Genomic DNA, 72,089 nt, shown 5'->3' with positions numbered 1-72,089 from the left:
ACACAATGATAGAACAATTTGAATCCATCTCCAGTCCACCTGGCCTTACTCCCCTTCCATTTAGTCTCTTGCACGCACAATATATCAGCCTTCCTTCTCTCCATCATATCTGCTAACTCTCTCCCCTTACCAGTCATACTGCCATCATTCAAAGTTCCTACCCTCAGTTCCACTCTCTTTACTTTCCTCCTCTCCACCTACCTCCGGACACGTCTACCCCCTCTTCCTCTCCTTCTTCTTCTTCGGCCAAAAGTAGCCCAATTTCCGCCAGCACCCTGTTGGCGATCGTTCTTAACCTGGGGCTTGACCGATCCGGTATGGAAATTTGTATTGTTGTCCGCATATTGATTTGGCAAAATTTTACACCAGATGCTCTTCCTGATGTAACCCTCCCAATTTATCCGGGCTTGGGACCGGCACAAAGAAACACTGGTTTGTGCATCTCCTGTGGCTGGGTTATTTACATAGTACTTCTGATACACCTAAATAACTGCTGGCACTTCTAATGACACCCACTATGTTATGAAAGTTACATACCTAGTCTTCATATAAAAGTGCAGCTGCCTTATTAAAATATTTTTTAATCAACATGAAAGCACCACCATGTAGAGAAGTGCTAGGTTTAGTAGAAGGCCCGATCTGCTACAGGACCAAGTGGAGTACCTTTTAAAGAGATGCCCAAAGATCCTCCCCAGGCTTTGGAAGCTTTTGCGAAAAGTGTGGGTAAAAGGTACAATTCTATCATCTGGAAAAGGGCAGAGGGCTGTTTTGTACCAAAGGAAGCTAACTCTTCGGAGATCAGCCACTTCTGTATCATTTCTGTCCTGAGTGTTGAAGGTAAGATCCTTTTCTCTGTCCTGGCCAAAAGGTTAACTATGTATATGGGAAAGAACCAGTACATCAACACCTCAGTCTAGAACAATGGCGTTCCAGGCTGTGCTGGGCACGTGGAATATATTGGTGTCTTTAACCAGCTTATCTGTGAAGCAAAGGAAAAAACAAAGGTAATCTAACAGTAGTCTGGCTTTATTTGGTCAATGCATTTGGATCAGTACCACACATCCATCCATCCATTCCAACTACAGGGTCACGGGGTTCTGCTGGAGACAATCCCAGCGAACACAGTGCACAAGGCAGGAAACAAACAACAGGAAGGGCGCACACACACACAAACACCAAGTACACACTAGGGACAATGCACCTAACCTGCATGTCTTTGGTACTGTGGGAGGAAACCCACGCAGACACGGGGAGAACATGCAAACTCTTTGCAGGGAGGACCCAGGAAGCGAACCTGGGTCTCCTAACTGTGAGACAGCACCGCTACCCACAGCACCACCATGCCGGCCAGTACCACACAACCTTACTAAAATAGCTATAGAACACTACCATATTCTCAATCATATCAGGGTTATAATCACTAGATACACTGAGAGATTCAAGGTGTAGTTCAATACAGCCAAGAACATACTGTACTGTCTCCCCACCTTGATTATTATGGAAATGAGTTTGCTTATAACAGCGGCAGGGAGGGAATCCAGGGGGCCGATAATGAAGTTTGGCACTTGCCAGCCTTTGATAAGAGGCTTTATGGATGGCCTAACTAAAACAACTTCATTCCATGTACAAGCAAGATAGGTCTTGGATGTACCTGATGACTTGGTAGCGTGGGTAAGAATGAAGTTTAAACCCAAGAAGTCAAGAAGCATGGTGATTAGAAATGGGAAACTGACCAGCAAGTTCCAGCTCCATGTCCAGGGGGAGGTTATACCATCAGTCAAGGAGAATCCAAAAAAATGCCCAGGGAAGTGGTACGACACCTCTCTGACTGACAGAACCAATATAACCAGAACTGAGAAACAGGCAGATGAATGGCTATTCCAGCATGATCTGCTACCAAGACTGGTTTGGTTTCTGACAATTTATGAAATGCCAGTGACAACAGTCAAAGGATTCAAGAGGCAAGTGCACAAACATCTTCACAGAAGGCTCAGAATTTCATCCAGTCATGGCTATGTATAAGGTCTGGTGAGTTGCAACTACCCCTATCTGGGCCGGTTCTGGGCAGGCATATATGAGGGGGCAGACAGAAATGTGAAGGGGGCACATGGTGGCGACGGAGGCGGGAAAGGGGTGGGATGGTGGGAGTGCTCTGGATAACTGTTTTTGTCATGTAATTGGATTGCACTTTGTCAGACCACTACCCTAAGATCTGTCCAAATTAGGTGTCCCACCTAAAGGCTAAGCTTCTACTGGTGTAGCTCTTAGGGTCACTAAGGCACGCAAACCCTCTGTCACAATAAGGTGGCAATCCCTCAGGAGGAAAACTGAAAAATAAAACAACAAAGAACAAAATAAAATATTCCTCATCAGATTATAACAACTAAAAACATGACATTTACCTTAATTGGATGGCCTATCTATACTAATAAAAGGCAAAGCCCTCACTCACTCACTCACTCACTCACTCATCACTAATTCTCCAACTTCCCGTGTAGGTAGAAGGCTGAAATTTGGCAGGCTCATTCCTTACAGCTTACTTACAAAAGTTGGGCAGGTTTCATTTCGAAATTCTAACGGTCATAACTGGAACCTATTTTTTCGTCCATATACTATAATAGACTTCTGCTCGATGGCTGTCCGTCAGTGGCAATCCAATAGAAACACTGCCGCTAAATATTCACGGGTGAAGGACTGTGCTTATGCAGACGAAGATGAGATGGTCAGGGTGGTGTTTGGCACAAACTCAGCGAAACTGTGAGAGAAACTTTTAAGTGCCGGGTCTTAGCTAACATTAAATACAGCCGTGAACATCGCACACGATGGCACCAGCACAGCTGGGAACCTTCGATGCATGTACACCGAGTGGCTCACGTGAACTGACACAGTGCACAGACAAAAAGCAACAGTTCCAAAAAGTGCTGAACAAAAACCGAATTACACAATTGAGAAGGCAGCAAAAAAATATGAAGCGTCTAACACATACAAGCATATTCATAAGTGCAACTACTGCGGAAACAAAGCACACGGTGGAAAAAGTCAATGTCCCGCTAAAGGAAGACAGTGTAAAAAAAAACCCGTGCATGCAGTGTGTCACGTCTCAGATAAAGAGGAAGACGAGCTGTTTATTGATACAGTAAGAAACAAATCGATGAATGAAACCTGTTATCTTTACAACGATTGACAAACACGGAATGTAACTTGAACACAACACATCCTACAAATACGAACCTGATTGAAACAAATAATGATAATCAAATCCTATATGCCAGCAACACTCATAACAATGACAACACAATTACATTGTCAATCATGTTACGTTATTATTAAAATGTTTCCTTTTCTTTTTCATTACTTCTTTAACACACTACTTCTCCGCTGCGAAGCGCGGGTATTTTCCTAGTATATTCGAAACCAACAATAACATTTCTCACTATTGCCAATATTAACAAAACTAAAAAGGGTAGGCCAAGTTATAAAAAAAAAAATCAATTCACCAAGTCTTGAAAAATAAAACTGAAAAATAGAATAAAAAAAAAAGAATAAAATAATATATCCATCCAGATCTTTACAACCAACAACATAACATTTATCTTAATTGGATGGCCTAATTCTCAAATAAATTTACAAAATAAAGTAAGAATAAAATAAGACTTCTCAATATAGCCAATATTTACAAAACTAAAAAGGGCTGGCATAGTAATTAAAAAAAAAAACAATTCACCATGTCTTATCCTACAATTCTCAAACTAATTTGTAGAACACAACAGATTTAGAACAGAACATTTTAACTTTTTTCTTCTTTTTTGTCTTGTTTAAGCTTGCTTGTTTTGCAAGCAACTGAACTCTCTGCAACTGAACAGCTCCACTCTCCTTTCTCCTCAATCCGCTCTACAACAACAGTCTACTGTTTCCCTTTGCAAAAACTCTTACAAATTCATCCATATCCAAGTTATTTGTGATGGACTTCTCATGGGCCAAGATCACCAAATTCCTCTTTCTTTTATGTAACATGGTGCGGCGATAGGAGGTTAGGACCCGTGACAAAGTAGAGAAGGAACTCTCACACGATGCTGAAGACACACCAATTACCAGGGCTGTTACATACAATTTATGCAACTGCAGGAGGTTACACACAGTGGACAGGTCTGTTTCCTTCGAACATTTTTTGAGCAGCATCTGTTTTGCAACATCTGCTACAGTGCCAGCCATCACAGCCAGAGGGTGCAACAGGATGGGATCTAGAAATGCACTAGATTTGGGTGCAAGACTAGATGTGGCTCTAATCAGGTCAATATTCTAGTGTGAAAATCTAGTTTCCATTTCTGAAATGGCCCTGTCAAGGATGTTGAGCAGGGATCTTTTCAGAGACTGATGGGGGGAAATGGTAGATCACCAGAGTCTTTACGGCCCAAAGTTGAGAGCACAACACTTTGACTCAGGTGTTTGCTCATTGTTCTCCTTCTCTTTGTTGAATGTGACTCATCCTAAGCAGGAGATGACACTCCCCAACAGTCATTCTCATGGATGTTTTTTAAGGAGTCCAGTGCTGCACTAACAACCTCAGAACTGCACAGATCAACTGACTGAGACTGTAGAATAGCATTTGCTAGTTTCAAGACACCAAGCACCCACACTAGGAACTTTCCAATCTCAAAAAAATGATGCCTCTTAATTTGGCATAGCAGGCCTGATGCCTCGGTGCAAAGGTCAACTGCAGCATCATCATCCTCTGTCATCTCAGATAGGATACTAAGGATTTGTTCTTGATTGTGCACCTTGTCATCTCATAGTGGCTTGTCTATCTGATCTCAGACAGCCTTTTTAGACAAGGTGCACCATAGTGGTGGTGAAAAAAGTTGTAGAGTGAACTAGAAAGGGGTCTGACAGACACAGTTCCTCTAGTCGGCTCTATGCAGCAGACAGGCTCATAGTGGTGCTTGTGGGATCGAGAAAGAAACACTTCTCTACCAGACTGAAACTGTGAGAAGAACAATGGACTAGTCCCCCATTGACTGTACAAATATAGATGTATTTTTTAGTTGTTGTTAATTATCTCACAAGTCGCTATGATTTTGACGACAGAGATTTGCTGCTTCCTCAAAGCCTCCCGCTGTTGCGCAGCTCATTTTGCTCTGCCCTGCCTACTGAGAAACTTGACACCGGGTCATCTGCATACTAAAAGTGATTGGGTGTTTAGCTGGGGGGAGGATAAGTGGGGGATCTCTGCCGAGTGCTGTGTGAGCCTGCGCACAAACAGAGCACGGAGGGAAAGAGCGAACAAGAGGTGAAACCTATAATCTCATTTGTGCCTTTTCCAGTGGATTTTTCAGCTACTTTAGTAAATCTTGTCCATATTCAGTTTGTGGGGTAATCTATTATTTTCTCAACTTCTAAAAGTTTGATTTAAAGGAACAGGATGTTTGTTTAAGGGGGCTTTTCCCCCTCTTGCCCCAGCATAGTGCCGGCCCGGACCCCTATCATAATTGGTTGAGGAGTTCAATGTAGCAAAGTTCAGGGCTGTGTTGATGTATATGCAATCTAATGACAGAAAAGTCACAGATGCAGGCATCACCACAAGATCTGGATGTAAGTGGGCTGCAGACACAACTGTTGCACAGGCTCAAAATATGCTGAAGCTAAAGTACGTCATTGGAAACCTGTGCTTGGGGAGACTTGGCTTGGAACCACTCATTATCAGCAATGGGGAAAAGCATACCAAAAGCAAAGGAGAGGCATGATCCAAGCCGAGGTCTGAAGCCTTGCCGAGGAAGGGCAAGGGCTGCAGAATTTGGATCACAAGTAGTCTGGATGAAATATGACCTGCCAAAACAGAAGATCACATGGACAGAACTTTGGAGGATGGAGCCTTTCCATATTTCTTTCCGGCTCCCATCAGTGTATGATACACTGCCAACACTAACTACCATGCGCACAGAAGCCTAACACGATTTTGAGCATTGTCAAGAATTGGCTGGAGTGGTGTAAAGCATGTCACCATTAGACCCCAGTTTAATTTGAGGAAATGTTTTATCTGGAGTGATGAATCATGCTTTACTATATGGCAGTCTGATGGACAAATCTGTAATTCGCAGATGACAGGAATTCACTAACTGCATAGTGCCTGCTGTAAAGGTTGGTGGAGAAGGGATTGTGGCAACATTTTGAGGAAGGCCCTTTGCTGATCAAGCATGGCTGTGGCACTATGAACAAAGCGGGGTTTATAAAGACATGGCTTGACAAACTTGGTGAAAAGGAACATGAATGTCAACACAGAACCCTGACCTCAACCCAACTGAACACTTTTGGGATCAATTGGAATGCTGATTGTAAGCCAGGTCTTCTCATCCAGCATGACTTCACAAAAGCTCTTTTGCCTATATGGGCACAAAGTCCCATAGATATACTTCAAACTCTTGTGAAAAACCTTCCCAGAATAGTGAAGGCTGTTATAACCTAAAAGGGTTTTAGCTCCATATTAATGCCCATGGTTTTGAAATGGAATGTCCAGCAAGCACATATATGTTTGATGGTCAGGTGTTCATAAACGTCTGGCCATATAGTGTAGAACAGATATTATGCCTTTCTCATTAATAAAGCTTCCATATATCCCTCAATTCTTAATTTCTTACCTGCTGCATATCTCTCTCTCTTTCTGCCTCAGTCTCACAACCTTGACCTCGCTTTTACTTCAAGCTTGATTAGTTTTCACTTCAGTTCCCTTCATGACTGTAGACCCAGAAAATTAATCCTCCTTCTGAAGGAAAAACCTTACTACATAAATGTGTGCATGTAACTGCCTGCCTCTTAAATTAGGTCATCCTTGCCACAAGCCACCTACAGGGCTAGGTGTCCTGCTAGTAGTTCAGGACCAATTGGGACCAGGAGTTGATGCAGGCTGAGTCAAAAACAAAACATTACGGTAATGGAAGGTTAAAAGAAAAAAATCAGATGTTTTATTACAACAGTCAGTTGAAGAAAAATTATTTCTAGCACAGGAATATATTGTATAAAGTGCACTAAAAATAAAAAAAATAACACCAAATACTTCAAACAGACCAATTGTTCTATACACAGAAATAATGTGACGAAAATCTAAAAAAAGCAAAATACCCCAAAATATGACTTTATCCCTAAATTAACTAGTCCTAGGGAAAAAAACTGCCTTAGCACTATTTAAAAAATAATAATCCACCTCCTCTAAATCTGGAAAAGTCAGGAGTCTTCACCAATTATTAAGAGTCAATTACACTCCACTCAAGCGGCCAGCCACTGAGCCACTCTCTCACTACTGAGTGCTCAGCACCTCCCTACAGTAAACATTATAAGCCAGGTTAACTGACCCTTAGCAGACGATGTCTCAAACATTTTAAAGATAATGCCATATCCCTCTTGGACTAGTTCTCCCAGTTCCAGCCTTGATTATCTGGGAGTGAAGTGCTGGAGTTTTAGAGTGGAAATACTAGATTGTAATTTGGAATACATGAATTTCATGTGTGTTCCGTGTCTACAATAATTTGTGTAAACACATTGTTAAAACAGAAATGTTTTTCTTATTTCAGTAATAAATGACAAAATGTAGGTATAAACTATATAATGTGTGAAATCTGATGTCCAAAGATCAAATAAACACTTTCACAAAAGGTTCAAGGATGATACAACAGTTTCTGTAGTGCAGCGGTAAGAATTGGTGACTTGTAATCAAGAGTCCCCCGGCTACGAGTAGTGAGCTGTTCTTATTGTTAATATTATACAATAAACACATACATTTGGTTTGTGTCTGTAACAGCCAGTGTACGTTTATGCCTACATTTAGTCATTTATTACTAAAATATGAAAAATGTTTCTGTTTTAACAATGTGTTTACACAGATTGTTGTAGAAACGGAACACACATAAAATGCATGTTTTCCAAATAACGATCTATCATTTCTACTCTAAAACTACAGGGGCCTCATGTATAAACAGTGTGTACGCACAGAAATGTTGCGTACGAACGTTTCCACGTTTAAATCGCGATGTATAAAACCTAAACTTGGCATAAAGCCATGCACATTTCCACAGTACCTCATACCCTGTCGTACGCAAGTTCTGCACTCGGTTTTGCAGACTGGCGGCACCCAGCGTCAAAGCAGTGCTGCTGTTCCTGTGTGGTTACCCTTTCTTTCTTAGATCCACATTCCTGACACGGCTTTATAAATACACTGAAACTAACCACATATTGTTCATTAGTGTAATGCATCTGATTGTAATTAACCTGTAACAATATAATGGTCCAGGGAATATCCATAGTATTCCAAATTCCATAACTGCTTTAGCGTTGTTACTGTCACTGCACCTTCTTTTTCTTCTTTCAGCTGCTCCCGTTAAGGGTTGCCACAGCAGATCATCTTTTTCCATATTACTCTCACTGCACCACTCAGAGTATTTATATCACTGTATCTGAGTTGAGCAGCTGATCGGAAAGAGAATTATTGGGATACAGCATCAAGCACATGCTGCCTTAGCCACGGTAAAACGCTTCAGAGACTTTCCCGTACGGACCTCGCAGTTCAGAAACAGTTTCATCCCAAGAACTTTAAACACAGTCAATCAGTCCATCAAGTGCTCCTTGTAGAACTGTTTGTACTTATAAGTACAATCACCTCATTGTAAACTTGCACAAAAGTTATAATATTGCACAACCTGCGCCACTTTATAAAGCGCGTATTTACATATGATGATGATATCATTTTTGAGATGAAATGCAGCAAAATTTGTTGATTATATTATACAGATAAAACTTGAACTTCATTTAAATAATCTGTATTGTTAATAATTAAACATGTGGGGACACGGTGCTGCAGCGCTAGCTAGTTCACGGATTGATCCTACCTCGTGCTGTATTCTTGCTGGGCTGGCGTGACACTGGAAGGATAAATGGATAGAATAATTAAACACGTACTATGAAGATATTTCAATGTTCCTAAAAAGTTTTGAAGAATCGTCGTTGTAAGCTTACAGATGGCTTAACGTCTATTACAGAGCTGACTGTGTGGCGATTTGGTATTTGGAGAAAGAAAAGTAAGGACAGGAATTGGAGGTTAGTACGTTTGAAAGAGACAGTACTGCTGCAGTAATTTCATCGAAGGTCGCGTACAATCACTGCACCACCGTGTTCCTATGTTTAATAACATGCTTTCATTCCTATCATTATGAAAAAGATATCAGATATACATCTCAGTATTTTAATTATTCAGAGAGCTGTAATATTACGAATGTAATGGATTCTGTGTCCTGTCGGAGAAAGAAAACGCGCGGAAGTGATTCACACCCATTGAGCACATAGAAGATCAAATACAAACAAAGCATTTAACATGCTACTTTAGTTACAATGGGATTTGAGAAACAAAACAAAACAAAAGACAATGACGGAGAGGTACGAAGTGATTTTAGGTAGGCCGGATTTACGAGTTTTTTCATAGGCTTTGGTAATTCTAGTGTTAACAGTCAGACAGAGACACTGCCTTTAAGCTTTCACTTAAAATTTGTATTTATTTACATGAAAACCGATAGCAGCAAATATAAAGCAATACATAGAGCCATACAGCCTTTATGCAGTTGCATTTGCAACAGGTTGAAAATTTACTAATGGCCCTAATCTTAAGTTACAGCTTTTATATATTAAAATGAAAAATGAAAAAAGATTTGTTGCTGGAGAGAGATCTCTTTGCAATGTGTCCTGCAGATGAGAGACAGCTCCATGAAAGAGCCTGTTTCAGTTTTTAGAACCAGCAGGAGCGGCTCTTTGCAAATGTGTCAGAAAAGCAGCAACTGAGAGGGAGCTCCTTTTGAAAAGTTTCCCCAAAATGAGCACATACATGAAATATCTGGCATACTTGTTTCCATGCCCTTTTGCAGAGGTGCCATGACATTTGTGCAATTTTCTCAAAACACAGAAAATGTTACAGAATCATTATCACAAGTTCGAGGTTTTTTTCCCTATGGGAATCACAAGCAGCAGAATCTAGATGTGAATCCTGCACCAACCTTCAGTGTTCCACAAAATACACAGTGCTCCTGTTCAAAAATAAATTACCAGCAGTGGGAAGGTTCACCTGTGGGAAACCACATAATACAAACTCTAAAACCTTGAAGGAAAAATACAGCTGCACCAGTGTTATCTGTATGTCTGCCGCATACAAAAAAATAAATGGGACACAGCTGTATGTTCACCAGAAACTTTTAAAGTGAAGAAATAACATATCATTTGCTGAAAGAAGTGAATACTACCCATTGCTCTTAAGTGCATGTTAAGGGCATGAAAACACTTAATGATGGCTAACAGTTTTTAAAATATCATCTTGCTTTGATTTGATATGAACTAATAGGACAGGATAATTCAGAGAGGAGCCAAAACCTCAATTTGCTCTCAATGCTGAGTTTTGCTTTTAAGAAAAATTAATTCCAACTGAAAACATTGTGAATGAGAGCTTTTTTGAAATTGACATAATTAAAATTGGAGCATGAACCCAAAGAAAAGAAACAGTAAGAGGCATTTAACAGACAGTGTAAGCTTATATGAATTGTCAACAATGATACACTTCCTTGCAAAAATATTCAGTTACTTGGCCAATTCTGTGATTGTATTGAATAACAAATCCTACAATACAATACAATACAATACAATACAGTTTATTTTTGTATAGCCCAAAATCACACAGGAAGTGCCGCAATGGGCTTTAACAGGCCCTGCCTTTTGACAGCCCCCCAGCCTTGACTCTCTGAGAAGACAAGGAAAAACTCCCAATAAAAACCTTGTAGAGAAAAATGGAAGAAACCTCGGGAAAGGCAGTTCAAAGAGAGACCCCTTTCCAGGTAGGTTGGGCGTGCAGTGGGTGTCAAAAGTAGGGGGTCAATACAATACAATACACAGAACAGATCAATTCCTTAATACAGCATAATAATAAAAATTTTAGAAGTACGGTTTAACAGTAGATGATATGACATAATTAGGTTTGGATATTTTTAGAGTCCTGGAGTCCTCATCCATCAGCTGCCTCCCCATTTGGCCATGCCACGGCTAAAACGTTGCTCCGATGAAAGGACCCCTCTTTCCCATGATTCCTGTGATCCTCCATCCTACACAGAAATGTTGTTCTCTATAATCTTTTTATTTCAGTGAAAGTAAAATAATTTTTCCAATATGACATACTTTTATGTTAGAAAAAGAAAGTGTAAGAAGAAAAAAGGAAATATGAAGGAACCATGAAACTAACTGTAAAAGCCAGCTTGGTCACTCTGTGTGTGTGTGGTTATGGATGTAACCTGTGGGAAACTGAGTAGGTAACCTCTGGCAATGAAGCATACTTCTAGTGTACATCACAAATGTATGTATTTTGGGTTAATCAGTGACTCTGAATTGGACTAGTATTAAAGTGAGAGCAAGTATGATAGTGTGGGTACCCTGCAATTATCTAGCATTCCATACATGATCCAAATCTTGATTTGTGATTGATGCTACCAGTATGTAGGTCACTGTTACAACTTAATGGGAAATGTTAGGTACAGTACATGGATAGATGGATTTTACAATTTAGTTTTTAAAGAAAATTGAAAAACAAAATAAAGATGAGAAATAAGTAAATCTGAAAGTATAAAAACCCTATCCTCCCCAATTGAATTAGTTTTACATTGGTAAAAGAAGGAAACAGCCTAAATTAAATAATTGTTCTATAAAAATAATTGACCTTTAGTACCATAAACATATTTTAGAAAGTGTACATGTTAAGAAATTAGTAAATGTTATCCACAACTGTAGTCTCTGGTTATGCTACTGAAGACGAGGATATTTTAAATGGGCATGAATGAATATTTACAATAACAGACAAATAATATTTTATAATAGAGCATAACCTTTGAGTTTATTATTGATGACAAAAAAAAAGGAAAAAATCATAGTCTTACACTTGTGGTATTGTCAGTCTCATTTAAACTGGCAATCCCTGCTGATGTTAAACTATATTTAGCTACAGTAAATGTTTTGGAGATAATGAGCAAGTAGTGGCAGCTTTAACAATAACTGCCTGTATATTCAATATAAAAGTGCTGCATTAGTGGAGGAAAAAATAACACAATTCATTGTTCTGCCTTCCAACAAGTTTACGTGGATCAAATTGTGATTATTAGTGGATGTATGACATTTCCATTTAAAAAGCTGAACCTTAAAAGTAAATATGTAAAAGGAGAGGTAAAAAACTGGTTGACCAAATATCACATTATTCAATAGAGAATAAGATTCTATTTGTGGGGTTCATGAAACTGGGTTTTGTGTCCTATTTTTACCTGATAAAAATCTGCTTCAAAGCTTGATGGTTTTGAACTTTTCATTTTAAAAGGTCACATTTTACTTTGTAAAGATGTCATTCTATTCCTGTTTAAAATAATGTGTGACAGTACTAAAGATCTCCCCAAAGCTTGGAAAGATGGGAATTCTCGAATCTTGATTTTCATATGAATTTGCTAATATCTCTTTGGGATTTAAGTACAACTATTTAAATATGACCAGCTTAGCTTTAATTAAAGTAATAAGCAGTTAATATTTAATAGTAATAACTTCTGCCAATAACTTCAATAGCTTTTCACAATGCATTTAGACTGAAAAGATTTCAAGAGAGATCAGAATGAAACATTCAGGTTGTGAAGATACAAAGGTTAGAGCTGCAATATTAGTGCTTTTAGATACAATGATTAAATTCCTGACTGCATTGCTTTCTAAGTTGCCTTGTGTGATCTCTCTGTGTTTCAACTGGTTTCATCTCAGTTCAATATGAGAGACTGAACACCTTTGTATGTATAAATGTGCTCTGCTATATCAAGCATTGTTGCCAGAGAGGGTTTTGGTTGTTTTTATCCAGGACTGCTGGGGCTTGGTCCAGGCTGCCTGATTCTATCAACAGTTAAAACAGATTAAAAATGAATGGATGGATTTAGTCGGTTTGCAATATTTTCTACATTTACAGTGTACATATGCATACAATATATCTTGAAAGTAATGTTGATGCCTTGAAAATTGTGAGCCTCGGTTTGACTGTCAGCAGGGTTATGTAATACCAGAGCTGGAAACTGGAAGGCCTCAAGGTCAATGATTAAAGCAAGACAAGCAGATTGAATTAAAAATCATTGTTCGCAAAATGGCCAGTGGTTAAAAGGCTAGAGCATCGTTCATACCGTGTAATCAAAGCAAAACAGGAATACCAAAAATCAAAGTCAAAAATCCTGCAAATGTTCTACATCCCTAAATAATTAAATCAGTAGCTACTGAACTTTCTAGCTACTGAAGTTATCTATTACAAATCCAAAAGCTGGGACAATGCCATTCCAAAATATTGTTAGATTGATGATGTCAAAGGCATTGACTTCTGGCCATCATTTGATAGTAATGGGAAGTCATTATCTGCATCATGGCTGTGACTTCTCAAAAATATGCAAAATAGTATGACCATGACAAGAAGCAAGACACACATTAGTGACTCAAAAATAATTAAAAAAATAACAAAGAATAATCACATGGTCAAAATGAAAATAAAGCTACAAAATATATACAGAAATCCATTCAGCACAATCCAAAAACAGAGAAACATAGCAGGATACCTTTGATATGGAGTTTGCATGATCTCCCCATATTTCTATGAGTTTGTTTCCCAAGCCCAAAACAGTAATTTCAACATCCCTAGGATGTAAATGAGTGAGTAAGTCAGTGATTTCAATTTCAGCTCTTTATTGTCATGTGCACAAGTATCACGTACAATAAAAAGCTTGCTTGCATGTGCCCCTACAGACAGTGAACATAGACATAAAAAAACAAAAAACACCACACACAATAAATAAATGAATATAATAAGTAAATAAATTAAACCAGAATGCTAGGAATAAATAGAGACAGTGGCAGAAGTATATGTGCAGGTAGCAGTGCAGGTGACACAAGGTTACTGATTGTTCATGAGTCTGATTGGGTAGAAACTGTTCCTGAACCTGAAGGTGTGCATCTGAATGGACTTTAGTCACCTCCCCAATGGGAGGAGGGTGAAAAGTGACAGTGCAGGGAGGCTGGGGTCCCACCTGATACAGTTCACTTTCTGTCATGAAAACCTCCGTACAACTCTGACCAGAGAACAGCAAGCATCAGAAATGGAACGGCAAAATGGGGTTAGCGTATTTATTACACTTTCAGGTCACCTACTTTGTCTATCTGTTTCTTTTCTTCTTTTAGGTTTTTTAAATGTCTTTGTTACAACCACCATAAAAGCCAGCTTCTTCTGCTGCCTAAATAAATGGGCTTTAAACCTCACTTTGGTATAAACTGCCTATTAGTAACGGTGCCAATGACAATTTTACTCTGTGCAGAACATAACTTAAGAGAAACATTAACTGTTATTGATAGGATCATTTACTTTCCTGTAACATCTAACCACTGTCAATGTCTTCACCTCACCGTATGCTTCTTCACTCAAGAAAGAAGCTGCCAGCAGGATGCTTACAGTATCGACAATCCGTTTACATGATCTAACAGATGAGTTTAGTTGAACTAATAAATATTTTGGTCTATCTTTAGACTTTAAAAAACAATGTATATATCTTTAGAAATGGTCTCTGTGGGTCACCTTTTTATACATCAGAGGAGCCAATCAATAAATCATTATTTTATATAGTGCACTTCATAGACTAAACCTTCACAAGTTGGTTTATGAAGTAAAGAACAGCATCTTTTAAAGAAACATGACACATTCTAATTGTACATACATTCAGTAAAAGACAAACTGTAAGTAAACATGACTGACTGGCAGCATGACAAATTCTTCATCAATATAGTAGGTATGAAAAAGTTAGCATGGCTGATAAAATTTAAGAAAAAAGTGATTTGGTTGCGACCAGTGACATAAATACACAGATTATCCAAAAGATGTAAAAAAACTGGTGAGGAAGATGGTATTAGAAGGTCACAAGTGTCTTTAAGGTTTATATGAAGCACATAAGAAATACAAGTACAGAAATATTTTGGAATGATCAGTTTTTAAGTCAGTCAGAAGGAAAGTGGTAAACTTTATATGGCCAATATGTCAGGATAAGCTGGCGTGTAAAATAAAAAATCTTTCTAAGCGGAAAACATGACACTGACTCACCAAGAGATCTAGCAGTGAGGCATAGGCAGACAAAGGAATCATTATGTAGTTGTGAAACTTCACAGCTGGCAGTGTTTCCAGGGTTCTTTATTTTATTATTATTATTTTACTACTTATGCTACACTGCCAGTGCATATCTGCTGAGTTCACTACTTCCTTATTTGGAATAATGTCATCATAATGAATTTTGGGATTGTGCCTACATCCATAAACTTTCTTTTAGGCCTTCCTCTTTTCATTTTGCCTTGCAGCTCTATCCTTGAAATTCTTCTCACAATATACCCAGCATCTCTACTCTGCACAAGTCCAAACCAATGCAATCTCACCTCTCTGACTTTGTCCCCAAATCGTCCAACTTGAGCTGACCCTCTAATGTACTCATTTCTAATCCTATCCATTCTCGTCACACTGAATGCAAATCTTAGCATCTTTTACTCTGCAGCCTTCAGCTCTGTCTCTTGTTTTTTCCTCAGTGCCACCGTCTCCAACCCAGATAACATAGCTGGTCTCAATACCGTCCTGTAGACCTTCCCTTTCGCTCTTGCTGATACCCGTCTGTCACAAATTACTCCTGACACTCTTCTCCACCCATTCCACCTTGCCTGCACTCTTTTTTTTTTACCTCTCCCACAATCCCTGTTACTCTGTACTGTTGATAACAAGTATGTAAACTCATCCACCTTCACCAACTCTACTCCCTGCATCCTTAACTAAAAGAAGAAAGCCTGCTATGATGAATGCATGGTCAAGTGTTCCTCCTTAGCTTGGAATGTGACTTTTCTGCAATGAGTTTTGAAATGGGGCTAAGCTGAAGAAAGTCAGCTGGTTTTTCCCAGATATTTTCTTGGAAGTACTAGGTTATTCTTTCATGATGTACTTTGCTGTTTGCTCCTCCTGCTAGTCTTTTATTTACTACAAGCAGAACACACAGACCTCCTGTCTTCAAATAAAAGAGAATTTAAACGGGTTAAGTTCACCAATATAATTATCAACTTGATTATAAATTCTGAATATGTAGGCACCATGTACTGGGAGATTAAGCAGTGTCATGGATGGGAAAGAGAAAGATCCCGTGCTACTCTGTACGTGTTCTTCCAATCCTGAAAGAAAAGGAAATGAAAACTGCAAGCAGATGTGGTTCAAAGCAGAAAAAATGAAAACAGCATGGAAAACACCAAAATGAACCAATGCAAATACTTTGCCAATGCACTGGTCCTGTGTAAATGTGGTGAGGAAGTACTTTGTAAATTGTTGAAGGAGAATCACATTTGTCTGTGTTGGGAGATTTTGATATATGTTATACAAAGGGAAATTGGTGTTGTTTATCTTACGATCTGTTTGAAAAGGATTGGGTGTAAGCAATGGTAGCATTAACATTAGAATCCCTGAAACTTACAAAAAAAAGTATAATCCCAGGCCTCCTTAAATTCCTTTGCACCGCTCCTTCAGTGTCTTTTGTTTTGCAAATGTGTCAATCAGCACAAGCAGCAAGTAGCCTGCTATCCCATGCCCCACCCACACAGCTGAAGTTCTGCCAGCTCAAGTCTCTTTATCTGGATGTGAGGTGCATGGAGTTGTATAGGGTAAATAATATATCATTATTTGGAATACATACATTTCATGTGTGTTACGTGTCTACAATGATCTGGGTAAATGTAGGATGACAGGAACACATACATAAAACACAAACTTTTTCCATGTAAAGTGTATAATGTGTGAAGACTTTAGTCCAAATATCAAATAAACGTGTGCTTTTATTCAAGAATATAACAAAAAAAAAATTTACACGTTGCTGTCAATGAGTTAAAAACCCAAGCTCAAATGTTAATCCACAGAAAGTTAACGTGTCTTCTTGGATGGTACAGAGGTAAGAACTGCTGCATTATAACCAAAAGATTGCGGATTCAAGTCCGTGTCCTCCTCATTTTGAGTATTGAGCTGCTATTATGATTACTTATTAATAATAATAATTACTAAAAAAGAAGAAGCCTTTGATTTGAATCTGGGTTGGGCAAAAGGGCTGTTTGTTTTAATGAAATCCTGTACTTCGGTAAGGAAATGATGAGAGAAGTGTTTAGTTAGGTGTTTCATGTGAATGGGTATATACATGATAAGTTAAGCATCTTTGGGTGGTGGTAAATTGTTTTCATCCTCAACCTATTTGATCACATTCGCATCTCATGGAAGTAAAATATATGGAGTTGGTGATACTGTTTATGTATTGTAATTTCCTTGCACTTCCTGTGTAATGTGCTTCACTATCAGTGGTGATCATGAGTATAATATAGTTTATCTTGAACTTGAGCCATGTCTCCATACATTTCTAAAAGAGGCTTGTTAAATGTCTTTCTTGTGCTTGTGTTCAAATATATGGTGTCCTTACAGTTTCAGAGCCAGCTACGCTGCAGGCACACCCACATATTTCCTGTAAGGGAATATGTGTTTCAGCACTTGAAGTTACATTTCTGAACTGACATGATTCAAATCATTGGTTGTATTGTGTGTTACAGTATAAGCTGTTGAATGACACCAAGAACAAGCTTCAAAGGCCAGTAATATGCATGTTTTTGCGTAACAGACAGACAACCCTTACAATTTTACATATGTATATACGATAGATAGATAGATAGATAGATAGATAGATAGATGGTGGTCCAGATCTAATTATGCAGATCCAGATCGTCTGGATGACTTTGATTTATGTGGGGACAATTCCAGTTCGAAGCGAAGACGATTCTTCATGTCATCAGTTCGCACACTTCTCGATGGTCTGGGATTTTTCGGGTGATTTCTATGTAATAAACTTAATAAGTTGCAGTGTAATGAAAATTGCATAAATAGATCTGGACCACCCTTTAGATAGATAGATAGATAGATTTACCCTGCATTTAGTTTTTCTTTCTTAGTTTTTAATGGAATTTTTTCTCTTCCTTAGAGCAAATTATTGTTAGGCATCAGTACAGCTTTTCATTGCTATAAGAATGAAGAAGATCCTTCCTGATCACCTTGAAGGGCCCTTCTTAGCTTTTCTCTGATAAGGGTTAGAGTCAGAGCTTTCTAAGATAACACTATGATTAGCATTTGACTCTCCCTCTCACTACAAACAAACAAGGTGCAGGAGCATACACCTTTTTGGCACATAGCATTAAGCTGTTAATATTTCAAATCACTGAGCATCACTCATGGTTCCTCAACATCATCTATATCTTGTTAAAAAGGCTCTGCAGTGCATTCAACTTTTAAAGAGGTTAAGAAAAAATTCCCTTGGATCCTCACTAATTTTTACAAATGCACAATGTAGAGCATAATGATTAGCTGTTCACAATCTGGTATGGCAACTGTGCTGTGCCAGATGCCATATATTGCAGTAGATGTTTAAAATCAATTAGTTCATCCACTTATCCATAAATAATATTATCATCAGAAATGTCTGAAGAAAGCACTTTCTATGATATCAAAGTGTGACAGCATATTTTCTGAAAAGAGAAAAAAGTGATTTTGTACTGGCAAAATGTCATAAAATTACATTCTACTGCAGCGAAGATTTGATGTTCAAAATTCAGAGATGTTTTAGTATATGTTCAGGGTTTATGACAGTAGAAAAGGAGAATTGTTTGTGGAAACCTAGGTTTAGCTAGAAATAGTACAGGGGCTGATCATTTTGGATGCACGCCCAAAGACTTGTGATAGTAAAGGGCCTTTTCACCAATGAAGTCATCGAGTCTCATACCGAAATCAAGAGTGAGAAATACTGTGCTGCATTGTCTGTTAAAGGTATGATCAACTGACTGTCACGAAGCTAAGTCACCCAGGGATCTGTAGGTGTCTAAATTGGGCCTTGAATGAGTTGATCAGGTTCAGTAGATAACTGAATGCATTTTGCACTTTTTTTGTGAATGTTTAACACTAGAATCCCTGAAGCTACTGATTTTATTTTGATGCCCCTGACCTCCTTAAATTTACAGACATACGGCATGAAGCACATAGCTCCTTATTACTGCGCTAATAGCCCGCTTTTGTTTTGAAAATGTGTGTTTTAGCAAAACACAGCCTGCTAAGATCCCCAACCCCACCCCACTTTCAGTTAAGGGATCACCCTGCTGCAACCCTCACAGTTCAAGCCTATGTTAGAGTATTTATCTTGCGATGCATTTGTAAGATTTATATAGGTAATGAAATATCATAATTTGAAATACATACATTTCATGTGTGTTTCATGTCTAAAAAGATCTGTGTAAATACAGAATGACAGAGGAAAATCGAGGGTGGAAATGCTGAACATGCAGCTAAAACAGAAGATATTTTCATATGTTATAGTAATAACGACATTATTTTGACGTGAAGTGTAGGATGTGTGAAGCCCAAATACCCAAGAAACACTTTCACAAAAAGTGTAACTAAACAAGTATGCTTTTATTTAAGAATAAAACCGAAGAAAAAGAAATTGCTCAATTGACATATTGCTGAAGCCCAACTATTAGACGGTACAAAATAAAAGATGTTCACGTACTGTATATGTGTATTTCCGCGTTTCATTTTTCAACCAGTTGTCACAGTGGTAACGCCTCTACATCATGGATCTGTGCAGAGGGTGCAGTGGATAAGCTACCATTTAGCAATGGTGAGGTAATAGTTTCAAATCTTCTGTCTTCTATGTATTTAGTGCTTAGAGTAATGAGCAGCTATTATTATTATTATCATATAACAAAAACAAACTTTTGATGCGAGTCTATAACATTCTGTGTAAATTTATGGTACTTGTAAAAGATGTCACTTTCCCTCGCACAAGGACATTCATATTAACATGTCATTTGAACGATTTTTGTTAATTCAGTTTTATTCTGGAATAAAACTAAATTTGAATGATTTTTTATTCAGTTTTATTTTTGAATTATTGAATAAAAAAATTATTCAAATAATACCATAGACACTGCTGTGTCTGTTTGCTCAACAACACACCAAAAAGAAATGATTGAGCTAAGTTTGTGTGTTTGTTTTTACCCCTCTAGTGCTTTTACAAGAACCATAAATTTGCACCGATTGTTACAGACTCAAATAAAATGTATGTTTTTATTATATACTGTAAAAGTAACAATAATAGCAGCTCACTACTCAAAATGGTAAATGCGAGGAAGACCTGGAATTGAACCCGCAACATCTTCATTATGAGTCAACAGTCCTTACTTCTGCTATTTCAACTTATCCCGATCGGTCATCAGTAAGGTTGAGAACAAGGCTTTGTGCAGTTCCCCCACAGCAGACTTGTCAAACGATGTCAGCATGGGCCTGTCATTGTGCACAAAGGCACAGTGATGCTGAAACAGAAAAGTGCTTACCCCAAACTGTTGCCACATAGTTGGAAGCACATAATTGTCTAAAATGTCTTTGTATGTTATACCATTTATACTACCCTTCATTGGACCCAAGGGACCTAGCCTAAACACTCAAAAAACAACGCCAGATCTTTATTCATCCTCTAACAAACTTTACAGTAGGTACTTATGTAGGAAGTGATCTCCCGACATCTGCCAATCCCAGGTTTGTCCATTATTTTGCCAGATAGCGAAGTGAGATTTATCATTTCAGAGAACACTTTTTTAACTGCTGCAGAGTCCAATGATGGTGTGCTTTACACCACTCCAGCTGACACCTAACATTGTACATACTGATCTTAGGCTTGTGTTCAGCTGCTCAGCTTCTACAATTAATGTGCTTCAATCCTCATTGAACTGGCTGAGCTATTGTCACTCCACTTCACAATAGTAGCACTTACAGATGATCATAACAGAATTAATTTACTAATTTATTTGCCACAACCAATAAATTTCATATATTGATTGTGGCAAAGGTGGCATCCTATGGCAGGGCCGCATTTAAAGTAACTGAGCTCTTAAATATGACCCATTCTCGTGCCAATGTTTGTCAATGGAGATTCCATGCCTGTGTACTTAATTTTATGCACATATTAACAACAGATGTGGCTCAGACACATGAACTCAATGATTTGGAGAGGTGTCCACATAATTTAGGCCATATTGCATATTTCTGTTTAGCCACATATAGATAGGTAAGGTAAGACCCTGCTGACTCTACCATAAGACCTCCATTTTATTAGGTGAGTAGGATGGTTAGTGTTATATCTTTCAGTACTTCATGTACATAAACAAAGGTGCCTTGTTTATTTGATTTTTATGTCCGTTGAGTCTTTGCAGAGTGAATTGTTCTTAATTGAGAAGGGCAGACTACAAAAAACATTTAATTTTTGGTGAAGTACAGTTTTATGATAAATGATATACTGTAGATTTCAAAAATTGTCATCTCTATTAACAGAAAACATTTTTAAGCAATTAGCTATTAAATTTGTTATTCTCCTTCCAGTTCTCGAATGCTGCTGGTTTTAAATAGTCATACAAATTTTTTCATTGTAATTTTTTCATAATCCCCAAAGCGGCCAACCGAGTATTATAAAATTACATAAAATCACTTTCATCAGTTATTGCCTAGGGCAAGTCAAATGGTAGTGTCTTTGATCACTGCACCTGACAAACAGGTGCCTCAATTTTTTATTTATTTATTTTTTGTTAAAACCACTGGGAATAGTGTATTATGAACCTCAGGAATTATTCTGACATGTATTGAGAAGATGATTCACCATTACCACACTCTGACAGAAACATAGATTTTTCTTCAATAGCTGGCAGCCACTAGCCTTTCTAAGGTAAAAGTAAACTGATTTGTCGGGTTTGACTCAAAAAAACACTGCTCAGTGGCAGAAACTATCCAGATTTTTATGTTTAACTATACTATGTTTGTGCTTTGGTTTTATGACATAAAATATCTATGTAAATTCACTGATGTTTGGATAACACTATTATCTAAGTCAATGTAACTGTAAGCAATATACAAAGAGTATTTTTAGGTTCACGACTCAATCATTTAATTGCGACCATACAACCTGAAGCAGCTTATCAGTTTGAACAAATAGTTCAACAGAGTAGAGAAATATGATAACCGCTGTCAGAACAGCTTTCCTGAAACAAACAAACAAACAAAAAAAAAATATGGGTGATTTTTAAGGATCAGATACCTAAATGCTAGACTAACTTACAGATACACCCACAGGTAAGTGTACTTTGATTAACTATACCATGCACTCTTGGCAGGAACACCCTCATGGTGCTCACATTTTTCAGTGGATGTGTCTTTTTGAGTCTGGCAAAACCTCACAGGCACTCAACAAACACTCTTTTATTTTATGCCAGCTGGATTACTGATGTTGTATTATAGGTTAGTTATTCAAGTGTAGATAGGTTATTGCTTCAATAAAGGAATCACAATTTTAGAAACAGCCAGCATTAATTGGGGTACAAGCAGAATGCAGAGTCAGACTTGGAGAAAAACAGAATATAATATTGGGGGAATGTGCTTGGGTTAAAACCAATAATTCAGTATGTCAATGTCCTCCTTGCTAGAATATTAGCTTAAAAGAAGAACTAATGCTGCGGATCCTTGGGTAAATGTAGTAGCACATTGGAAATCTTTCAGTTTTGATTAGACAATATTCTGGAAATAGGAAAATAGAAAATGATGAATTCTCTAGGGGCTTTACACTTACAAACTTTTTTTTCCAGACTCCAACATAAACCTCATATCCTTGGCTTACTGGAGAATGTTTTGTGATTTTTAATCTTGTACAAGTAAATTGTAATTAAAACCCTAATACTATATGTTCTACTTTTTTTCTATAGTATTTTATTATTATGCTCACCAGTTTCTAAGTTGGATTGTGATATAGCACTATTGTGATTAACATTTTTGAAACATCTTTTCCTGAATTCACTGTGTGTTTGTTAATTATGTTAGAAATGTTTTGGGGCATATGTCAGAGGGAGAACATTTTTTGTACAATGGGTGGTTTTCTTTTTCTCCAAATAGTGAATGTAAAAATGAAAGCCAGTAGATAATGAGGCAATAGGCACCCTTTCTGAGACTAGGGTGATAAGTGAAAGGGCAAATTTCCTGTATAATCCTAAGGTTATTGTTGATGTCTGTCTACAGGACGTAGATATGTACTTGTTTTGCAAAAGTATCACCTGCTTTGATTGGTATTTCATTAACATATAATATTGTGATACATGCCTTCCCATTTCCTTTCAAAATTATTGTGTTCAAATGACATTGGTTTCTCATCAGCATACAGTGGTATGCATACTCCCTGATAGCTGAAAACAATACTCTTTTTTTGACCAATAAAATTGTGATGACACTACTGATAACATAAGGAAATTGTTATGTATTTCTGGGCAGTAGGTGATGCAGGGGTAGATGGTCCACCAAGAAGTTAAGATCACTCACAGGCAGATAAGGGTACATGGCTGACAGGACGCATGGCAAAATGGATGGTGACACTTACCTCCAGGAAAAAAGAGACAGTTACAGCAGAGAGGTGCTGGGTCCAGCGAAAAAGGGAAGACTCACGAGAGGACCATGTGAACCTGGTGGACAAGAAACAAGACTTCTGTTGAAAAACAAGCATTCAACAGAGTTTTGAAATAGTTTGAAGATTAATTGTTCTGGTAACACAGTACCCAATTTGGACCAAAGGTTGTATCCTCTATTGCTCTATTTTAATTGACTTTTAGAGTGTAGAGATTTTTTCTCCTGATTTTTTTTTTTGGCTCATATCTACTTTTATCTTCTTGGTGTATTTTATAATGTCTTGTGTAATACAAGTTACTATTGTTTCTCTTGAAATTGCTGCCATGTCTTTCATTGTGTATTTACTCACTGCCCAATTTAAAGGAACTTGTGAACTATTTTTTTTAATTTCAAGAGTTCCCACACTCTTAATAAAACTGGGTGGCTTAGTCAGATATGTATCTGTGTTTAGGCTGGAATACCTATAAGTGTGACCAGACACCAGTCACACATATGCCTACACATAGAGCTAATTTATATTGTTAGTATCTTGATTGTAAACGTTACTGATTATGAGGAAATGTTACAGTTTATGATCTTTTTAGCATCAGTCTCAACGCTGTTTTGTTTTATCAATTGCTGCTGCTGTTTTGGGGTATTTGATTTTTGGTATATTCATACACAGAAAATTGTATCACTGCAAACAATATGACTTCATTCGATTATAAAAAAAGTACTTTTATTACATGTAAAAACACACAAAAAGAAATAATAAAACAAATATTTAAATAATTAAGTTTAATTATTTTTATATAGTGTAGAGTACCAAGAACACTAAACTGTTTTTTAGGAAATCTTGCCTGCAACCTTATATTGAAAGGTTCTATTGCCAAGTGAGCGAGTGTTTACTGCTATATCCTCTTGAGTACACACACCTGACTTAACCTGACTGAAACAAAAAAATGTCAATCTATCACTGACTCCTTTAAACTTAATAGTACGCACTTAACATTATTTAGCAAGAGCTAAATTACCTAAATGAACACAACCCCAACAGAAAATTAACCAACAAAATTAAACTATACTTTAACAACATAAAGAATGATAATAATAAAAAAATTGTATTTTGTACAATTAAACACAACGGGCAATTAAATAACATTGACTAGAACTCACTCAAGAATTGAATAACTCACAAAAGTTAATGACCACAAGAAACTAAGAGGGAAGGAGATAAGGAAGTTTCAACTGAACAAAACTAAAATTCACCAAAACAGAAAGCACAAGAACCCATGAATGAATTAAAGTTTTATACTAAATACACAAAAACATTAAAAAAAAATGAAAAAAAAAACCAAAACAATAATGATATTGTTAAATCCAAAATATCAAAGACAACCTCAAAACTAGAATAGATATCTGAACATGTAAAAGCACTGTTTTAAAATCATTTGATAACCAAATAATAAATAGCAAAAGTTAAAAATGCAGTTTAAAAATGCTGTTTGCTAAACATTCATTCTCTAGAAAGAAAACTTCTTTGGTAAATGAAATTAGGATAAGTACAAAATTTCATTTGTATCTTCTTACTTAAACCTGGCATAGTAAATCTGACTATACCTTAAGATGAGGCAGCACCAAATGATTATACTTTCCTTCGTAAATCAGTAGATACTGCTCAAGGAAGCTGCCTTGGGATAATTCTGTATAATGAACTGCAAACTGGTTAAAAAATTTTGGCAAATTTATATACTTTGAAATACTCATATTAGATATAAAAACAAATACCAGCAAAAGAGTAGTATTAGTATACAATTTTTTGTGCCCTTACATTGCAATATCTGGATTGCATCTCTGGAACAAAATTTGAAGATTTTTGAGAAACACAAACATTATTATGGGAAACAATATAGATTAACTAACATCTAATTATAATGTTACTTTGAAAGAGACTACGGTGGCTTCTTCTCTTAAAGCAAAAGTGATTAAAATACATAGAAGCTCTCCCTGGATAAAGAGCTTACACTGTTAAACTAGAGTGCAGAAAACCTTCCAGACAATACCAGACACTTCACACCCAGATAAACAGGCTTGAGCTGGGAAAACTATGTGTCCGACTTCAGCTGTGTAGGTGGAGGATGGAATAGCAGGCTGTTTGTTGCTTGCGCTGATTTGCACATTTGCAAAACAAAGACACTGATGAAGAAGTGCAAAGAAATTTAAGGTGGCCTGGAATTACAACTTTTTTCATAGGCTTCAGGGATTCTAGTGTTAATCAGGCACTTAAATGGATGGCATAGGATCAGGTGATGAGGGTTATTACAAAACAGTTTACATTAGCAATCAGCATTGATTCCTGTCATTGTTTTTGTTGTATGTACACTGTCCCACCTGGCACTGCAACTGCACTTTCTCATGTTGATTCATGGCAAGAGGCAACTCATTTCTTGTAGACTTCAGGTATTCTAGTGTTAAGCAGATCTGAACATCTCCTCCCAGCTTGTTCACACTTTACGGTCTTGCTTGCGCTTTCTTGTTCTCCTTTTCTCTCACCTCTACTGGAAACCTGTGTCAAGCTCTAGTCATCCTTCTCAGCTCTCACCTTTCTGAAACTGTCTCACTCACTTCTCAATCCTAATTTATTTTTCTCCTTTCTCACCTGCCCTTTTCCTATTCATCAGAATGGTTAACCTGAGCCGATGATGTGAATTATTAAGATGGGTGCACATGCAAGCCAGCACAAAAAAAAAAAAAACTAAAAGCAATTAATAAAATCAACCACAAAAAATGTCCCTCTGTCACTTGCCCCAGCACAATTACAGAAGCCCAAATATTATTAGTGAATTTTCACATTACTAGGGGTCTTCTGCCCCTAACCGTCATGAATGTGAAGGGGTGACTGTAATTGCTTTTCAGCACCCAATGGTGTTTTCATTCTTTCTTTGCTGCACTCGGCTTTCTGTCTTATTGTTTAGTAAATGGTAAGTATAAACCAGAAAAAAACATTTTTCATAACAGGACATACCAAGAAGCTGTTTGATGCATTAACTTAAACACCTCAATCTAAAGAGCTCTTAGCAGTATTGTGTTCATTAGATTGAAGTGTGTTTTTGTCAATTTTTGTTTGGATGCTGCTTGGCAATGGTGTTTATAGTTTTTCTTATGTGTGTTTGTACTTCTGTTTTATTCGTTGTCAAACAAATGTCAGTTAAATATTCATTAAATGTATTTTAAAAAGAAAAAGTGTTTTCAATGCATTGTTAATGTATTTATTTATTTATTGAAAGGGACATCTTTGTGCATTATTAAATCACTGTTAAAATAAATCTTCTCCGAAGGCCTTGTAGGCCATTGTAGAGTTGGGTGCTTAAATAGTTGACTTCTTTTAGAATCAACTATATTATAAACCACTTCAGTACATTCGTAATAAAAGTTGCTTTTGTCTGCTTTTAATACATAAAATTTCAAATCTGCTTTATTCTGAGGCCTGTTGTTGGTTGTTCTGTATGTGCGGCTAAGCTGCATATTAGTATGCAAATGTTTTGTATGACCATGGAGTTACAGTGTGAGAGTGTCATTTTAAGTTATCTATTAGGATATACTTAATTTAAACTGAACAAAACAGATTGAATTCCAAATAGAATTTTGAAAACACATTGTCAGCACATTTGTGCAAGACCCAGAGAAATGACCATTATGAAAATGAATATACTGCAATATGTTTTGGTTTTTTTTGTATCTCTATAGTGTGGTCTTCCTTTGCTTTCTGTATATACGATTTAACATTTTCAAGAATGTTAGTCTTTTTTGGAAAGAAATTAAAACAAAATCTCATTTATACAGAGGAAATAAAGGCCCAGTAAGGCAATCAAGGGAGTTCTTTGTTTTTAGACTTAAAAGAGGTAGAAAGGACATAAAAGTGATTTGAAAGGGAATAAGAACAATGGACTTATAGTTTGCTGTGTGGAACTACAGAGCATGTAATATATAGTATGATTCAGATGTAATGCACTTAGAAGACTGCTTAGAATATTGGTTCTGGGTTTGGACTCCTTTTCGCTAAGAAAATTTAAGAACCATGTTTCAAAGACCAGATTAAAGCTGCAAAGTTTATGAGCTATAAGAAAAGACCAATTTAGCTGAATGAAAGAAAAGGGAAGATATTATAGGAATATTCAAAGTTATATAAGAAATAATTAAAGTTAATAGCACCTGTTAATTTAAAATATGTTTTTAAACTCTGATCCAGAAGTTAGATATGAATTTATATTTAAATTATAAACCAAGAAAATGTACATTTATGAACCATAAATCCAGTTTCCTACCAGTCATTTTGCATTTACCACTTCAAGGACCATCAATTTTCAAATACATACTAAAGGAGTTAATAAGCATAGGCTAATTGATAAAAATGGCTTATGAAAAGACACATATTGGCAAACATATGCCTTTACATTTAGAACAATATTTATTTGATTATTTTCTTTTCCTAGTGAGATGCATGATATTTCACAAACTGATGAACTATAATGAATGGGTTGAATACCCTGTCTGTGTCAAAAACTATGCACGTCTTCTTAAATTGTTAATTTACTAATGTTATTAAACAAAAAATATCCATGTATCCATTTACCAAATCAATTTTATGGCAACAGTCACATACCAGGTTAATTTTGAATAGCAAATCAGCAAAATTCACATTATGAGTTTGAAAACACATGGTGATGTGAATTTACACCAACTTTTCTGGAGGTTTGAAGGAGCAGTGTGTATCTACACACCACTGTTCTGCCTAACAAGAAATGTAGTTTAATACTAAACTTAGCTTTAAATTAAATAAGCTTGAGTAAACGTTTTCTGCAAACAAGCTGAATAAGATATCCATGTAGGGATTAGGGATCTTTTAAGAAAAGTAATATGGAAGCAAACACAGGTATTTTATGAAAAAGCTGGCAGGTGGGACTTCAGTAATCTATCTGTTTACTGTTCTGGTTACTGTTCATTCTGCTTACATTTTCTTAGGTATTACCCAAGGCAACCTATTGGATATTTCAATATATTTAAAGAGATAGAGACACTGTGATGTTACACTTTGTTGTTCATGCAAGCAAAACGTAACACCAGGCCAACCATTGCTAAATAAACTGACACATCAATTTTAAGATTCATTTCAAGCAAATTATTATACTTTAAAGCAAAAGGAAATTAAAATGCAGCTGAGAATGTTACTTAATATTTATAAAGTCAACTCCTGTGTGTCATGTTCACATTGACTGACTTGCTCCTCTGAGGTGTAATGCATGCTTATCTGACGGCTTCATTCCAGCAGGATTCCATCATGCAGCTCATAGTTTTTCAGCAGTGGCTGTTCTTAACCCATGTTATAGACCCCCAGAGGAAAAAAAATACTGCTCAGTGATATCCTGTTTGGTTGTTAGAAGACAAAGTTTTGATTCTCATTACTGAATCATTTAGGTTTAATTTTTCACTCACTTACTTTTCACCTAAATGCCTCAGCAGCATCTATCAATAAAACAGCAAGAAATAAATAAGGAACTAAGGCTGAGATAAAATTCAGATATAAGCCTGAGAAACTGAAGAAAGTACAGAGATTTCAGCAGTGTATCATTCAAGCGACATTAATAACTTAATTGTTTCACCCTGTACTAAATAAAAGCAACCCTGGAACCTTACTAGAGCAAATGTATCCATCCATCTGATATGTCAATAGAAATGTGGATATAATAAATAACAGGACTTGAAAAATACAATAGTAAATCAACTCAAAATAGGACATTTATTGTAAATTCAAATTACATTAATCAAGTGGTAGAAAATAATAAATTATTAATAAATAGATTATATTAGATAAACTTTAACGAGAGGGAGGTCAGTGGAATGGTGAGGATGTAGGGAGTAGAGTTGGCGAAGGTGGATGAGTTTAAACACTTGGGATCAACAGTACAGAGTAATGGGGATTGTGGTAGAGAGGTGAAGAAGAGAGTGCAGGCAGGGTAGAATGGGTGGAGAAGAGTGTCAGGAGTAATTTGTGACAGACGGGTATCAGCAAGAGGGAAGGTCTACAGGACGGTAGTGAGACCAGCTATGTTATATGGGTTGGAGACAGTGGCACTGACCAGAAAGCAGGAGACAGATCTGGAGGTGGCACAGTTAAAGATGCTAAGATTTGTATTGGTTATGACAAGGATGGATATGATTAGAAATGAGTAGAGGGTTGGATGGTTGGGAGACAAATTCAGAGAGGCAAGATTGCGTTGGTTTGGACATGTGCAGAGGAGAGATGCTGGGTATATTGGGAGAAAGATGCTAAGTATACAGCTTCCAGGGAAGAGTAAAAGAGGAAGGCCTATGTGAAGGTTTATGGATGTGGTGAGAGAGGACATGCAGGTGATGGGTGTAACAGAATAAGATGCAGAGGACAAAAAGATATGGAAGAAGATGATCCGCTGTGGCAACCCCTAACGGGAGCAGCCGAAAGAAGAAGAAGAAGAATCCCATGAGGAAATTCAAATGCATACAGCAGCAGAAAAATAAAAAACAAGGATATAGGCTCACTTGACAGATAATTCAGCAAATCAATCAATTGATAAGTAAATAAATAAATAAAAATACATTTAACAAGTGCATCAGGTAGAAGCATTGAATTGCTTGATAGCTGAGGGCAAAAGAATGGCCCAGAGTCACTTCTTAGCACACAATTGTTGGAAACAACAACAACTTTTATTTATAAAGCACAAACCGGAAAAAGAACAGAAGAGAGAGTAAGGGTTATTGCGGATTTTGGAGCCACCATGAATAGCAAAGATAATTAATTGAATATATACAGCATCAGGATTAAACTAAAACGAAGCTATGAGAAAGCCATGTTAAAGTTATGTGTTTTTAGCAGTTTTTTAAAGTGCTCCACTGTATTGGCCAGGCGAATTTTTTATTGGCAGGCTATTCCAGATTTTAGGTGCATAACAGCAGAAGGCCGCCTCACCACTTCTTTTAAGTTTTCCTCTTGGAATTCTAAGTGGACACTCATTTGAAGATCTAAGGTTACGATTAGGAATATATGGTGTCAGACATTCACTGAAAATACACTGAAACTAACCGCATATTGTTTATTAGTGTAATGCATCTGATTGTAATTAACTTGTAACAATATAATGATCCAAGGAATAGCCATAGTATTCCAAATACCATAACTGCTTTAGCGTTGTTACTATACCTGCACCTTCTTCTTCTTTCAGCTTCTCCCGTTACAGCGGATCATCTTTTTCCATATTACTCTCACTGCACCACTCTGAGTATTTATATGACTGTACAGTATCTGAGTGTGAATCACAGCAGCAGCTGATCGGAAAGAGAATTATCGGTATACAGCTTCAAGAACACGCTGTCTCAGCCACTGCAAAACGCCTCAAAGTCTTTCCTGTACGGACCTCGCGGTTCAGAAACAGTTTCATCCCAAGAACTTTAAACGCACTCAATCAAGTGCTCCTTGTAGAACTGTTTGTACTTATAAGTACAATTGCCTCATTGTAAACTTGCACTACAGTTATAATATTACACAACCTGAGCCACTTTATAAAGCGCGTATTTACATATGATGACGATATCATTTTTAAGATGAAATGCAGCAAAATATGTTTATTATATTATACAGATAAAACTTTAACTTCATTTAAATAATCTATATTCTTCACTGGGAGTGTCGTGAAGGATAGAATAATTAAACATGTACTACGAAGATATTTCAATGTTCCTTAAACATTTTGAACAATTGGCGCTAAGCTTACAGATGGCTTAACTTCTATTACAGAGCTGATTGTGTGGTGATTGGGTATTTGGGGAAAGAAAAGCAAGGACTGCAGTGGCGGCTACGCCAATATATATTGAATATAAAACAGAAAGAGAAAATAACAACACAGCTAAAAACACAGCGACAAATTTCGGCAAAAGTTAAATGCTTGTGTCATGAGCACGAGGCGGCTATACAGTGTCTGCAACGGACGTGGCCATCCACCATACATAATCTACTTTACTGACATTGGCGGGCGAAGGAGCCACCGATTCTTCCTCTGCCCAATGCCACCACAAGCCTAGAGCTGCCCCTGAGTACTGCTGCAATAAATTATTTCATCGAAGGTCGCACACAATCACTGCGCCGTGAAACTCATGTTTAATAACGTGCTTTAACTCCTATCATCATAAAAATTAAATCACATATACATCTCAGTATTTTAGTTATTCAGAGAGCTGTAATATCACGAATGTAATGGATTCTGTGTTCAGTTGGAGGAAGAGAGCCGGCTTAAGAAGCAAGTAGTGATTCACGCACACAGAGCACATAGAAGATCAAATACAAAACAAAGCATTTAACGTGTTACTTTAATTACGATGTGATTTGAGAAACTGGTTAATTAAACGATTTTAAGATGAAGTTTATGATGTTCTACTTTAATGACAAAATAAACTACGTGATTAAAGTGGAAATGTCGAGATTGAAGTTGACATTTCGTGTTTTTTCCCCACTGTGTGCCTTTTTTTCTCTGTACCCTAATAAGCTTTAATATGACACTCAGACAGTGGGCTACAACTCGCCTTTTCACAACGACTTTGATATCTGACTTCTTTTTTATTTCCGGCACTGTGCGATTTTGTGAACGTGAGCTTTCAAGTTTCTCAAACACGCTTTGTTAACCGATCAACTTCCTTTTGTTGTTTATACCACGGTTTAATTAAACAAATAGTATGTTTTTCCTTCGCCTCCACTTGGTATTTGCTGAAATTCTTATATTTTCCCCCCGTGCTTTTCCCATTGTCTTTTCACAAAAGGCTGTGCTTAAGGGTGATTTATATTGATTTGCATATTCAAAGAGGCGTAATTCTAGGAGGAGTTGGGGCGTTACATAAAGCGTGTGCTCGAGTGTTACTTTTCACGCTGATCGGGATTTATGTAGCGGAAGAACGTAGAAGTTGGAGTACGCACAGATTCCTGCATCTGGATTTTTCTGTGCAGAAGCACATTTCGGCTTTTGTGCTTACGCCATGTTATAGTGCGAGTTCTACGCACGTTGTTATACATGAGGCCCCTGGTCAACAAAACCTTTACCGTATGGACAGAAAAATCTCAAGGTGTTTGTATTTTCTTGACAACAATTCATCTGCCACTTTGCACAGGAGACATCCTTTTTTTAAAATAAAACAGCACTGATCGAGAGACTGATGGTCAACATGCAAGATCAGCATATTGTTGTTGACGAATCACTTATACTTTAAAAAGACTGTTTAAAAACGAAGCGATACACACCTTGTAAAATTCCTGAGTTGGTAACCTCTCTACTGAACTACCGGTAGGCAGATGAAGAGAGTCTGCCTACTGCAGAAAAACTAAACCTACTAATATGTTTTTGTATTTATTCTGTATTTATCATCTTTTTATTTTACATTCACAGCTCAAAAAAACCAATACAGTATTGTAAAAATAATCCAGTAGCAAAATTATGTGTTAAAATATTTAACCCCCTTTCTTCAATTATTCTCCCTCTCTTAGAATGGATAGTTGAGATATCATGCTCTATTTCTTCTTAACATTAGCCATATCATATTCATTGTATACCAGGGATTTTTCCAGCCTTGCATCCAAAGCTGCTGGGATAGTCACCAGGGGCCTCATGTATAACGCCGTGCGTAGAACTCGCACTATAACATGGCGTAAGCACAAAAGCCGAAATGTGCTTACGCACAGAAAAATCCAGATGCAGGAATCTGTGCGTACTCCAACTTCCACGTTCTTCCGCTACATAAATCCCGATCAGCGTGAAAACTAACGCTCGTGCACGCGCATTTTGTAACGCCCCAAATCCTCCCAGAATTACGCCTATTTGAATATGCAAATCAATATAAATCGCCCTTAAGCGCAGCCTTCTGTGAAAAGACAATGGGAAAAACACGGGGGGAAACATAAGAATTTCAGCGAATACCAAGTGGAGGCAAAGGAAAAACATACTATTTGTTCAAATAAGCCGTGGTATAATCAACAAAAGGAAGTTGATCGAGTGGCATAGCGTGTTGGAGAAACATGAAAGCTCACATCCACAAAATCGCACAGTGCCGGAAATAAAAAAGAAGTCACATATCAAAGTCGCCGTGGAAAGCCGAGTTGTAAGCCCACTGTCTGAGTGTCATATGAAAGCTTATTAGGGTACAGAGAAAAAAGCCAACCGGTGAGGAAAAAGCACAAAATGTCCACTTCAATCTCGACATTTCCACTTTAATCACGTAGTTTATTTTGTCATTTAGTAGATTATAAACTTCATCTTAAAATCGTTTAATTAACCAGTTTCTCAAATCACATCGTAATTAAAGTAGCACGTTAAATGCTTTGTTTTGTATTTGATCTTCTACTCGTATGTGATCTATGTGTGTGAATCACTACTTGCTTCTTAAACTGGCTCTCTTCCTCCAACTGGACACAGAGTCCATTACATTTGTGATATTACATCTCTCTGAATAACTAAAATACTGAGATGTATACGTGATGTCATTTTCATGATGATAGGAGCTAAAGCACATTATTAAACATGTGTTCCATGAGCCTCGTGCTCATGACAAGCATTTATCTTTTGTCGAAATTTGTCGCTGCGTTTTTAGCTGTGTTGTTATTTTCTCTTTCTGTTTTATATTCAATATATATTGGCGTAGCCGTCACTGCAGTCCTTGCTTTTCTTTCCCCAAGTAACCGATCGCCATACAATCAGCTCTGTAATAGACGTTAAGCCATCTGTAAGCTTAGCGCCGATTCTTCAAAATGTTTAAAGAACATTGAAATATCTTCGTAGTACATGTTTAATTATTCTATCCTTCACGACACTCCCAGTGAAGAATATAGATTATTTAAATGAAGTTAAAGTTTTATGTGTATAATTTAACAAACATATTTTGCTACATTTCACCTTAAAAATGATATCGTCATCATATGTAAATACGCGCTTTATAAAGTGGCCCAGGTTGTGAGATATTATAACTGTAGTGCAAGTTTACAGTGGGGTGATTGTACTTATAAGTACAAACCGTTCTACAAGGAGCAATTGATTGAGTGCATTTAAAGTTCTTGGGATTAAACTGTTTCTGAACCGCGAGGTCTGTACAGGAAAGGCTTTAAAACGTTTTGCCGTGGCTGAGACAGCGTGTCCTTAAAGCTGTATACCGATAATTCTCTTTCCGATCAGCTGCTGCTGTGATTCACACTCAGATACAGTGATATAAATACTCCGAGTCGTGCAGTGAGAGTAATATGAAAAAAGATGATCCGCTGTGGCAACTCCTAACGGGAGGAGCTAAAAGAAGAAGAAGAAGTGAGAGTAACATCGCTAAAGCAGTTATGGTATTTGGAATACTATGGCTGTTCCCTGGACCATTATATTGTTACGAGTTAATTACAATCAGATGCATTACACTAATAAACAATATGCGGTTAGTTTCGGTGTATTTATAAAGCCGCGTCATGAAAATAATGAGTAATCACACAAGAACAGTACCACTGCTTTGACGCTGGGTGCCGCCAGTTTGCAAAACCGAGCAGAGAACTTGCGTACGACAAGGCATGAGGTACCGTGGAAAAGTGCGTGGCTTTATGCAAAGTTTAGGTTTTACACATCGCGATTTGAACGTGGAAAAGTTCTTACGCAACATTTCTGTGCGTACGCACCGTTTATACATGAGGCCCCAGGTCTCCTGCAATCCTGCTATGGATACCCGGGTTGAGAAAATGTATATATTAGTCCTAATCTCAGATGCTGTCTCTGTCATTTTGTGGCTGCCTATACTCCTTTTACTCAGCTCATTATGGGTTTACTGTTCTTATACATGGACTATTCAAGTCTCACTGCTGCTACCCTTGACACTACACACTTCAACAACAACAACAACATTTATTTGTATAGCACATTTTCATACAAACAGTAGCTCAAAGTGCTTTACATAATAAAGAATAGAAAAATAAAAGACACAATAAGAAAACAAAATAAATCAACATTAATTAACATCGAATAAGAGTAAGGTTCAATGGCCAGGGGGGACAGAAAAACAAAAAAAACTCCAGACGGCTGGAGAAAAAATAAAATCTGTAGCGATTCCAGACCATGAGACCGCCCAGTCCCCTCTGGGCATTCTACCTAACATAAATAAACAGTCCTCTTTGGATTTAGGGTTCTCACGGAAGGGCTTGATGATGATGATGGTCACGTAGACTTCTGCCTTTAAATCCATCCATCGTTGTTAGAGCATCATGAAGCTTTGAGTAGGTGGAGGTGGCGCAGGCCACCACCACAAAGAAACCGGAAAAAGAAACAGAAATGAGAGTAGGGGTCAGTACGGATTTTAGAGCCTCCATGAGTAGTTATTATAAGAAAATTGAACAATTAAGTTAAATTAAATTAAATTGAAGTTATATAAAGGCCATGTTAAAGTAATATGTTTTCAGCAGTGTTTTAAACTGCTCTACTGTATTAGCCTGGCGAATTCCTATTGGCAGGCTATTCCAGATTTTAGGTGCATAGCAGCAGAAGGCCGCCTCACCACTTCTTTTAAGCTTTGTTCTTGGAATTCTAAGGAGACCTTCATTTGAGGATCTGAGGTTACGATTTGGAATATAAGGTGTCAGACATTCCGATATATAAGATGGGGCGAGATTATTTAAGGCTTTATAAACCATAAGCAGAATTTTAAAGTCAATCCTGAATGACACAGGTAACCAGTGTAGCGACATCAAAACTGGAGAAATGTGTTCGGATTTTCTTTTCCTAGTTAGGATTCCAGCAGCTGCATTCTGCACTAGTTGCAAACGATTTATGTCTTTTTTGGGTAGTCCTGAGAAGAGTGCGTTACAGTAATCTAGTCGACTGAAAACAAACGCGTGAACTAATGTCTCAGCATCTTTCAGTGATATAAAAGGTCTAACTTTACTTATGTTTCTTAAGTGAAAAAATGCTGTCCTAGTGATCTGATTAATATGCGATTTAAAATTCAGATTACAGTCAACAATTACCCCTAAGCTTTTTACCTCTGTCTTGACTTTTAATCCTAATGTATCCAGTTTATTTCTAATAGCCTCATTGTATCCATTATTGCTAATCACTAAGATTTCAGTTTTCTCTTTATTTAACTTGAGAAAGTTACTATTCATCCATTCTGAGATACAAGTCAGACATTGTGTTAGTGAATCAATAGAATCGGGGTCATCAGGTGCTATTGATAAGTACAGCTGCGTGTCATCAGCATAGCTGTGGTAGCTCACGTTGTGCTCTGAGATAATCTGACCTAACGGAAGCATGTAGATTGAGAATAACAGCGGACCCAGGATAGAGCCTTGTGGAACACCATATCGGATATCATGTGTCTTCGAGTTGTAATTACCACAACTAACAAAAAATTTTCTCCCTGTCAGGTAGGATTCAAACCAATTTAGGACCGTGCCAGAGAGGCCCACCCATTGACTAAGGCGATTTTTAAGAATATTATGATCAATGGTGTCAAACGCGGCACTCAGATCTAAGAGGATGAGAACAGATAAATGGCCTCTGTCTGCATTTACTCGCAAATCATTTACTACTTTAACGAGTGCAGTTTCTGTGTTGTGATTTGTTCTAAAACCCGACTGAAATTTATCAAGAACTAGCAAAATACCCGCGCTTCGCAGCGGAGAAAGTAGTGTGTAGATGTGTAGATTTTGCTCTCCATAAAAATATATCCTGTCAAAATTATACAAATTCAAATATGAACATGCTGCATAACAAAACCTGGAAATATAAATAAAATGTGTTCCTTTCAGCAATAACAAATCAAATCATTCAGTTGTCTTTGCTCATATGTCATTTTAGAGCTGGACGCCTGGCATCTTTTTTTGGCAACAAGTTCGTTTATGTTTGGTGTGAGGTTCTGTGTTGTGGAGATTCTCAGGATGGATTGCAGGTGCTCATCAGTGAGTCGACTCCTGTGTGCTGTTTTGTTAGTCTTTATCACTGAGAAGAGCTTCTCACACAGATATGTGCTACCAAACATGCACAAGGTTCGAGCCGCATGTAGACGGACTTTTTGTTCTTCAAAGTCACCAAAGCGCCGTGCAAACTCAGTGCGCAGTGCGCTCAGTTTATCAGCAAAGTGCGTATTTGGGAACACCGTAGTGACGACTTGGTTTAACATTACTTGGCAACAGGGTTGCACTGGTGCATTTGTGTCTCCCATAAAAGCAGCTTCACTTGAAATCACTTTGTGATTGTGCATGGGTAAAAACGTCCGCTGAAGTGTCAGATTCTTATTTAATTCTTCTGCTTTCTGTATCTTCTGCATTGCATTCAGGTTACCCTGATGTTTTGTCTCATAGTGCCGTCTTAGATTAAATTCTGTAATTACAGCCACATTAGCTCCACAAATGAGACACACGGGTTCAGTAAACATATACTCAGCCTCCCATCGGTTTTAAAGGCTCTATTTTCAGAATCAACTTTTCTCTTCAGCATCGTGTGAGCTAGCTTCGCAATAACTTGCAGCATCATAAGCTAGACTTGATTAACGTGGTAAGTGTTCGGCAAGGCAGCTGAAGCGTTGCATTGCATTATGGGATCTGTAGTTTATTGTGTTACCAGCGCTTCATATACCCGGGCTTTAATAACAATAATACAGTATATAAAATGATCTCGGGCGGATATAATTACACGCCGGGCGGATGTGGCCCGCGTCCTTGAGTTTGACACATATGGACTAAATAGAACTTGAAAAGATATATTTTTCAAATGTGATCGCAATTCAGATAGAGTTGACGCGCACTACAGCCTGCATGCCTCAATAAGTCATCCTCCCCTCGCTCTTACTTTTTTACCGTTCATCTAATGAATACACTGAGTATGGCTTTACCAAAACAATCATTGATGGCGAATAAAGTATCCATTATTCGAGTATGTAGTTCGGGATATATATATACATATATATATATACCCGCGTATCGCAGCGAGAAGTAGTGTGTTAAAAAAGCTAGAAAAAGAAAAGGGAACATTTTAAAAATAACGTAACATGACTGTCAATATACAGTATTTGTTTTGTGAGTGTTACTGAGTGTTGCTGTCATCAAGGATTTGATTATCATTATTTCTTTCAATCAGGTTCGTATTTGTAGGATGTGTTGTGTTCAAGTTACATTCCGTGTTTGTCAATCGTTGTAAAGATGACAGGTTTCATTCATCGATTCGTTTCTTACTGCATCAATAAACAGCTCGTCTTCTTCTTTATCTGAGACCTGACACACTGCATGCACGGGTTTTTTACACTGTCTTCCTTTAGCGGGACATTAACTTTTTCCACCGTGTGCTTTGTTTCCGCAGTAGCTGGATTTATGAATATGCTTGTATCAGACGCTTCATATTTTTTGCTGCCTTTTCAATTGTGTAATTCGGTTTTGTTCAGCTCTTTGGAACTGTTGCTTTTTATCTGTGCACTGCGTCAGTTCACGTGAGCCGCCGGTGTACATGCATCGAAGGTTCCCAGCTGTGCTGGTGCCATCTCGTGCTATGTCCATGGCTGTATTTAATGTTACCTTAGTCCTTTCTCTCGCAGTTTGCTGAGTTTGTGTCAAACACCACCCTGACCATCTCATCTTCCTCTCCATAAGCACAGTCCTTCACCCGTGAATATTTAGTGGGAGTTTGCTATTGGATTGCCGCTGACGGACGGCCTTATATGGGCAGGCACTAAATTACAAACGCCAGCGGAAGCCTGTCTATGAACTTAATTTAAAGTGTAGGTTTACATCGTGCTTTGTTTCCGAAGTAGCAGAACTCATGAATATGGTTGTATATGTCACTCGCTCGCTTCTTATTGTTTCGCTGCCTTCTCAATTATATAATGCATGTTTTCTTCAGCGCTTTTTGGAGGTCTTCCTGGTTTTCTATGTACTGCGTGATTACGTGGAAGGCGTGATGATGTCACACGAAACTCCGCCCCCACGCCGTTCAAGATCATCTCCATTACAGTAAATGGAGAAAAACAGCTTCCAGTTATGACCATTACGCGTAGAATTTCGATATAAAACCTGCCCAACTTTTGTAAGGAAGCTGTAAGGAATGAACCTGCCAAATTTCAGCCTTCTACCTACACGGGAAGTTTGAGAATTAGTGATGAGTTAGTGAGTGAGTGAGTGAGTGAGGGCTTTGCCTTTTATTAGTATAGATAGCATGTTTATTGAGGTGGTCATTTAACTGCATAATGACTGCCTTCTCCAGAACTTTACTTAAGAAAGGCAGGTTAGAGATGGGTCTAAAATTTTCAAGAGCCGAGGGTCAAGATTATGTTTCTTAAGAAGGGGTTTAACTACAGCAGTCTTAAGACAGTCTGGGAAGACCCCAGTATCTAATGACGAATTTACTATGTCAAGAACATTATCAATTAGCACGCCTGATACTTCTTTGAAAAACCTTGTTGGTATTGGATCAAGGGTGCAGGTGGAGGATTTTAATTGAGATATTATTTTTTGTAAATCAGGTAAATCTATCCTAGTGAAAGAGTTTAATTTGTTTATAACAGAATGCTGGGGTTTAGGAGGATCCTTAGTGTTGGAGGGATATACTATGTTATTTCTAATATCATTAATTTTTTGATTGAAAAATACAGCGATAGCCTCACAGGTTTTACTGGAAGTACTTAGGAGGCATTCCTTTGAGTTACCTGGGTTTAGTAGGCGATCAATTGTAGAAAATAAGACTCTGGGATTACTAGCATTGTTATTTATAATCTTGGAGAAATAGCAGTGTCTCTCAAGACGGACAGTGTTATTGTATTCTGTTATTTTGACTTTTAATATTTCATGGTGGATAGTAAGTTTAGTCTTCCTCCATTGACGCTCAGCTCTACGGCATGTTCTCTTTAAATCAGACACTCTTTGGGTCTTCCATGGTATAACAATGCTAGAAGATTTTTTCACTGTCTTTTCAGGTGCAACTATGTCAACAGCAGCTCTCACTTTAGTATTAAATCTTTCCACCTTACTATTTACATTATCCTCACTATTATAGTTGGCACTATAAACGGACTGATTGCTTAGAATGTTTGTAAGTTTTAAAGCTGCTGCCGAGTCAAAGAAGCGTTTTTAACAATATGCTTCTCATGAGTGTTTTTTATCATTATTTCTATATTAAAAAGTAGAAGAAAATGGTCTGATAGACCAATATCAATGATCTGTTTTATATCAACTTTCAGTCCTTTAGTAATCACTAAGTCTAACGTATGACCTGCTTTATGTGTAGGCTGATTTATGAGCTGTCTCAAATCAAAAGAATCCAGGAGGTTCATAAATTCTTTTACTTTTAGATCACACTGATTATCTATATGAAAATTAAAGTCGCCAACTATTAGGAGTGTGTCATAGTTAGTAATTAAAATTGACATTAAGTCAGAGAATTCCTCAAAAAAAGACGCGTTGAATTTTGGAGGTCTATACACGGATAATACTAGAACTTGAGAATCTCCATGAATAACAACGGCGAGATACTCAAAGGACTTGAACTTACCAAAACTGACATCTTTACATTTTAACGGCTCGAGTAAATGTTAGCCAATCCGCCCCCCTTTTTCCCTGGCGGTCTGTACGAGTAAAACTGTAATCCGGAGGCGCAGATTCGATTAAAACTACGCGCCGTCTGATTTAAGCCACGTTTCACTTAGTGCAATAAAATCTATTTTTTTATCACTAATAAGATCGTTGATAAAAAACGTTTTGTTAGTTAAAGCTCTAACATTTAATAGTGCCATATTTAATGTTTCTAAGGTGCAGAGATGAGTACTATGTGCGTTATTGATATTTGGAATAGGAACTAAATTATTTTATTAGCCGCTCTGTGTGTATTTTTTGTTTAATCTGTGATCTGTTTTTATAGTTTTAATACATTGTTCCTCTAAAATAGTAATTTTAATTAGATTATTGGAGTTTATGCCAAATTTCCTAGATTTTCTACGTGCATTGAGATTGCTTATTACAGTATTAATGCTGTGCACTTGAACGGAAGATTCTATTAAACACTTATCATGTCCTAGCACAACAGTATCATTTCGGAAAGGGTTAAGAGCAGAGATAGATAGTCAAGAAAACGAATTACCTTCGATATGTTTTCGAGAGGACCGGCACGAAACTGTTCGGATGCAGGCCATCACGCTTGAAGAGACGCGGCCTTTCCAAAAAGAGATTCCAATTGTTGATGAAACCGACATCCTTCTTCTTGCAGAAACCCTGTAGCCAGTTGTTCAATCCTAGCAGACGACTGTAGTACTCGTTGGATCGTCTGACGAGAGGTAGTGGACCCGAAACAAAGATCTTTGCCGATGGGGTCCTCTCCTTCGTGTCTTTTTTCAAAGCTGTGAAATCAGCCTTCAGGATTTCTGATTGTCGGTGCCTTATATCGTTTACGCCGGCATGCAAGACGATTGCTCCAACTGCCCTCTCCTTGTGTTTCTCGTAGACTGCTGGCACGTTTCATTACATCTCGGACACGAGCACCGGGAAAACAAGAAACAAACGATTTTGCATTAGGGCATGCGACATTAAGGTTTCTAACGATGGAATCACCTACCACTATTACATCACCAGGGGCTGAAGGCGAACTGGGGACGCGGAGAGGGTCAAACCGGTTCTGAGAAAGGATGCTCGCCTGTGCCGATGGAGGTGCTGTGGCCTTGAACCCCTGCATGCATAGCTGAAATCCACCGAGGTCATCAGCGCTGTCGCTCCTACGAGACGCGGGGGTGAGGTCGGCACAACGCGGGGTTGATGTTTCGCCGGTTCCAGATGTCAAGGACGGTTTATCCAGCAGCCAGGCCTTCAGATCCCTAAGGTATCTTCGTCGGGACAGGAGTTTCTTTATCTGTTCGTCGAGTGCCTGGAGTTCTTCAACTACAATTTCAACGCGAGTTACCCCACTGTCGGCCATTTTCTGCTTTGTGCCCTAGGAGAAATGAGAGAGAGAGAGAGGTGAACTTGTTTTCCTTTGTTTCCTTTAGTAGAGACAGGTGGGATCTACACACTAATTCAAGCCTAAGAGCCCAGTTCTTCCTAAGCCCCCATGATTTTCATGATCACACCTGTCAGAACACAGTAGGATCTATTTTTGATTTTTGATATCTTTTCAGGCTTGCAGGTGGCAAAATTCTGTCTATTAATTGTATGTGCCTGAGATGGATTCGGAGATCAATATGGCTATAACAAAGTTCAGTATAGGAGATTTTTGAATAGAATTTTGAAGGCATTCATTTTAAGCAAATTGTCTTGGAGTGAGATATGTTGTGTACTGTAGACATTTAGAATAAAAAACACTCAAACCTTAAAATTCAACAAAATTCCATTACAAATTTGCCCATTTTGGACAATAAAGGAAAAGATGAAAGTGCCAAAAACTAATATAAAAATGCAAAACTAGAATAATCTTGGTCCCTGCATCCACAAGACAAAGTCCTTCACAACTTTCCCGTGCTCTGACTCATTTCCATTTTTAATGCAGCCTATGATGGATAAGTCATTTGAAAATTTCTGTATATGTCAAGCACTGGTGTTGTGCTGCAAGTCTGTTGTGTAGAGAGTAAACAGGAAGGGAAATAGGACAGCTCCTTGAAGTGCTTCTCTGTTACACATCACCATTTCTGACACGCAGTCTTTTCAGCCTTACAAACTATTGTCTGTTGATCATGATCCAGGAAATTGTAGTGTTCACCATTAATCATGCTGAAATCAACTTATAGTCAAACGTGAAACATATTCCCCTTATGTCTGTGAAGATTCTCAGTCATCCAGATGAAATTATCTGGAAGTTGAGTCATGGCAACTGGACTTCTTTCTTGTTAGGTAGATACGTTTCACTGCTCATCCAAGCAGCTTCTTTAGTCTGAAGAATGTTGTTAGAGACCACAATTGTATCCTTCAGGTTAGTTTCACTTCACACCTGCCCTGAATAGACTCGAGTAATACAAAAGAAGGGGGAGGTGTGGGTAGATGTAACCATCACACCTTTTAACAGCCCCTCCATCCCCCACAGAGTGGGTCTTTAAGAGTGGTCTCCTTATGCGGTTTCAAAAACTTCCATTTCTACGTTAACTGGTCAAATTTAAGCAATAGTCACTATTTGAACCAATTTTAAAACAGATATGAACAGTCATTCATCAGTGTTTGTATTTAATATAATATAAAAATTCATTTTAACTATTAAACAGTATCTTTCTAATGTCAAGAACATCAAAACCTCTTAAAAACAACTGAAATAAACAGGTTGTATTGGTCTTAATCTTTCCCCAAATAGTAGTAGTAGTAATAATAAAAACACAACTCATTTCAATATATGTGTTCTACTGTGTGACTGCTTTACATCAAAACATTTTATATTACCTAGGTCTGTACTGTTGGGGGAAAAAAGGAGAAGAAAAAATTATGGCGATAAAGAAAATCAATAACAAAGAGTGTAAGTCTCCCTCCTCGGGGTTAATTGTTGCAGCCTTATTCAGAAAAATGACTTGAGCGGTCAGATGAACAAAAATATGAAACAGATGAAAGGCCAGGAGATCAAAAAACAGTAAATATATTTATGATTTGTAAGGTACAACTTTCAGTATAGGAACTCTAAAGGTTTAGGTAAACTCCCAGAAAGAATGAAGAACAAAATGTAAAATCTGACAGAATCCATAAATTGTCAAAAAACATCTACCCATCCATTTACTGAAAAAATACAACATTTACTTCTATAATATATTATCATGCACAGAATGTATTTCAAAGTGATTTTATAAGATGTTAAAGTGAGAAGTCAAGCAAAATGACACCTTCTATTGGCTAACTAAGAAGATTACAATACGTAAGTTTGATTACATCTTGCCTGAAGAAGGTGCCTGGGTTGCCTTGAAAGCTTGCATATTGTAATCTTTTTGGTTAGCCAATAAAAGGTGTCATTTTGCTTGATTTCTCACCACATTCATAACGGCTAACACAGTACAACACCATTGTACTTAAGATGTTAAAGAAATTGTTGCAAGAAAAGAGAAACAAATTAAATTAGGAAGGAATAGTAATGAATAAATAACAAAAAACAGTGTGGGCTTACATAATAAACATACATAATTAATTGGAAAGTATATTCCTTTTATGTAATATTGTATTCTAACTCTAAAGATAAGTCAGAAAACAAGGTCAGAAGGCCTTGAGAACAGAAAAAAAAGCTTTATTTTAAGCTGGAGAAAAATACAAAATCTGCAGGGGTCCCAAGGCCAAACGCCAACCTAGCCCCCACTAGGCATTTTACTTAACGTAAATGTTTTTAAATCATTACTCTTTGTATCCAGGCATTGCCTAAGAGGATTTGATGCAGTGGACCTTATGGACAACTGGGGCACCTACCTTCATTTGAGCATTACAGGTGGCTGCACGGTGCCTCAGTCAGGCAGTAGTGGCATTTTAAACTAGAAAAGAAAACTGAGAAGAGTGGGGATTAGTAAAGATAGTAGATCGCTAAAGAAAATTATAATTGTACACATGTATAGTCTATTAGGAGTACAAATAAAATGTAGCTACCACAAACACAAATTAAAAAGGTGGATTTTAGGAGATTTTTTAAAGTGATCTATGATGTTAGCCTGGCATATCACTGTTGGTAATGTATTCCAGAGTTTTGGCGCATAACAGCAAAAGGCCACACTACGACTTATGCTTAGGTCTTTGAAAAATAAGCAGACCACTATTACGAGATCTAAGGTTATGACTTGGAATATGGGGAGATGGGCATTCCAAAACACAGAAAGGAGCCAGATTGTTTAAAGCTTTATATATCATTAGCTGTATTTTAAAGTCAATTCTAAAGGTCACTGGAAGCCAATGTAATGATGCTAAAACTGCTCCAGTTTTTTTTTTTTGGTTAAGATTCTTGCTGCTGCATTCTGAACAAACTTCAACTGATTGATTTCTTTCTTAGAAAGTCCTGTTAGGAATGCAGTACAGTAATCTATTTGACTAAATATGAGTGTAAATTAACTTATCATTTTGCAGTGTTATGAAAGACAATCTGGCACTAATGTGAGATTGGAGATTGAAAATAACAGAGGGCCCAGAATAGATCCTTGTGGTACACCATATACAATATTATGGATTCTCAAACTACAATCACCACAACTAACAAAGAATTTTCAACATACTAAATAAGACTGAAATCAATTTAAGACACTGCCTGAGAGCCCCATCCATTATCTAAGACTATTCATAAGAATACTGTCATCTATGGTGTCAGATGCTGCGCTCAAGTCTAACAGAACAAGAACAGGTATTTCTTCTTTTTCTTCTTCGTCTTCATCCATTTTGACTTCTATGTGGGGTTGATATTTTATAGGTTTCAGCATGAATTTTATGGCCGGCTGCCTTGCCTGACACCAACCCTCCGCATTTATATGGCCTTTTTTAGTCTGAAAAGCTGAAGGAGGAATGTAGTTTCTTAGTTTCTGATTCAGTTCTCTGTCTTGCCTCAAGCATAAGAAATTAATATCTGCCACATCTTGTTAGTCTGCACACCACTCAGTTATGCTCCTGGCTTATGTCTCACTCATGTCTTTGTTCAATAATTCCCAATCAGTCAATGGCTGTCTTTTTTTTGTAAATCTACGCATCTGGCCAATCCGAGGAAATCAGTTACCCGATTCTTCTCACATTGAAAGCTTATTGGCTTATACAGCTTTCTAATTTGGTCTAAAGATGATGACTTTGTTTTTGATTGTGCCCATGGGAGTTCCTTTGATCATTGCTGTCATTACAGGCTTCAATCTTAGTTATTATTCGTGGGTTTAGGACACACTTCCTCTAATCCCAAATTCTGGTCCTTTCTTTGAAAACAAATTTATTATGTAAATTTATTATGTGGACTTCATTGGTCATGACCACAGATTTGTTTCTGAATATGATTTAGTCTAGTCTAGTTTTTTTTTTTAGTTATCTGTTTGTAAAGTGCTTTGGTTTCTTGTCTGTGGTGACATTTTGATTAGGCAGCATTTATTAGCACTGGCCTTGGCTTGTCCTTGATTTAGCGTTTTGGATGTATCTACAAATAGAGTTATATGTGTTTAAGGATTTTCCGATTATGCCTTGGACAGCATGGTGATTCAGTTGTTAGTGCTAATTTCTCATATTGGTATCCCTACCACTTTCTATAGAAATGGTCTGCTTTTTCAGCCCATGATGTTAACATCCCAGTAAGGTTACATTACCATCGACTTCCCAATAAAATGCTACTGACTGCTGGATAAACAGGAATGCTTTACTTGTCATTTGTGGTTTTTCAAGCTTAGGTACCAATTATAATAAATGAGGAGAAATCTTCAGTGAGAAAAAAATGCAGCCTTTTTCAAACCATTATCATTGATAACAAAATATTTTTGACTCATTTGTTTTTTAAGTCTGCTGATTTCAATCCAATGTTACAGAATCAACTCATTACACAATAATATATTATTCATTCTTAAAAAAGAGTTACAAACAAAAAGAAAATAACAGATATATGTCATAATTATCTATCTTTGGTTTTTCTTATTTGCAAGATGGAACAGTAGTAAGAATGAACCCATAGCGTGTCACTCAATTCTGGTTTTATTGAGTAACTACTCTGAAAATGTTTTTTCACAGTAGGAAAACAAAAGCTGAACTATCAGTTATACATATTGGTTTTATGGTTCAGATATTTCATCTGTGAATGACAAAATTGATAATAATTGTTTATCATTCAACCATACACAAGTCTAACTTTTTTGTTTTTTTTGCTCTTTACACCATGTTAACAATTTGGGAAAACAAATAAACATTATTTTAAGGATTTGTATTTTATATACAGCATTTCTAGAAATCTATAAATAATTTATTTTTATAGTTTTAGGATGTACAAGATTCTTTTATGCACCCTTGTTAAGAAAGATACTGTAGTAAGTCAGGTCCAAATACTTGTCTGAAAAATGTATATTAATATTAATGCTGACTTTTACAATAAATTTCAACTGACAAGAAACAACAAGAAGTTTTCAAGTGAAACTCTCTTCCTCAGTTAATCTCTTTCTACCATATTCTGCAAGAGTCACTCAGCATACAGTATATAATAAAAACTAGCTAACTTTTGCTGCGTCGTGGCTTTGCTCTATCATAGAATCTGGCTTTTTTCACTTTTTCATTTTTTGTTACCGTTCATACACACAACATGCCATGTAAAGCACATAATGTTGAGTGATGACTGGTATTGTGAACACAGGGAAGACATGCAGGTAAGACAACAGCACTGACTTTTTATAGAAAATGTAATGTAGTGTAATTAGTGCAGATTTATATTAAGTACAATTAAACTCTTAATTGCTCACTTGACCAAAGCATACCCAGTGTTGTATAATTACTATGTCAAAATACTATGTTACTGTACATGAGCATGTTTTGAGAATAATTCTACTTTAATTGAGAATAAAATGTTCAGTCTACTTTCACTTTTCTATATTTTCAAATGCCCATGGTTACTTATGGCTGCATATTTACTTAGACACATCTGTTACAGCAATCTTAAACCAGAAAACAAAATAACAATGCAAATATACATTGCGTTTTACTCAGTTATCTAAAATACAAGCCTTTCCTGTATATAGGAAGAATCTCAGCCAGTTATTAAATGTGTGCCAATGGCGCAAAAATCTGATTGTCTATACAGCCTTTCCAAGTACACCTTTTTGTAATATATTTTTGAATGGGTATAAAGCAGTTAAGAGATAAGGAAAGTTAACTAGTTACATTGGCTTAACTCAATACAGACTCTTGCAGGCAAGGAAGTGCCTATCCAGCAGTTCAACCCACAATCAGTGCTGCTCTTGAGGTCTCTGGCTCCAGGCAGGGCACCCCACTGAGCCTCTGACTCCTGCAGACAGGCTTGCATCCCTGTGGTCCATGGCAGCACCTGCAGAATGCCTCGCTCAGCCTCTCACTCCCCTACAGCTGCCCTGCCTCTCTCCAGTGAGTTGTAACAGCTGAGCAGCGTTTCTGCTACTCCAATTCCCAGGTCACTCCGTGGGAGTGGCCGTCAAACCTGAGTGCTGTTCACACACTCCCTCGTGGAATTTTCCTCCTGGCTGCCTGCCTTCTTTGCCTCTCATCCTGTCACTTGTACTGTATCTCTCTGCCTTTTGTCTTTCTTCCCCCTCTCTCTCTCTATCTATCTATCTAATTATCTATCTATCTTTTAGCCTCCTTTTTTCTGTCCTTTCTCTTTCCTCTTTCTCTTTCCAATCTGCCTTTTCTTCCTTCCTTTCTCATGCTGACTCGTTCTTATAAGGCTCCGTGGGCACAGCATCTCAATCGAGTACAGAAATCCGATGAAACAATTGAGGAAGACCATGTGACAATGCGGGTTCGACTCCATCCTCCTATTGCTGTTCAGGAGCCCTTGAACCCAACACCGTCGATAATGTCACCGAGATGAGCTGACACATAGGGACAAATCTCTCAAGGCCAGGGAATATTCCATAAAGTGCTTTTATTCAAAAACAATCAAAAACAAAAAGTGCAGCATCAAAGCTCAATAAATAAATCCATAAAATCAAGTGTCCAGTGGGGTTAAAACCATCAACAATAAATAAATCCTTTAAAATCTGAGGTAAAAAGGTAGAAGTTAAAAACGCAGTCTCTCACACCCTTGTTCTCTGGCCCACCTCCATCACTCTCCCCCCGGCTCACCATTACTTGCAGCCGCAGAGACCCAACAGTCACGAGCTCCTTCTGTCAACCTCCGTCTTGGCCTCCAAACGGATGTCACTGCCAGACCGACGAGGCTAGCTCTCCTCCCGTGATCTTTCGCGCACCCGTAGTTGCTCCTCAGATCTAGCGGGATGATACCTCTCCTGCTCACCCCACTCGCTAGTTGTCAGTGGGGCGAACTAGCCCCTAGAGCGCCTCCATCTAACGCTCCTTCGCGGGGCCCCTGCTCGTTCTGTCGCTCTCTCTTAAGGTGGCTAGATCATCCAGCCTAGACTGCCATTGCCGTACTTTAACCTCCTTCTCACATCGTTCTACCTCCTTCCCTTTCTTTCCCCGATTTATCTCTTTTTTTTCCCACGATTCCTGATTTATCCCCCTCTCTGGTGTACCTTCGCTTATATATAATCCATATACACCTCTCTCTTCCTCCGTGGGCACAGCGTCTTAATTACACACCGCAGGAAGCCAATGAGGCAAACGAGAGCGACCGCACCCTCACGTGCAGGTGCGACTCGCTCCAATCACCCCATTAACTCCCCGCAGTTGTGCAATCGCACCCACGGAGAACGACAACGCTATACGGATTTAAAAAAAAACTGACTTTTTTCGGAAGCCGCGGACCCGCTATACCACAGACCACACCTTGATGTGCAGATGCATCTTGTCCCCATTACTCCACCAACTCCTCACAGCTGCATGAGCGTGCACACTCACAGAGAATGACCCGGCCAATTAATTCTTTATCTTTAAAAGTGGCTCTTTTTTCTGAGCCGTGGACCTGCTATACCACAGAGATGGAGCAAAAATTCTAGAACTTCAGTGTTTTTTAGTTGAATTTTAGGCATCTTTAATTCAGAAGTATTAAATAGAACTCTAATTCTTACTTTGACAGGTCAAAGGTAATTGTTGATATCTAAAATACAATATAGCATGAGACATTAAATATTAAGTCTTTATGATATACTGTACAAAACACAACTGGTCAAAATGTAATTGTAGATATCTAAAATAATTTATCATGAGGAACTACATGTTAACTTGTTATGTCATAGTGAACAAAAGACTCAGTAGTCAAAAGTCTTTTCATTTCTTTCCTGTTCATCACACTGACAAAGACAGGAACAGGAAACCAAGTAGACAGATGGCTGGGTAGGAAGAAAATGACAGGTATCACTTATCCATGAAATGTTTTACTGAATAATTTTAAAAGATATAGTGATTTTACAGTCATAGTGTGCGACTCTGTCTACCGCATGCAAGGCTAAATGCCATATTTGCAGTCTGCAGAACTACTGCACATTTGTCAAGTGTGACATGCAAGTGCTTATTGTATTAAAATCAACTGTCAAGATAGGTTCTTAAATGTTCAGAGGTTCTATTCATCTATACTAATAAAAGGCTAAGCCCTCACTGACTGACTGACTCACAGACTGACTGACTGTCTGACTCATCACTAATTCTCCAACTTCCCGTGTAGGTAGAAGGCTGAAATTTGGCAGGCTCATTCCTTACAGCTTACTTACAAAAGTTGGGTAGGTTTCATTTCGAAATTGTACGTGTAATGATCATAACTGGAAGCTATTTTTCTCCATATACTGTAATGGAGTTGAGCTGGATGGCCGTGCGGGGGCGGAGTTTCATGTGACATCATCATCACATGAACTGACTATCAACGCAGTACGTAGAAAACCAGTAATAGCTCAAAAAAGCGCTGAACAAAACATGCATTATATAATTGAGAAGGCAGCGAAACAATAAGAAGCGAGCGACTGACATATACAACCATATTCATGAGTGCTGCTACTTTGGAAACAAAGCACGGTGTAACCATAAAGTTTAAATTAAGTTCATAGACAGGCTGCCGCTGTAATTTAGTGCCTGCCCATATAAGGCCATCCATCAGCGGCAATCCAATAGAAACACTGCCGCTAAATATTCACGGGTGAAGGATTGTGCTTATGCAGAGGAAGATGAGATGGTCAGGGTGGTGTTTGGCATAAACTCAGCAAAACTGCGAGAGAAACTTTTAAGTGCCGGGTCTTAATTAACATTACATACAGCCATGGACATCACACGAGATGGCACCAGCACAGCTGGGAACCTTCAATGCAAGAACACCAAGCGACTCACGTGAACTGACGCAGTGCACAGACAAAAAGCAACAGTTCCAAAGAGTGCTAAACAGAAACCGGATTACACGATTGAGAAGGCAGCAAAAAAATCTGAAGCATCTGATACATACAAGCATATTCATAATTGCAGCTACTGCGGAAACAAAGCACACGGTGGAAAAAGTCAATGTCCCGCTAAACGAAGACAGTGTAAAAAAAAACCTGTGCATGCAGTGTGTCACATCTCAGATAAAGAGGAAGACGAGCTGTTTATTGATGCCGTAAGAAACTAATTGATGAATGAAACCTCTTATCTTTACAACAATTGACAAACACGGAATGTAACTTGAACACAACACATCCTACAAGTACGACCCTAATTGAAAGAAATAATGATAATCAAATCCTTGATGACAGCAACACTCAATAACACTCACAAAACAATTACTGTATATTAACAATCATGTTACGTTATTTTTAAAAAGTTCCCTTTTCTTTTTCATAAATTCTTTAACACACTACTTCTCCGCTGCGAATATATATATATACCTCAATCTACATACTCTCAAATAGACAAGCCACACGCCATGGCGCAATTGTAGAGGCTTCGCCTCTAGCGCCTACATCCGAGGTTCGATTCCCGAGAAGGGATGCACTGAATATGTATGCGCGCTTCCCATTTCATTTTACTCTCACATCTCCTTGGTTTGGGACGTATGAAAAAATATGCGGTTAACGCAGAATCATGTTACGTTATTTTTAAAATGTTTACTTTTCTTAGCACAAGCACAGCTGAGAAGCGTCGATGCATGTACTGCATAACGCGTTAAAAAAATAACACATTTAATTACACTTTCAATTCCAAGCAAAGGGGAACTTTTGTCAATGCATGATTTCCTAGTACATCGATTACACTGATGCACACATCACAGCTACAAAAATGTTAGAGTCGGAATAAAGCACGTTCCTACGACTGATCGGAGCAAAATTTCATTTCAAAAGACTACCCGAGCATGGTTTTGTGCACACTGAAAAGCAAGCAAAATTAGATGCATTACAGAAAGCGGACTTTGTGGCTCTTACTGGGGATCATTGGACTTCCGTGACCGTTAGTAATTCTAATTACATCTAATTACAAAATGTTCAATGATCACACTGTTTTAGCCTAATGTACAAAATAATTTTGGCTGAGGTTACTCAGAGTTTAAAGATTAAGTTGGTCAAATTACCTTTTATGTTTCTGACTTATTTTTTTTAAGAAGAAAAACTGCACTTTATGTTGAAATTTTGCTTATTATTACTTAAAGACAATACCATTCTGAAAATGTACTTAAAGTACTTAAACTACCACTTTATTTTTAAGTCTGCCCAATTTTAACCAGGGATATTTTTATTTCTGTTTTGAATTCAAATGCAGTTTAAAAGCATTTTTTTTTCCAGAAATTAAAACAGCTTGAGTTTACAATATTCATGTCTATGTCTATTATTTGATTCTGTCGCCCACTTAAAACCCTTTTAAATTAAAAAAAAAAATTTGCGATTTGGGGCAAATTCACGTGTGCGATTACATACGATTAATCAAGATTAATTCTTACACAGCCTCTAATTAATTGGATTAATTTTTTTAATCGAGTCCCACCCCTAATATATATATGTAGATTTGTATATATATGTGTATATACAGTATATATGTAAATATGTATATGTGTATATATATGTATATATATGTGTGTGTGTGTGTATATATGTGTATATATGTATATATATATGTATATGTATATATATATATATATATATATATATATGTATGTGTGTATATATATATATATATATATATATATATATGTGTGTATATATATATGTATATATATATGTCTATATTTGTATATGTGTATATGTATATATGTATTGTGAAGGACAGCCGGGTCCCATGCCCGGCAGGGACGCCTCTGCTGCTTATGTTCCGGGGGAGCCGCCATGGGAAGTCCAATACCTCCCCCAGGACGCTTGGTGGCAGCCTCCTGGCGACGGTGACTCCCCAACCGCCCGCGGGGCTCCATGGGAGATGGAGTCCTCCACAGTTTGGTTGGGGCCCAGCGTGGCCGCTAGGGGGAGCTGCCTGCTTCCCACAGCCCAGCTGGACGAGCTTTCAGCCCCACCCGGAAGTGTAATTAGGACCAGGTGGTTAATCACCTGGAACGCTTCCGGGTGGGCTATAAAAGGGCCCAGCCACCACCACTTGAAGAGCCAGAGTTGGGAGGAAGGAGACGAAGCTTGCCTGGGAGGAGTGGTGGAGAATTGTGGTTTGGGTTGTGTTTTGTTTGGTGCTTTGGGACTGTGTTTGGGCTGTGTGGCACGGGGAAGACGTGTCACACAGCTGAAGAAAAATAAAAGCCTGTGTGTTTTGTACACGTTGCCTCTGCGTGGTCTGTGCCAGGTCGGGCGCTATATAACGCCTTTTACAGTATGTATATATATATATGATGTATATATATATATATATGTTTATATATGTGTGTGTGTGTCTGTGTGTATGTATGTATATATATATATATATATATATATATATATATATATACAAGTATATATATATATGCCAGCAACACTCATGACAATGACAAAACAATTACATTGTCAATCATGTTACGTTATTATTAAAATGTTTCCTTTTCTTTTTACTTCTCCACTGCCAAGCGCGGGTATTTTGCAATATATATATAGATAGATATGACAACAACAATCATATCAATGACAAAACAATTACATTAACAATCATCTTACGTTATTTTTAAAATGTGTCCTTTTCTTTTTCATAACTTCTTGAACACACTACTTCTCTGCTGCGAATCGCGGGTATTCTGCTAGTATTATAATAAAAAACATTTTTTCTACATTTTAAATCAATTTCATCTTTGCAGATGGCAAGGAGATAAGGTAAGTCAAAACAATTTGGAAATACACGCAGAAACTTGTCTTTACATTTCTTTTTCAAAAAGATTTAAAATGGTATAGCTTTAATTAAGTCTACTCTAACAATATAACAAAATAATCTTACTCTAACAATTTTTATTTTCTGCTGGCATCCAAAGAACTAGTTCCTGCTCTTTGACTCTTAGGCCGGAGTTAAACTTCATGCGACGCAAGCGTTGTAGTGTTTATACTTGCGCGCATACTTTACTTAAATCTGGAGGAATCCACCAGGTGGCAGCGCGAGATATTATCATGGTGAGAACATGTTCGGCTTCTCTGTGTTGTGAATTGCCTGGAACACTCATTAAATTCTGATGACACCTTACTGCAATATCTCTGAAAATTATGTTTATTGATTAAATCCATCAATCCAGGGATGTGTCCATTCCAGCAAGCATTGGACACGAGTGAGAAACAATCCCTGGACGAGGTCTCAGCTCATCGCAAGGTGAATACAAGCACTCACATACACTAGCGTCATTTTAGCGACACCAGATCCCCAAATCTGCATATCTTTGGAAGGAAACCGGAGCAAAATGTGGAATACAAGCAGGAAATACCAGCAACATAACTCCATGCGAGACAGCAGTGCTATCGCTCCACCACCGTGACACCCCCATGTGTGTAATTATTAACAGTATTCATTATTTAAACGAAATTATATGTAAAAAGTAATATACACACTTTAATTCATTTCATCATGAAAGTGGTATCAAGTACAAATCTAAAGATTCTAAATGTGCAGAGAGCTGGAATATCATACATGTCATATGTTCTGTGTGGTGATCTATTGCTGCTTGCTGCTGCTGTCAGGTCCAAGAAGCTCGTAGCGATTAAAAACTGGGATGACGTTTATGATGGTCTGCATTAATGATAAAGTAAACTACGAGGTTAAAGTGGACATTTCGAGATTAAAGCCGAAATTTCCACTTTAATCACGCTTTCGAGGCAACTCAGGCCCCTTCTTCAGGCAAGATGTAATCATTACATCTTCCCTGAAGAAGAACCTGAGTTGCCTCGAAAGCTTGCATATTGTAATCTTTTTAGTTAGCCAATAAAAGGTGTCATTTTGCTTGGCTGTTCTCTACATTCATAATGGCTAACACGGTACAACAACCTAGTACTACACTTTAATCACAAAATACACGTTTTCAACATGTCCTTTATTTTTTTCTCAGTGGCTCAAATACAGCGCTATACATTATGTTGCTGTTGTTAAGTTGCAAAAAACATGGCACAAAAGATGGTATGTGCGGCTTTTAAAATGTATTGTGTCATTACGATTGGGAATATGCGACGCTTGAATATAAAAGCACCAAGAATGCATCTGTATGTCGGCATTTTGCTTCACCACATCGAAGCTTTCATCCCGTAGGATCTGAATAGAGGCTTTCTGTCACATGTAGATAGTAAACAGAGACACTGACGTCACGTTCCAACTTTTAACACACTGCGCCCCCGACGTTTTGCTGGTACTGCAACTCGCGCACACGTCTCGAGCATAGAACTCCTTACTTGTGTGACTTCAACTGACCCAATATTTTCACTGAGAATAAAGTAAATATATTCCTGGGTTATTTGGGACTGACTACGCAACGCTCAGCTTTCTGTGGCATAAGCTTTCTTCATGTTCTGACTGGCAAACCAAGTTGATAGGAATAGACAATCTCTTTTTGATTTCAAAGCTGATAATTAATGCACCAACCTAGTATGGATTAATAAATGTGAGCCATTATGGATGAGACTTGTTTAAATATAATACAGTAAACTGTACACACATGATTTATGTTATTTTCATTTTTCCCCACATTAGACAAGAAATAACTACTTCACATTTTAACACTAAAATGTGAAATAGGGACTAAAATAATATCTAACAGGGTGTCTTACAAACATTAGATTAAATTCAAGATTAGACATCCTTATTGTCGTTTTTGATTGTGTGATCTTTATTGCAAGAGCATATTGAAATTCTTGTGCCACAGTTTTGGGGAAAAGGGATAGGACAGTGAAGTATTTAATGGCAATAATATACAATATGACAATAAGATAGTGATATATAAATAATTACAGTAAATAACAGCAAAAAATGTAGATGGCAATACACATATAACAAATAGGTGGATACAGTACATGGTTTGTATGGTCTGGGGAAAGAAGCTGACCCGGAAGTGGGTGGAGTGAGTGGTGAGGCTCCAGTGGTGCTTTTTAGAAGGCAGACATTACGACAAGGGATGAGCTGGGTGGCTGTCATCATAGATGGTGGATTCACGTCTCCTCAGAAATCTGGTTAAGAAGATAGAATGAAGGTATATGATCAGCCTCAATCATTTTTGAATTTGTATGGACACAATGTGATGCTCCTGGTCAGGATTCTTTCAAAAGTGCAGCAGTATAAGTTTGCTAGTGTTTTGGTTCTCACCCCAAAGCTCGTTAGCTTCCTCAGAAAAAAGCTTTTGCTGAGCCTTTTTGATGATGCAGATGGTGTTGACACAGAACAAAAAGAGGTCAGTGAAATGGAACCTGAAGTTGATACTAGTGTGGACGGGGAGGCTGTTGATGTGGAGTGAACCATGCCTGTCTTTCTTGTTTGTGATGTCATCCTTTGTTTTGTCCACATTTAAGAAGAGGTTGTTGATATGGCACCATACAGTCAGGTCTTTTATCTTTGTCACCGATAAGGCCATTCATTGTAGTGCCATCCAAAAACCTGTTGAAGCTGTTGCCCTCATGCTTTGCTACATATCACAAAGCAATTTATGTAAGGAACTGAGAAGCACATTAATGTAATAGTCTTTTAAAAAACAACTATTACAGAGTTTCTATAACCCAATCAGATTCAGGAAAACTTTTATAACTAAGAACACAGTATGTGTACATTAAATATTACTATAGTGCACCATGCTATGTCTGCCATCTCTTCAGATCGCTGTGCTGTTTGCTGATGTCAACTCCTTTGTGATTAGTCAGTTTGTCACTATGCTGTTTACATATACATATTCTTAAATATGTATATCTGTGGTGAGAAGTTAAGCAAAATGACACCTTTTATTGGCTTACTAAAAAGCTTACAATATGCAAGCTTTCAAGGCAACTCAGGCCCCTTCTTCAGGCAAGATGTAATACAGAGACTGGAATTCCTTGTGTTTGTATAGACACTAGGACAGATGCAGCATTGGAAAACCTTTAAAACAGACATCTTAGATGAAAAAAAATAATAGATCTCTCCATTCATTTAGCAAGAGAGGAGAACAATGTATAGTCAAGATCTTTTGATAAGATAACTGTCCAACAAAGTCTTTTGAAGTTTATGATGTGGATCAGGTGGTCTGTGTCAGTGCGAGAGATGCAAACAGTCCTCATATTTGGCCATAAAACTCTTGTCTCTATTCAAATCATGTTGTAATGTGTTAGATTTTAGCATGAGTTTGACTTCCCATTCTTTTCTCTGTTGCTGTGTTCTGAAGTTGACCATAAGCACTGTGACTTTAAAATCAGTCTAACAGTGTCCATGGCTCTTAAAGTGAGCAGCTACAGGAACATCTCTGTTGCCATGTTTAATGTGGAACCATTTACCCCATTCCCCATTCCTCTCAAACCTGTTTATTTTTTCTGCTGACTCCATTTTAGAATATACCCAACTAAATCATAAGAGTCTAATCCTTTTTCTTTTGTTTCTGGACTCTCTACATAAACTAGATTTTACTCCCTACTCCAATAAAATAAAATACAAAACAACATGCCAAAACATATGTGAGAGGATTTTACTTTCAGGAACTACTTATAAGATGGAATTTGTAATATATAAACACCTACTAGCACAGAGTTCTGATGATACTTAATACACAATGTGTCAATACCAACGCAGAACCTAAATAAAAGACAAAACTGATCCGCAAATTCAAACAAAGCCAAAACGTTAAAAAAAAGCTGAAATATTAAATAATACAGTAAGTACCCATAACATCCTTACCATTCTAAGGAGATAGCAAAGACTAAGTCTAAGGAACTAATAGACCACTGATGAGGTAACTCTGGATACTTGAGTCTAAATAGACATTTGTTGTAGAAAACTGGATTCCTGATGATTTTTTTAAATAAAAAATTGCAAAATCTTTCAGTGTTATTAGTAAGATTAGGTTACCTGAAACTACTTATAACATATAAATGGGGATCGGATTTCCACATTTGTGTATGTTAAGATTAAACACATTTTAGGGGTGTATTGTAAATATTGTAATATTATATAAACTTGAATTGCACTTTAAACTGTGCAATTACAGTGTCATTAGACAAACAGTAACTTAGAATATAACCAGAAAGGGTTACATGTCTTGAATACTTCCTATATTGTTGTTCACTTTTCTCCATACACATGCTGCTACCATTGCCTCCTTTAAAACTGACTATATTAATATATGCATTGGATTAAGAAATTTTAAACCATTGGTCTCAAGGGAACTCATTAATTTCAAGTCCTTTGGGATTATCAAAGGGTATGCAGATTACAATCATCTTCTTCTTTAGACATTGAGGATGCTGACACTGGTTTCTCCTTATCTTTGTATTGCATTAATTTAGCATTTTCAATATGGCCTTGACACAAGGGTTTAAAAAAGACGAGTGTATTCTTTAAATCAGAAATTCTCAAACTTTATGCTGGAGATCTGTATGTTTAATTTTTTTTGATGATTAATTCTCATTTTCTTTCAATAAGCCAACATCTGAATGGTTGGTTAGTTCTGAATATCAATAAACAAACTAGTTAATACCTTATGTATGCTATAATAAGTGTTACCATAAAGCAGTGTTCAAAACAAGAAAAGGTTCATACTAAATAATTAATAGATTTCTGTCATATAAAGCATATTAAAATGCATAATTAATAGGGTCTGCAGGTTATTGGCTGTTAAACAGATACTGAAGCCTAGTTGAGACAACTTCCACCCATTGTCTTGGCTGTTGCTCTCTTATGTTTTATATTTCTGACCAGTAACCATGCTTTGACACCATAGTTTTGTCAAGTGTGATCAAACTTTTTATGCTTAAAATAAATACGTGTATTCATCCATTCATCAAACTTCCTACCAGCATATTAAGCCTTAGGCTCAAGGCATGAATAAACACAAAGTGGCACACATTCTAGTTACATACATTCAAAATTTCATATAATGTGACCAGTTGCTTTACCCTGGAACGTAAGGGATAAATAGCTGCCTCAAATAAAGGAGCTCAAATACCTTAGAGTCTAGTTCACAGTTGTGAGTCGAGGTAATCATGAAACTGACAGTTGAATTGGTGAGCAGCCAGAATTTTTTCAGACATTGTACAAAACTGAGGTGGCACATAAGAATATGCTATGTTCTTGGACAAATCTTTTGATTTACCAATTAGTATATATGTTCTCCCTCCAAATGGCAATATTACTTTTAGTTGAGACAAATTAAAATACAGAAGGTAAGCATCTCAGATGAGTGGATGGATTCTTGAGTCATGTGCCGAGTGTTTCTCACAGTTCCATGTGTTTTTAAGATAACAACTAAATACAATGACATCTGCCATAATGACATGCTTTAAAACATTAACACTTCATAACACTTCATAGCAGAGGTTTAAGACCACCTGCAATTCCACTAAAGCTGCTCTCTCCTTGGCTCTTCAAAACATAATTCATTATTTGGAACACAAAGACACATACTGTATATCAGAATGCAGTTTGTGGCCAAACATAGTTCTAATTCCCTCTACAGAAAAGGAACACATTTTCATTTTTGGAGTACACCCATCATTGGTCAGGTCACTGCTAATAATGAGGCAGATATAAGGGATAAGGTTAGTGTATTGGTGGGTGAATGCATTGATGATAACATCTCCCTCAATATCAAAAAATTAAATATCACTAAATTTAGAAAATAGAAAGGAGACTGCACACTCATCTGTGATAATTAACAGCCCACAGAATCCTGGGGTTATGAAGAATGCAAAACATCCCTGTTACTTCCTTAGGCAATCAAAAAATATGGTCTGTCTGTAACAGTCCCTACCATATTTTATATGTGGGTATTTCACTGTGGTTTGGCAACAGTTCATTCCCTTACTGGAACATATTTCAGGTAAACCCAGTCTGTCATTGGCACCCAGCTTCACACTATTTCAGACACTTCACTACTTGCTCCCTCAGTCATCCTGGTTTCTCTCCTTTTTAACCCTTATTGCTGAAAAGTCTTACAGGAACAAAAGCATGAATACCTAGACTTGCAGACAGTTTCTTCCCATTAGCTAAACCTTTCCCATGGAAAAGTTTAATTTCCCCGACCATCCAGAAAAGAATAAGAGCACACCACAGACAGGCGTGTCTCAAGGCTGCGTTTAGTGCTCTGTCACAAACTCCACTCTGAGTAATAGCAAGGTTTGGGGCAGCCACCCGTATATTTGGTATCCTGGCTGCAAAGTTGCGAAAATGTAAACAGCACTGATGTGCATAAAAACCGAGTCCAAAACAGAACTGAGTGAATAGGGAAAAGGTGGAGGCTTTTAAAGGGGAACACAGGAAGTGAGGTCAAAGGGGTCCGGCTCATAAGGGTCTTCAACTATAGGCTCGAGCCCGGACGTGGCATCACAGGGGCCAGAGCCAGCAAAGTCTTCTTCCATAGGCTTGGACCCGGAAGTGATGTCAAGAGGGCCAGGTGGGATCTCCCATGAATGGTCTGCAGGAAAGGGAGAAAAAGAGTCACATCCCGGTCTGATTCAGAATTGCCCTTACTCAAGCCCTTTAGCTGCCTCCCATGTGCATGTGTGTGACAGCTCTCACAGTTTAAATGTGTTGCGCTTTTGAATTTTAGCTGTTATTTTGCCCTATTATGAAATGAAAAATATTTTTCAAAGAAAGAGGACAAGAAGAGCGCAATTACCACTTCACTATCCAAACACAGCTGAGTTTTTCAGTTGATAAGTACCCATTCTTTTAAAAATTTATTTTGCTAAGCATTATATCCATGTAATATATCATTTAAAATGTTTATATATATCATAGACCATACCTTTTAAATTATAGAAGGAACCATAATTGGTTTCCGAAAGTAAATCAAGTTGTGTTTACCTTTGAATTGCAACTAACATAAACACTATGAAGTGTTAAACAAGTAGGTCATTAGTGTTTTGGATGCTTTATATTATATAGAAATCCTTGATGGACTGTAATACAGGTGTTTCCATTTGTGTGGATTTTTTATTAACCTGGTGAATAACTGGCTTTCAAAAGGGCACTGAACTTTCTTGAAGTTAATAATGTCAAAATTAAATCACAACTGCAGTCTTCAACTGGTTTTGACCCCTTTTTGACATGGAAATGTCAGACTTTGGACTTGCTGAAGTACATCAATTTTCCCTTATATTTGACAAGCTATTCTTATTGCTTTAACTTTACATGTAATAGATTGCAGAGTGGTAATTCTTGGCCAAGGGAAAACTACATTACTTGCATGTTTATTTATGCATGCATAATGTGTTCATAGACGTAATATTCTTGAGAACTAACTGTGAAATGTATTAATAAGTTTGGACAAAATAAGTGGCTACTATATGTGTTCAAGAAACAGTGGTTTTAATGTCATATAATCAAGGGGGGATTAAGACTCCATCCTCACTACTGCTACTGAAGTTACCCCCAACAAGCACATGTTTGTTTGCAGCATCCTTAAACACTAACCCAACTAATAAGATTTATGAATATGGTTAATTCTGTAATCTTCTTAGAACACTGATGTATAGATAATGTTCAGGCAAGAAAAAAAGAACATTCTATTGACAAAAAAACACATCAGTAAAATGTTAAATGGCTACTTTTAAATAGTAGGTGCATCACAGTAAATATTCTTCAGGTATCATCAATGAAACAGGCATTAATCTAATTCAAGTCTTTTGCATTAAATTGCTTGGAATTTGTCTTCAAAATAGGTTAATTTCAGGTTGTAATAAATGATAGGCAATCCATAGTAAAAATGACAATACTTACAGTGCCAAGCTGCTAGGAGTACCTAAAAGATTATCTAGCTGACTAATAGGTTTATTTGAGTCAGCATGAATTACCAACTCACCCAAATTGCTTTCACATTAGGAAGACATATTTAATGCAGTAAGTTCTTCATGAGATGTTTCATCAAGTGCGATTTGCAGTTTATTATTAATTCAGTCATATCATGGGAATAATTTTTTTAGCTTGCTGCTACTTCTTCATTTAGTGATGCCATGTTTAGTGCAAATAGAGTTTACTTATGCTCTCTTTATTTAATTCTACCATACAGCAATATATAGTGTATATGAAATTACTTTATATTAGTACACAGCACATAAAAAAATGTTGTAATACTAGCAGCATGTTGTCTTCTTTCAAAATATTACTAGATTTTTTCATTAAAAATATATATATATTCTCATATATATGAATTTAAATGTTTTTCATAGCTACTGAATATTTAAGTGATTAAATGGAAAGCCAAGAAATATAAAAATGTCTTTCCTTCACACTGAAGAACTTCTAAACTGATTTTTGAGTGAAAAAGACAGAAAAAAATGTCATAAATTGTTTTAAAACACACAATCAAAAGGAATAGTGAGGCAAGAATAACATATATGGATCTGGGACCATTTCAGTGAGTTTGTGCAATTTATTCTTTTCCTTCATGATTTTTCATGTTTATTTTTGTTCTTTCATTTTTCCCTTTATGCCTCCTGGTGCTTGTGCCATCATTAACCGTAGGGGGCAATAAACGTGTCAATATGAATTGTCTGCTGTTGCACTGCACATGAGTCAGACTGTGATGTTGTGAATGTCATTCTCTGTAAAAGCTGACACCCTGCTTTTTCTCTTTCATAGTCAAAAGGAAGAAACGTGAGCCCCTTAAACTAATTACAATGGTCAAATAACATGAAAGAGAAAGATTATATGTTTTTAGTTTAGTTTTTTGGGGTATTCACCTCTTATCAATTGTTTAGTTTGTTTATTCAATCCTTTAAAAACAGATGGAGATACATCATTATTCTGAGCAAGGAACATACTCGAGTATCCTACAGATCTCTTCCTATACTAGTGAAACTAAACACATTCTGGAGTTGTAGTTCTAGGGTGTTGTACCGTGCTAGCCATTATGGATGTAGTGAGAAGTTAAGCTACATGACATCTTCTAAATATTTATGGTAGCATATGAAGTGAAAACAGTTGGGTTCATTTTTGTTTTTTGTTCCTCCACAAGCAGTAAGCATTTTGTTATGTGGGTGTGTTGTATGGCATGTAAGAGTGTCCATGGCAGATTATAGCAGGTGCAGGGTTTTGTTTTAAGATAGTATGGCTTGGACATGTGAGTTTAGGTATATGCAGAACAGACGTGCTGCCATAGAGTGCTAATTGGGAAATGGATTAATTAATTTTGTATGTGCGGGAGAGTGATTTGCACACCCATCCGTCATTAGAGGTTCCATGGGTCAATAAGCACAGGTCCTACAATTGAAGGGATATAACAGGTCTGAGTAGTTTGAAAGGGGAGGAAATGAAAGAAGAATGGAAGGAGGATAAAATCAAGGGAAAAGAGAAACATCAAAGAAAGAAAAATGGCAGTTGACTTATTGCAACAGAGGGAAGGTGAAGCAGTTGGGATGCCCCATAATGGAGCGAGGGAAGAGCACTTCAGGAGCAGATCACCTCCACTGACCTAAAAAGCAGAAGTGATCATGGGCTCAGAGGATCCTGTAGTGACTGGTGGAGGTGGCAGGAAAGTAGAACTGTACTCAGGGTGTTTCAGTGAATATTGGAAGAGGTGGCTGGGACACAGTCAGGAGGTTTGCCAGCATCTTAGCCATGTTGTGTGAGCTAGGAGATTGAGTAAGAGAGATAAGAGACTAGAGTGATATAATGATAGAGTGCACTGGGGAAGACAAAATGGAGGAGACAATTCTGTATTTGGTTTTAATTCATATTTTTATCTATTATTGATTTTATTTACTGATTTTTATCTAAACCGCACTATTTTTCTGGGTTATTTATTTTTGACTTTCTGAACTACATTTTGGACAAGGTTTTTTTTTTAAATAAAGCACTTTTGCACTCTTTGCACCTATTGTGTGCCCTTAATTTGCCCTAGTCCATCATGGTTCATGACCATCAATGGTCCATAGAGCTGGAATATGCCAGGACTACGGGCACCTGGGGCATGAAAGCAAGCCATACTGATAGGAACAATGCCTTTCTGGTTTCTTTTAGACCATTCGCCAACAGCCATTCACTTTTTTTGCCTGTTCAATGACCTTTTTTGTGGCTTGTTACTTGTATAATTGTTCACTTTGCAAAGTCACATTCATCCTGTATTTGTTCTTTTTCACTCCCTGTTTTTTTTTTCTCAGATTAGTTACTGAGCAGCTTTGACTTTTTTTGTTATTTACACTATACCTCCACTAAAACCGCTGGTCTGATTGTCTGTTCTGCTGGTCTGAACCGTAAGTATTAACTGCTTTGTTTGTCTAAACAGTCTGCATGCTTTCAGGCTCTGTGCAACCAGTCGATTGAAGACTTAGTGACTCTTTGGTGGTTACCCAGTCTTACAGAAGATTGTCTTGTAATTCCTGGTTTTCATATCCCTGTGGTATTCTCAGTTCTCCTTGTTTGAAATTCACGCTTACTTCAATGTGTTATGGCACACCCCAACACTGAAGTCTTGAATTACAATTTATAATATTCTCCAGTAACCAAACTTGCTTAGATGTCTGACAAGAGTCCAACATTCCACTTATAATTTTTACATCTACAAATGATTAAAGAAAGAAATAGTGCTTTGTAGCCTTTTTAGTCAGCCAGCTAGATCTAGACACATCTCATTATATATAGTATTGTTCATGTTGTCTTTGCCATAAAATTGTTATGATTAATTCTCAAGTCAAAACGAAAAAGACAGTAAGCCCCATGGAAATTAGATACTTTATAAAAGAACTTAGCTTATTGGAAAGTAAACTAGAGGGCTTGAAATTATTTAATCAGTTAATATAAAATATGAAAATTAAGAGAAAAGAAGAACTGAATCCCTCAAAAAATATCAAAAATTTATATTAACAATAATTAATATAATTGAGGAATAACAGAGTAAATTCCAAAGCTAAGTCTAAATAAACAATAATGAAAGAAGAGGTCACTCTTCATTCTGAAACAGAAAGACCCTAAAATAAATTACCCAAACAAAAGAAATACGCAATAGATAAACTGCAATTAAATAACCTAAAGCCAAGTCTCATGTAAACACTCAGCACTGTGACCAAAGGGACAATTCACAAGCATAACAAAATAAAGTAAAATATAACAGGAAAAACCCTAAAACAAAAAGATAAATTGCAGTTACATAATCTCAAGCTTTAACATTTAAGTTTTTTTCATAAAAAGACTGAAAACATCAGACAGTGTGGAATCCAGTGCCTCAGAGCCATAAGACTCAGACCAAGTAAACTGCCTTAATAACAGTACACATACTTTACACAATCGGTTGGCCCCATTGCTCTGAGCTTTAAAAAAGGAAACAAAATAGAAATCAAACAAAATAAAACCTATTAAAACATAAGGTACTAGGGTGTTGTACCGTGTTAGCCAATATGAATGTAGTGAAGTCAAGCAAAACGACACTATTTATTGGCTAACTTAAAAGATTACAATATGCAAGCTTTCGAGGCAACTCAGGCCCCTTCTTCAGGCAAGATAAAAGCTTACGTATTGTAATCTTTTTAGTTAGCCAATAAAAGGTGTCATTTTGCTTGACTTCTCACTTAAAACATAAGGGGATAACAATTACAAATTAGTTAACTAAAATAAATTAGGTTATAAAATTATAATTAAATACACAAAAAGCAATGAACATAACAGCACACATTTAAAATAAGTTAGAAAATACAACATAAAAGCAAAAAAGGTAACTCTACAATAGCCCTGATAAAAATCTACATTATATATAAGCTGAATGGTAACATATGAATGTTTTTGGTATGTTGCAAATACATTTGATTCTTGGTTTTCCAAATTCATGCTACAGGATTCACAACAAAGCTGTTTCCAGTATATTTTCCAAGTGTGCTACAGTGTGTACTTTCATGCACAGTTTAGGACTTTGTTCAAGCATACTTTGTAATCAACAGCAGTCAAGTCATATATTGGGGACAATCAAGAAGCACATGGATCAGACAATCCACTTCTTTGTGTCTGCAATAGATGGAAACACGATAAAAGTAACTGTAGTATGCATCAGCTAAACCAAAAATCAGTGTGTCATTATGATACTGCATCTGCTTTACTTGGTTATGTAGACATACATGTGATTTGTCTACTGTATTTAAGCATGTAAAACAGGTATACGGTCGTTTCTATTTATACAGAGAGATAAAAGTATTTAACTTGTGCTAGGAAAATCATACTATTTAATAAGAGCAGTTTCTAAGTTGTAAGGCAAGACACTTTTGAAAATATAAACATCAATAAAAAACTGTGTTGATACTAAGGCAGATGATTCTTTCATATGGCTGAATGTTATGGATACAGAGTCAAATAGGCAGGAGGGACATAGACAACTGCATTGTTGATTGGGTTATTGTTGTAAATAGCTTTTGGATAAGATGACAAGAAGAGCACCTATCAAATTCTGTTGTTTGCTATCACTCTGTCTTTCATAATGGCTAACATTTGAGTGTTGTATTGTTTGAATTTGTTGAGCAGTCCAGCATTCGCAACTTTTCTCTGAACCCTATCACTTGGAAACAGCAGAAGACGCAAGAACTCAGCCTAAGCCTAGAAATCTTTTCATAATCCTGCTGTACCTGAGACTCTTGTTCTGGTAATGTGCTCCACTTTTGTGACCTGACAGCTGTTTGTTCCAAGAAGGTAAATTAATATTAAATGTCAAACTGTGTGTATGTTTTTGTATAATGATCAAGTGTTTTATCCTTTGTCACTAGTTCTGAGATGTCTGTTTCTGAGCTTTACATTGGTTTCAAAATAAAAGAACCTGTATTCTAATGCGTGTAATACCTAAGACAGTAAATCTACTTCTTGTTCTCTAGAACGTATTCTCATGCCAGCACATTCTTTTCCTATTATAGAAATCCCAACTTTTCAAGTTCGCTTTTAACAAATCTTAGTAGACATTGCTTGATGGAAGGCAGGCGTACTTCCATAAAGCAACAGCTGAACAAAGCAAAGTATATGTATCGACATAATAAACCTATTTCACCATTCTACATTCTAGTAGCATAATTCAGGTAATAAGGACAATGGATGTAGGGGCCTTCTTGGGATAATATGGTTAATTTACAATATTTTGTTTGGGGATTTTAGTATTATTCCACATACAATATTTTGTTTTGTGTATTTATTTTAATTTATACAAATTACTTTTAATATTAAAAGTGGACTAGACAAAATCAGTAAAATAAGAAATGGGTAAAAAGCCACAAACATTGGAAGTATCATAATAAATAACAATATTTTAATAATAACTAAGCTTTAACAATGAAAATGAAAGCAAGACTTGTTTTGGGAAACTTTCTTGTTTAAGATTTGCATCTAAATCCTGTGTTCTTTCTCTGTTTTCTAGTTTCTAGTTTTGTTAGCTAATGTTAATAATCCACCCCCGTAAATTAAAATGTAGATGAGTAAGCCTTTAATTACAGGAAATATTGTAATTGGATAAAACATAATTAAATGCTAGGCAACAAGAGAGTCATAGAGAAGACTTTTTTTCAGTTATATATCTGGGTTGCAGCATGTTGTCATAACATTAATTTATACTGTTAGTACAATAACTGGCAGGCAGTAATGACACTGAAAGCAATGAACGCAGACAAAAACCCACACTCTGCATTTTGCAACAGTTAGAAGGGATACTTGCAACTGCAAAGAGTTCATTGGCAAAATATAAATGTTGTATAGTGCATCAAGTTATTTGTGATGTATATTAAAATGATTAAGCTATGAATATGCTACAAGGCCTTCTAATATTTTGGTGGCATACATGGACCATTGTGTGGAATGAACCTCTAGGGGCTTCATGTCAGTACATGAAAAAATGTTATATTATGTCCAACAGTCAAACTGTAGTAGACTCTTTGAGGCACTTTCAGGGTGAGCCATTGCATTTTAAATAAATTATAACTTGGAAGTGACTATCCTCATGAGTATAATGTTAAGGTGCTCTTCAGTGCTCCCACAAAGAGGCTGGAGGGAAGACAGCCTAAACTAACTGCAATGGTTTTTAAATCTCCATCAATTTAAGGAACAATATAGGGGGTGGCCAAATTTCTACAAATTTTGGGTCTTTATTTTTATTTTTGAAATTTTCTCCACAAAAAAAAAAATATAGCTACAGAAATTGGCAAACTGGTTCATCATACTTAATCTGTGAAACTGTGCTTTGTACTTATCAGGCCATTTAGTAAGTGCAAAGTTTTTATTGGACAGTTTTTTACTTTACCATGTTTATAGTGCCAACTATAATAGTGAGGATAATGTAAATAGTAAGGTGGAAAGATTTAATACTAAAGTGAGAGCTGCTGTTGACAGAGTTGCACCTGAAAAGACAGTTAAAAAATCTTCTAGCATTGTTATACCATGGAAGACCCAAAGAGTGTTGGATTTAAAGAGAACATGCCGCAGAGCTGAGCGTAAATGGAGGAAGACTAAACTTACTATCCACCACGAAATATTAAAAGTCAAAATAACAGAATACAATAACACTGTCCGTCTTGAGAGACGCTGTTATTTCTCCAAGATTATAAATAACAATGCTAGTAATCCCAGAGTCTTATTTTCTACGATTGATCGCCTACTAAACCCAGGTAACTCAAAGGAATGCCTCCAGAGTTCTTCCAGTAAAACCTGTGAGGCTATTGCTGTATTTTTCAATCAAAAAATTAATGATATTAGAAATAACATAGTATATCCCTCCAACACTAAGGATCCTCCTAAACTCCAGCATCCTGTTATAAACAAATTAAACTCTTTCACTAGGATAGATTTACCTGATTTACAAAAAATAATCTCTCAATTAAAATCCTCCACCTGCGTCAGAGAAAACTGAAATCTTAGTGATTAGCAATAATGGATACAATGAGGCTATTAGAAATAAACTGGATACATTAGGATTAAGAGTCAAGACAGAGGTAAAAAGCTTAGGGGTAATTGTTGACTGTAATCTGAATTTTAAATTGCATATTAATCAGATCATTAGGACAGCATTTTTTCACTTAAGAAACATAAGTAAAGTTAGACCTCTTATATCACTGAAAGATGCTGAGAAATTAGTTCACGCATTTGTTTTCAGTCGACTAGATTACTGTAACGCACTCCTCTCAGGACTACCCAAAAAAGACATAAATCGTTTGCAACTAGTGCAGAATGCAGCTGCTAGAATCCTAACTAGGAAAAGAAAATCCGAACATATTTCTCCAGTTTTAATGTCACTAAACTGGTTACCTCTGTCATTCAGGATTGACTTTAAAAATCTACTTATGGTTTATAAAGCCTTAAATAATCTCACCCCATCTTATATATCGGAATGTCTGACACCTTATATTCCAAATCGTAACCTCAGATCCTCAAATGAGTGTCTCCTTAGAATTCCAAGAACAAAACTTAAAAGAAGTGGTGAGGCGGCCTTCTGCTGCTATGCACCTAAAATCTGGAATAGCCTGCCAATAGGAATTCACCAGGCTAATACAGTAGAGCACTTTAAAACACTGCTGAAAACATATTACTTTAACATGGCCTTTCTATAACTTCAATTTAACTTAATTTAACTTAATCCTGATACTCTATATGTTCAATTTCCTCATAATAACTATTCATGGTGGCTCTAAAATCCATACTGACCACTACTCTCTCTTCTGTTTCTTTTTCCGGTTTCTTTGTGGTGGTGGCCTGTGCCACCTCCACCTATTCAAAGCTTCATGATGCTCCAACAATGATGGATGGATTAAAAGGCAGAATTCTTCGTGACCATCTTCATCAAGCCCTTCCGTGAGAACCCTAAATCCAAAGTGGACTGTTTCATTTATGTTAGGTAGAATGCCCAGAGAGGACTGGGCGGTCTCATGGTCTGGAATCCCTACAGATTTTATTTTTTCTCCAGCCATCTGGAGTTTTTTTTGTTTTTTCTGTCCCCCCTGGCCATTGAACCTTGCTCTTATTCGATGTTAATTAATGTTGATTTATTTTGTTTTCTTATTGTGTCTTTTATTTTTCTATTCTTTATTATGTAAAGCACTTTGAGCTACTGTTTGTATGAAAATGTGCTATATAAATAAATGTTGTTGTTGTTGTTGCATTGAGAAATAAATTTGACAAATCAAGTGATCTTTTTCTGTCTACTGATTAGTTTGCACACTTGCCAATGCCTCAAGTAGGAACTAATTTTATATTTAAATTATACTATCTTCTGAATGAGGAAATTGATCTTAAGATGAGTAATTCTAACTGCCTGGAATAAGAAATTGCAAAACTAAAAGTTTCAAAAACAGAATCAAATTAAATACTGCATACAATAAATGGAGATAAATAGTTTTAGGACATCATCATATTTCAATTCTCCTGTCATCAGACATCAGTTTTGCACCTTATCATGTATGAGTAGTCACTACTCAGCACAAATCACTACTCAGTAGCCACTCATCAGGCATCACTCGTTACTGCTCGCTTATCATGCATCACAACTCACTTATTGTTTCTCACACCATCACTCATCCGTACTCAGTTTTTCTTATCAGGCATCAGCCATCACTTTTCATTTTCTGTCTTTTTTAACAGAGCCAATCAGTGGAGTGAGTGATAACAAGGGGTATGTGGATTGTAGATTAATAACATATAACAGAGCACATTGGTTTATTAACACTAGGATTACCAGAGCCAACGAAAAAACTCTTAAATCCGGCCCACTTTAAATCCCTTCACACCTCTCCATCAGCGTCTTTTGTCTTCTAAATGTGTCAATAAGCTCAAGCAGCAAACAGTGTCAGATCGGGTGTGAATTTATACTGGCGCTGTTAGAGTCAGATCAGAAGTGGGACTTTACAAGGGAGAGCGTGAACGTGCCTAAAAGAATAAAACAGAAAAAAGCTAAGCTTTTAGAAATGCCATACATCTACAGCTGATCTGATGTTGTTCATTTTCAAATAATATTGCATTAGTGAGACTTATTGGTACTATTCAGGTCATAAAATGATTTCTTCAAAATGTCACATATATTTGTCCCTTTCTTTTTTGTCCAGTGCTGCATTGACATCATGCACCAGAAGACGTGGATTTATTCAGTGTGAGAAGGAGCACTCAGGTGGCCGGTTGTTTGTGCTATAACATGCTTGTCTTGGTGGCGATCAACACACATGTAAGTGTACAAGGCATTCACGGGGGCCACTGAGAAAAAAAGAGTGTTCTTTGCTCACCTTGCAAAAGAACTTCATTGTCGCTTCTTACAAGAAAAGGCGATGGATAAAACAAAAGAGGATGCAACATCGACAAGCTTCTGTTCCAAGACCACCGCTCCCCCCAGGCTCTTCAGTGTAATAGAACCACAACTCAGAGAGAAATGTGTACATTGCAACAGGTACACATGTCGTAAACATAGAA

Source organism: Polypterus senegalus, chromosome 8 (assembly GCF_016835505.1).
Source record: "Polypterus senegalus isolate Bchr_013 chromosome 8, ASM1683550v1, whole genome shotgun sequence".
Classification (NCBI taxonomy): Eukaryota; Metazoa; Chordata; class Cladistia; order Polypteriformes; family Polypteridae; genus Polypterus; species Polypterus senegalus.
The sequence above is the reverse complement of the archived record's forward strand: the minus strand, read 5'-3'. Positions refer to the sequence as shown.